At 43.0% G+C, this 71,786-nt stretch overlaps 1 protein-coding gene across 6 annotated transcripts; it reads left to right on the forward strand.

Annotated features, from left to right (window-relative positions):
• Positions 1–391: 391 nt before the first annotated feature.
• On the forward strand, positions 392–45,089 carry VAPA (VAMP associated protein A). Of its 6 annotated transcripts, none has more exons than XM_002713573.6 (7): positions 392–697; positions 22,189–22,341; positions 27,779–27,882; positions 28,322–28,402; positions 36,569–36,700; positions 41,416–41,589; positions 44,322–45,089. In XM_002713573.6, the coding sequence occupies exons 1-7, from the start codon at positions 619–621 to the stop codon at positions 44,478–44,480; spliced, it is 882 nt and encodes a 293-aa protein (XP_002713619.1). In that variant the 5' UTR covers positions 392–618; the 3' UTR covers positions 44,481–45,089. The 6 variants fall into 6 exon arrangements, with proteins under 6 accessions (XP_002713619.1, XP_002713620.1, XP_089162030.1 ...); XM_089305905.1 differs by lacking the exon at positions 392–697 and adding an exon at positions 1,713–2,865; XM_002713574.6 differs by lacking the exon at positions 36,569–36,700.
• The last annotated feature ends 26,697 nt before the right edge of the window (positions 45,090–71,786 follow it).

Raw genomic sequence — 71,786 nt, forward strand, 5'->3', positions numbered from 1 at the left:
AGGAGCATGCTGGGAGTTGTAGTGAATCGGCGCTTCCCGGCTACTTCCTTCCATTAGGCATTTCCTTTTGAAAAATGGTGATGCATTGCCGTGGCAGGTTCCCTAGTTTCGCACTTTGCGCTCAGCGAGACGGAGGGCTGCGCCTCTTGCCCAGCGCTGCGAAGGGCGCCAGTCCCTTGCGGGCTTTACTCCGCCCTCTGTTCACGCCCGTTCCCTTGACAGCTGGACTGTGCTCGCGGCCGCGAGGCCGGGGACGCGCAGGCGCACCAGCCCAGTGCCGCGCTAGGCAGGCCTCGAGGGCGGGACGGACGCCAGAGCCTCTCTCGGCCGCCGGGGCGCGCACGTAGGCACGCAGAAGCTGTCACGTGGGGCGCCGAGGATCGCAGTGCGCGTGGCCGCGGCGGCTGGTGTGGGGTTGAGTCAGTTGTGAGACCCGGCGCTGCTGACCCAGCGGGCGACCCACCAGACCGGCGACAGAGCGGCAGGCGTCGGGGCTCGGGATCCGTGAGCCTGGCCCCCTCGTAGAGATCCGCCGAGCCGGCGCCGCCGTCGTCCCCCGCCCCCAGCCAGCAAACCGCCGCCGCCGCGGGCGCGCCCCCGCTCTGCGCTGTCTCTCCGATGGCGTCCGCCTCCGGGACCATGGCGAAGCACGAGCAGATCCTGGTCCTCGACCCGCCCACAGACCTCAAATTCAAAGGTTAGGCAGGAGGAGGACACCTCCGGGCAGGGAGGGGGCGAGCAGAGGGCTCGAGGGCAGGTTGGGGCCGCGGCCCCAGGGAGCGCCCCCTCCCCCACGCCCGGGCGCTTTCCATTTTCCGGCGGCTCCCTCGCCGCCTTCCCGCGGCCGGCCAGCCCCTGCCCGCTCCCTCCGTCGCCCGCGCCTCGCTGCGCGCGCCGGCCGGGGCGAGGAGGCGGGCGGGGTGGTGGTGGTGGGGGTGAACCGGCCCGGGCGCCGCCGCCGCCATCTTGCGGTCCCGCGGGGGCGCCTCCCGGGTGCAGTCGGCCGCGGGCTCGCGTCCTTGGCCCCCGAGGCCCGGGGCGGGCGTGGGTGAGGGGCGGCCCGCGAGCGTGCGCCCGGGTGTGCAGCGGCGCGGGGCGTGTGGAGGTGGCGCAGGCCGGCGTCTGGCTGTCAGCGGCGAGGGCGGGCGCGGCGGCCCTCGGACCCGCGGGAGGAGTGAGGGCCGCAGCTCGGGCCCGGGCGAGCTGGGTGGGGCCGGCCCCTGGGTCCTGGCGGAGGGCGTCGCTGCCCGCCTTTTTGTCCCGTGGGTAACTCAGCTGTCAGGGAACCGGAGCGCCGGGGGAGGCGGAGAAGCGCTCATGAGTGCGCTCCGGACTGGTCCGGAGGTGTTGGCAGAGCCCCAGGCGCGTGCGGGCCGGGAAGGCCTGCGTCAGCCCCGAGTGGATCGCCGTGGGCTGCTCGGAGTGGGTCTGCCTGCCCCTCGGCCGTGACGTCTCCGCGCGCGGCAGACCCGTGGCGGCGCCTTCGTAGCCCTCCACTCGAGTTCTGCTGACTTTGGCCTTTGCGTTTGCGGCCCCCCCTCCCCCCCAAACCCTGAGAAGGGTGATAAGGTGACACCCAGCTCTGGAACTCTGCTGATTTCAGGGCTCTGCCTGTGATGGAGTGAGTGATCGGTGTGTCTTGGTGACCCCGTTTGGTCCATTGGCTTTCCCGTATGCAGGGTACTTTAGGGAAACGAGTTAAACAGGTTACACTTTTTTTTTTTTTTTTTTTTTTTTAAAGGAATCCTCATCGTGCGAAGATCTAAATAGAAAGCAGGTTCTGTCTTTTCTTTGGTTGACTGCAAAGTGAATCCCCGATTTGGAAGGCAGGGTCTTGTGTTTCAGTTGCAGTAGCTTGGATGAGACCGATTTTGGTGCGGTGTATGGCAACTCCAGTGCTAAAAGAGACAACTGAAATCCTTTATTGTTGTGTAGAGTTGAGTCCAAAAGAAAAGTCCGCGAGGAAATTTTAAAATAGTTTTAGGAAATGGAAAAATAATATCTTCTGGCATTGTGAGAGTAACAGTTGTATGATGACTTTGCAAACTGAGTGAATTTGCAAATCTAAATGGAAACCTAAGTGAGCTGTTAGGTAAGGATTTTGTTCGAAAGGCAACTCTTAGGGCATATTTTGAGGTGTAGCCAGCACATTCTATTGTAGCAAGTGTACCTGTTCCATGATAGTACATAGTTTTAGCGGGAGGGGGACCTTTGAGGAATATGGTGTAATTATACCCTACTCAAGTAGCCGTTGTCTTAAGTTGAAGGAATTTAATGTGATGTATATTTTTTCAAGAGCATTTTGATTTTACGTTTTGACTGGCTGACAATAGGCAGCTTCTGCATAAGCATAGATGGATTGTCATTAGGACTTAGAAGCCTTTAAAACAAATTTTAGGTCAGGATGTCTGCAGTTGACAGGTTTCTCCCTAGAGAGGTTATGATGTCGCTTTGGTAATATTCATAGTGGAGAAGCAAGTTCAGAAAACAACCAAAGACACGACGACACACACAGTAACTTAGGAAGCAGGTTCCACAACAGAAACTTAGAAACTGTCTTATTCATGCATTTCACGTGTTGTGAGTACCTGGTAATACACAGCTGTGATGTTAGAACGGGTTGTTCTCGCCTTGTGGAAGAAGTCGTCCAGAAAAGGCCAGTGAGTGCAGACCACGTTACCGAGGCGCAAACACCTCTGAGGAGCAAGGCCCCCCTCCTCCACCTTTCGGAAGCCGCCCGGGAAGAGGCTGCTTTCCAGTTGTCTGGAGGGCTGAGCTAAGGGAGTGGCTGAGTAAACACTGCAGTGGAGAATGCCAGGCGCAGAGCGGACCGAAGTTTCTCAGGGAGTGTGTGCTGCTTTAGAGGTGGGTTCACGGGGAGCACGAGGATTGGGGGAGAGGAGCAGTGCAGTAAACTAGTGGCTGACAGTTTTGGTGCTTGGTTTTTTGCCTCCTCAGTGTTTTTCAAAGGTTGCCTTTCGTTGTGGTGGAAACTTGTCTACATTTAAGTGGACGGCACAACACCAGCTGAAGAGACTTATTTAGAATCAGCCGTCTATTTGTTGTGCCTGGTTTGATGATGACACTAAGACTTCGTTTGTCCTAAATCACCCTTAACTTTTTGTTTAAAGGAATGCCTGTTAAAAGTGCATTTTGCAAAATTCTTTTTGAATACTTAATTTAAATGTTGATTTTTATCTACTTGAGAGAGAGAGAGAGAAAATCTTCCATTGGTTGGTTCACTTCCAAATGCTGCAACAACCAGGGCTGGACCAGGCAAAAGCCAGGAGTCTGGAACTTCATCCTGTTTTCCCACATGGGTGACAGGGTCCCAAGCACTTGCGCTGTCATCCATTGTCTCCCAGGATGCATTAGAGAGTTGGATAGGAGGGTTGCGGGTATCCCAAGAAGTGGCTTAACCTGCTGGCCACAATGCTTGGCCCTTGCAAAATTCATTTTCATTTTATTTTTGTCTCAAAATAAGATGATCTCTTCGGGAGTGTCTCGTTTAATTTTTCTGAGCTGGGATCCCTTTGTTTCTGGAACTCATTTATCTCAAGATGAATTGTCAGCACTTTGCATAATTCTGGAGGAGATACCAGCTTAGTTTTTTTCTACAAATCTCAGTATTTAAGAAGGCACTGTTTTGTGCAATTGTTAATATATGAAAGTGCATTTATAAGGATGTAATTTTTAAGGATTTATTTATGTATTTGAAAGGGAGAGAAAGAGATCTTCCATCCCCCAGTGAAGCATAAATCTCATTACTCTGTTCCTTAAAAGTTTTCTAGTAGTTCTCAGTTGCCTATAGGAACAAGTCTATTTTATGAGGATGGCATACAAGCCCTTCTGTGATGTGATGCCTCCTCTGTAACACCTGCACATCTGTACACATCTGTGCTTTTTTCCTGAGAAGGAAAAACTCTTCCATAGCTGAGGTTCTTTGTTCCTGTTTTTGCTGGGGAAGGTCATGGTTCATACTTACACCATGTACTATCCTTTCTCATGTTTTCAGTGACTAGCTTTTTTTTTTTTTTTAAACATACAAATACACTGTCTTTTCATTTTGAAAACAAATAGCAAACAAAATGCCTCCTTGGCCCCAACTCCTAGTACCTGTCCTTCCCAGTCTTTGATTTCCATTGCATTCACACTTGGAAAAGTAGTCCAGGGTCACTGGTTCCTCACCTCCTGTTCAGTCCTCCTTCATCTGCTGTCCTCCTCTGCTCCATTACTTTCTGATTGCCAACTGCATTATTGGTTTGCACTTTTCATTTCACTTGATCTCTTTTGCACTTGACTTTACTGATAGTTCCTTTGTTAAAAAGCGGGGTTCTGGAGTGGCTGTTTAGCATAGTGGTTAAGGTGTGGTTAAGGGACTCCATTGGAGTGCCTGGATTTGGCTCCAGCTTTGTGCTAGTGCAGGCCCTGGGAAGCAGTGAGGATGGCTCAAGTGATTGGGATTCTGCTGCCCACATGGGAGACCTAAATTACATTCCCAGTCCCTATCTGGTCCCACCCATTTGTGAGCATTTGGGGAGTGAACCAGCAGATGAAAACTCTCTCTGCCTCTGAAATAAAAATTCTGCCCCCCAAAAGCATACCTGGTTCTTTTGATTTCTATGACATTGTCTTCTAATTTCTTTGCGCCTTTATTGTCTCATTTATGGCTGTCTTTTTCTTAAATGCGAATATTTTCAGAGATTCTGATTTGGTTTCATTATTCTCTCATTTTGGGAACTTCCTTGTTCAGACTCCTTGTTTTGAGGTTTTCTCTTGCTCCCTTTTGATCTTTTCTCTGCACATATTCGTATACATCCAGATCTGTATGTTAATTGAAGCTTTATGGTCAGTCCAGAACACATACTATAACAAGTTAACTATTTGGATTTGAATATTCCTTACACATTGCTAACTCAGCATATCTCCAATGACTTTTTTTTTTGTAATTCTGTATGTCTAGTCTTCTTTCCATATTTTATTTTTTTAAAGATTTATTATTTATTTGAAAGGCAGAGTTACAGAGAAGCAGAGGAAGAGAGAGAGAGTCTCCATCCACTGGTTCATTCCCCAAATGGCCACAATAATCAACTGGGCTGATCCAGAGCCAGGAGGCAGGAGCTTCTTCCAGGTCTCCCACTCCGGTGCGGGGGCCCAAGGACTTGGGCCATCTTCCACTGCCTTCCCAGGCCACAGCAGAGAGCTAGATTGGAAGTGGAGCAGCTGGAACTTGAACCGGCGCCCATATGGGATGTCGGCACTGCAGGCGGCGGCTTTACCTGCTGTGTCACAGCGCCAGCCCCTCCGTGTTTTAAATTTTAATATTTTTGGTAGCTTGATGATTACTTAGAAAAACCATACCTCTAATAATTAAAATCTGTTTCTATCTATGAGATAATCTCTTAATAGTATAAGATATATTCAGAGATTTATATATAAGATATATAATAAGATAATGTCCCCTGTAATGCATTTCTAAGTTCACTATTTTTAAAATTCATTCAGTTGTGAATCAAATATAATTACATTGGATGTGTTTGCTGTATGTCTGGTATGATGAATAAGTAATGGAATTAAGATTGTGAGTAAAACACAATCCTTATTTTTATGAGGCAATTCTAATGGACGCGATAGGCACTAATCAAATAATTGAATTAAATGTAGATATGAAAAGATGAGGATATAAAATAAGGGACTTTGGTCAAGGATGGCTCTCACAGTTGAACTAAGTTTCCAAGAATGAGTGGAAGTTTCCTAGAAGAAAAAGGAAAAAAATGCATGTACAAAGGTCCTGTGGCAGGGAGAATGTCAAACATTCACAAGGCTGTTAGAGATTAGAGTACTAGTAGTGAAAGTGAGTGTAGAGCTGGTTTAATTCATCGAGTTAAGAGTTCTGTTTTTATCCTAAGCCACTGAGGAATTTTCAGAGTGGGAGGGTGAGTAGTAAAGATAGAATGGATAACTTCACATTTTCATTAACAACAGTAATTCTGGTACCAGAGTACAATAAGATTATGGAGAGAAGAAACAGATTACTAAAGTAGTGTAGCAGACATCTGGTAAGAGGCGAGCTCTTGAACTGAGTTGTGATTACAGAAGATCAAATCAGGGAGACTTGGTAGTCAGGTACAGGCCCCAAGAGAGAAGGGGATAGTGCCATGGGTGTGTGAGATTTCTGCTTACAAAGCTGGAGGAGTGGTACTGTTCATTGAACTAAGAAACACTGAGTCTCTGGATAGGAACTGAATGTTTTTTGTCTGGGTTATGCAGCAGAGGAGCAGGAGGGAGATCATAATCTCAGTAGGTATGGTATATATCTTTAGGTCCTTCCAGTGTATCAGTGAGGAGGTGCCAAAGTGGACGTTCGCTTATATATGGCTGTGGCGTTCACAGAGAAGCCCTACTTTTGGATAGTTTCCTTACTCGACGTGGTTATCTTTTCTCTTTATTAGTCAGCAGAAAGTCTCCTCTTCCCAGTATCAGCTTTCTAGAGTTTGTCTTCCACACTGTTGCTGGGACTACCCTTTGAAAAACACAAACCTGATATTCTTGCTCACTTGTTTAAAGAACTCAAATATTTTCATGTTATATAATTGAAAAAGTCTAAAATCCACTGCCTACCTCAGTTTAGGGCCTACTGTTTGTCTTTTAACCATACCTTTGGCCACAGACATTCTGCTGAGCTGTTGGAAGACTGTCCTCTCTCACATCTGTCAGGCAGTCTCTAGTTTATGAATCACTTTTTGTGAAGTCTTGATTTTTTTCCAGTCTGAGTTGGTCATTGCCTTTTTCATGCCACTGTTGAAGCTTATGCTTATTTGTAATAACAGTACTTGTCACACTGTGTAGTGTTCATTCAGACATATTTTTCTCTCTGGAATTGTACTGGAGACCATTTGAGGATGTATCTCTTACCCAAAGTAACAAGATCAGACATCATGGAATGGTTGTCCAATATTAATTGAATGAATGACTGATTTCTCCTGTAATTCAGATTTTTTAGTTTTGGATCTCTTCTCAGGTTTTTCATTTGCCTTTTGCAGGTAGTTACGTTTTCAAAATTTTGTAGTTCCAGAAAAGCAGTTTAGAGTTGAGTAATGACCCTTTAAGGAAATTGTTTCATCTTTGTACTTCACCTTTTTAATTTGGAAAGTGTTATGGCTTTAGTTGTTCTTGATGTATTGCAATTCAGTGCAAAAGCAAAATGCCATTTTTCTATGAAGTGGACAAATCGCAGTAGTCTCCTCTTAATCTTTCCGTGAGAGATGCATTCCAAGATCACATTTGGATGCCTGAAACCAAATATATAGTACTGAACCCCACATAATGTAGGACCCCACTTAGCTGAGGTTTCTGTGGTTTCAGTTAGCCATTCATGGACCACAAATATTAAATGGAAAAATTCCAGAAATAATTCATACGTTTTAAGTTGTATGTTGTTCCTAGTAGTGTGATATCTTGAATTGTCTTGCTGTGTCTGGCCCCATTCCCTCTGGTCAGCATATACACACTATATACTATCTGCCTGTTAGTCCTTTAGTAACCTTCTAGTTATATTTACAGCCTCTGTGTCACAGTACTTGTATTCAGATAACCTTCATGTACTTAATAATTACTCCAAAGGGTTAAGAGTAGTAGTGATGGGCTTTTGAACATTTAGTGAAAAGGTGAAAGTTCTTGACTTGAAAGATGAAAAAAAAAATTGTATGCCAAGGATGCTAAAATCTAATATAAGAACAAATTTGTGAAATTGAAAGGATGGAAAGAGAAATTCTTGCTAGTTTTGCTGTCATAACTCAAATGACAAAGTTATGACCATTCTTTATGATAAGGGCTTAGTTAAGATGGAAAAGACATTACATTACAGGGTTTGGTATTGTCCAAGATTTCAGGCATCCCATGGGGGTGTTGGAATGTATCCCTTGCAGATGAGAGTGTTAAGAATTGGAAACCTTGATTGATTTAAGTCGTTGAGTGTTTGGTATGTTTTGATTATTAGTGTTGGTTGTGTTTTTGGTTTACTGTACTGGTTTTAAAATTTTAAATTGTACCTTGTTTATGGTATACCATGTGATGTTATAGGGTACATATTAATGGTGAAATAGCAGCAAAGCAAATTCACATACCTATCCCTTTTCATGTGTCTGGCAAGAGCTGCTAAAATCTGCTCTTTTAGGACTACCTTATCAAACACAATTTTATTACCAAAAATAGTCCTTATGTTATATATCAGATCTCCAGACTTCCTGTTTGTCTCCTACTTTGTATCCTCTGATCTGTATCTGCCACCTACCTGCCTCCCCCTTACCTTTTAAATTTCCTTTAAGACTTTTCTTAACCTTGCAAGATGGTCTGTGAAGAGAGCCTGTTAGCAGTCACTTTAGGTACTTCTGACCTCTCTTTTTCTGGTTGCCTTGTGTGTTACCTTGAACTTGCATTTTGAAAATAGAAATTAATATTGGCTAGATCTTTCTATCATAGTTGTTTTGGAAGAAAATTAAATATAAGGACTAATATTGACAAATGCCTGTTTACTGGTTTTATAATAACTGAAAATTGACTCAAATCACTCTAAAAAGATTTGAACTTATGAAAACTTAGAAATATTCGCAAAATAGTTATTAACTACCATATGCCTTAATTTAATAATTTACATTTAGAGGAATAATATTTTGCCATACTTGCTTATATATTTTTGCTTGCCTGAGTATTTTAACAAATCCTGATGAGAGTAACATTTCATCCCTAGATACTTGAATTTACATTTCTATTAAAAAAGGGACATTTTCTTGGCATAATTCTGATACTGTTATCTCTTAACAAAACCAACAGTAATTCTTTAATATCATTTTATCTGCTGAAGTTTTCCCAGTTATATACTCCTGTTTTTAGTTGATTTGTTGACTCTGCATTGCGTTTGGTTGTCATGTATCTGAGTCTTAAATAGTACCTCTTCTCATCTATTTTTCTTTTTGTCAAGCCATTGATTTGTTGAAAAGACCATATCAGTTGTCTAGTAGGGTGCTTCATATTCTAGGTGTGTCTAATACATGTTACGCATTGGTTGGATTTAAAGGGCTTGATTAGATTTAGGTTTCAGTATTTTATGGTGGAGCTACTTGATGGATGGTATTGTGTCACATCAAGTATAGATAATGTCTCTTGTTCCACTTTAGTGATTGGTGGTGACACCCTTATCTATCAAAGTTGCATAAATAGGAGCCCATTATGGTAATATATGGAGAAAAAGTTGGAAAGAAAATAATGTTGGCAGAATTTAGTTCTACTTTAGGATTAGAGGTGTCTGTTTTTGTATTTTTTAGTCTTCTGTGTTTCTCAAGATTCTACTATGACTATGTAATGCCTTTTATAATAAAAGAAAATCTCAGTTATCAAATAATCCTTTGGGAGATTAGATTAAAGACTTTTATTCATCCCTCTTGTGTGTTTATTTTTTGCTATTAATAACACCTTTCTGCACATTCCAAGTCTTTTTTGTGATAAAGATATACTTGTATAAAGATAAATAGAAAACAAGTCTAATGTTTATACCCATTTGTGAAAGTTGTCAGAATCAAAATGGACTTAATTTGTCAAACCCCTAAACACCCCCCCACCTCCACCTCCCCAAAAAGCTGTAAAATTATGGTGGAGGGAATCTCATGTTTATGATGATCATAACTGTCTCAGGAGACTGTGTCAGACCACAGCCTTGCACAGAGGCCACCACATCCTTACACAGAAGGTACTTCTGCAAGGACATCTGTCCAGCCTTGGACCGACATCACCCTTGTTATTGATTCTTATAGCCTAAGATTATTGTTTCGAAATAATTTATGTAATCCTCATACTGCTTTCAAAACTTTCTATTGCTTCAATCAGCCTCCTTGAGTAATACCCACATAGTTGACTCTGGCAGGTGGGTTCCCATTACAAAGCTACTTCTGAATAAATGAATAAACATACGAATCTTTGAAGACTCTTCTGTTATTCCGGTTGATAAACTTGGTGACAGTTCCTGTATCATGGTTTAGCAGTAAATAATTTATAATTACTTTGTAACAAATCATAAGTAGACAAATGTGTTCTCATTGGGCTCTTATTGTTGGTATCAGTTGATGTCCCTTTTGAGAGGTGTGATAGATTTGTATGGTAGTATTTATTTCTCTGAGAATTATATTAAAGACACAAGTAGGTCGTTAAGCACCAGATAATGCTGATTTGTTCAGTGGCCCCTGGCCTAGATTATTTTTATAAAGTGAAATGTGTGTCACAGAATGATAAAACTGATCATGTTTTTAGTAATTATGAAGTCCAGTCTTGCTTAAGTAAATATATATATGTATATTTAATTATGAATAATAAAATCACTGAAGAGTTTACTACAGAGATGCACTAGATGCTCTGTGTCTGTGAATTTTCCACCCATGGATTCAGCAAAAAAGAAATGTGTGTCTATACAGAACAGGTACAAACTTTTCTCACTGTTCTTCTGTAAACAATACAGCATACATACTGTGTGTGTGCTGTCTATTCTGTTAGGTAATGTTAGTCACTTGGAAATGATTTAAAGTATACAGGAGAATGTGAATAGGCCGTATGCAAATACTGCCACACTTCATATAAAGGACTTGAACATCCATGGATTTGGTATCTCTGGGTGTCCTGGAACCAATCCTCCCCAGATACTGAAGGACACTTGTACTGGTATGTGTGGATTTCACATTCTTGAACTAAAATAAACTTATCATTTAATGCATGTTCCAGGAACTTTTGAAGTATGATTCTATAAGCAGTGTCAGTGGCACAACAGATGAAGAATAGCTGGGCTCACAAGAAGAATCTGTATACTGTAGACCCAAGGGCGGGCAGGATATTTGCTGGTGACTGAACAGTCAAACTTTTGATGCCTTGCCTTTAAATAGGTGATAGATGTTAGTCCATTAAAATTATACAGACTTGGAAACAACCAGTGGTTAATTTAAGCCGAAGCAACCAGTTGAGAGAGGAAAGGCCAAGGGAAAGAAAGTGTAGGCACAGGAATCTTCTGGTCTCAGGGAATTAAACTTTCTCTTGAATGCAGCTTCTTGTGAGGCCACTTGCACTTAATTTCTTCTGCCACAAAAATTGCTTTTATTTTTATAATGGAATCTTAAATAAGGTCTTGATAATGAAAAAAAATTCCTTGCTTAAAAAGGATTTGACTTCATAATTTTTGAAAATACGTTTAACTATATGGATTTGTAGCACAAATTTTCACTTTATAAAAATGTATATCAGTTTCTTAAATTTTTATAAAAGAAACATCCATAGAGATGTTATTTTTTCATGACATAGGCCTCATTAGTGTAGCTTGCTTCACCTTTTTTGATTGGCATTTGTGATGTTTTAAATAGCTAGGGTTATCATGAATATTTGATACTGCTTTCAAAATTCAGGTTTAAAGGAATGAAAAGTTTAGTTACATGTATTTCAGTCTTTTAAGGCTGTTAGTGGAATGACCATAAAAATAGAGATATTAATTAAAAATGAGTTGTTAATCTGAGAGGGCCTTAATAGTATCAGTTTGTAAAATAACTTGCCAGATTTCTTTTTATTTTTTATTACTTTTTAAAGATTTATTTATTTATCTGAAAGTCAAAATTAGAGATCTTCCATCATTGATTCACTCCCCAAATGGCTGCAACTGCCTGGGCTGGGCCAGGCTGACGCCAGGATCTTCTTTCTGGTCTCCCACGTGGGTGTAGGGGCCCAGGTACTTGAGCCGTCTTCCACTGCTTTTCTAGGCGCGTTAGCAGGGAGCTGAGACTCGAACCTGTGCCCACATGGGATGCCAGCACCACAGACACTTAACCTTCTATTCCACAGTGCCGGCCCTATGACTTTAGATTTTTAGTCACTAATGCAGCAACTACATTATGCTTTGTCAAAAAAGTCATAGTCAACATTAGTAACAGAAACTTGCCCTTCTCTGCCTCTAAAAGGTGTCAAAGGAATGAAGAGAATAACTGTCTTGACTTTTAACTTAGTTTCTTACAAAATTTTGTTTGCGAGGCAGAGAGCAAGCTAGGTTGCCCCCATTTGCCGGATTTGCCCATTCATTCCTCAGATACCAACAATGGCCAGGGCTGAAGCTGGAGCCAAGGATGCAGTACAGATGGCAAACGTGAGTGGCAGGAACCCAGTTACCAGGACGTCACTGTTCCCTCCTAGGAAGTTGGAGTTAGGAATGAAGGCCAGGAATTGAATCCAGGCACTACAGTGTATGATGCACATATCGTAAGCCTGCTCCTGAAAGAAGTGCTTTTTTGTGTAAAGGTGACAGATGAGGATGGAACTACACTGTGCTATGTGAAGGTGCTACTACACAAAGACATGGTCCCTTCCCATTGGTAATTTATTCTAGCTATCATTTTAGGACTAGTGTGGGAAAACTAATTTTAAAAAAATAACAATATACTGCTGTACTAAGTGGATTGGGGAGATGTTTCATGATATTTGTACGGTTTTATACAGTAATATTTATCTAGTACCTACTGTGCCAACCATTGTTCTAGCTTCTGGGGGTTATAGCAGCAAACCAAAGACCCAGTCTTTGTGTAACTTAAATATTAAGTCTGATGTTTCAGTGTGTTTGAAAAAAATATATATATATGAAGTAAATAAGGAATCTTCTTTTTAAAAATTAGTAAAACAATAAAAAGTAGGGCTTTCTTGGTTATAAAATACTTAAAATATTTTTCCAGTATTTGGTACCTGTTTCAGGAAATACTGTTAACCTGTGGTGCTAAGGGAAATTGAATACCCATTAAAAAAAACTTTTTCATGTATTACTAATTTGCACTTTCATGCTTTAATGCTACGGAAATCTACTTGGAATTAAATGTGAGTATAGCTATGTAAAACGTGTAGAGGACTTCATGAGAGTTCAGACCCTGAAGTCAGACCTGGCTTGATTTCCCACTTCTATTACTTTGTCATTGTATGACCTGGGGCAAGTGTTCAGTGTCTCTGAACCTTAGATGAATAACCTTTAAAATGGGGGTAATTTTTTTGTACTTGTTGTGAGAGTTAAGTGCCATACTTTCTACAGTTATTTTTTTTTTTTTTAAAGATTTATTTATCCAAAAGTCAGAGTTACACAGAGAGAGGAGAAGCAGAGAGAGAGAGAGAGAGAGAGAGAGAGAGAGAGATAGATAGATGTCTTCCAGCCGATGGTTCACTCCCCAATTGGTTGCAACGGCCTGAGCTGCGTTGATCCGAAGCTAGGAGCCAGGAGCTTCCTCTGGGTCTCCCACATGGGTGCAGGGGCCCAAGGACTTGGGCCATCCTCCACTGCCTTCCCAGGCCACGGCAGGAGCTGGATCAGAAATGGAGCAGCTGGGTCTCCCAACAGGCGCCCATATGGGATGCTGACGCTTCAGGCCAGGGATTTAACCTGCTGTGCCACAGCGCTGGCTCCTGATAAGTGATTGCCCAGTAAACACTAGGTGTTGTAAGATCATTTGTCTGTTACTGCTATTGCCATTGCTACTATTAATGCAGAGATTCTTAGTAGATATTCCATATACTCTACAGGATATGTTTATTTTTTAAAATTTCTTTTAAAGATTTATTTTATTTATTTGAAAGAGTTACAGAGAGAGGTAGAGACAGAGAGGTCTTCCATCCGCTGGTTCACTCCCCAGGTGGCTGCAATGGCCAGAGCTTCTTCTGGGTCTCCCACGTGGGTGCAGGGGCCCAAGGACTTGGGCCATCTTCTACTGCTTTCCCAAGCCATAGCAGAGAGGTTCGGAAGAGGAGCAGTCGGGACTAGAACCAGCACCCATATGGGATGCCAGCGCTTGAGGCCAGGGCTTTAAGCCCATGGCACCACAGCGCCGGCCCCAGGATATGTTTAATATACATGATTATTTAAAGTTGACTGTACTCATTTAGCAGCATAATCCTTATGTAACTGGGAGACTTTAAGTGGTGCTACGGCTTAATTCTCCAAAACATGTGGACACGCTGAAGGAGCTGCTACAGTATTTACATATTTGAGTGGCATACCCAGTCTTCCTCTTTAGTATTTTTACCTTTTCAGTAGGTAGAAGGAAGGTTAAAGAAATGTAATGGTTTGAACAAATGATTTTTGAAGACTTAAGAGTCACAGAATTTCAAAGAAAACATGCATGCTTCTAATACTTCTGTTGTTCATTGATCGAAAAAAATTCAGGGGACCCTTCAGCCATACTTACATTCACTTAACAAAAGTGTATTTTGATCAGCTGCTTTGACTTGTTTATTACTCCAGTTTATTCAGGGGTGCATTGAGTATTTCTTTACAGGAACTTATAGTTTAGTAGGTTGAGATTAGACATATACATAAATGTAATAAAATGAGAAGTGCTGTGAGATTAGTATAAATTGTGTTCCAAGTGAATTGTATGGTCAGCTTTGTTTCTCCTCAAAGATTCATCCAGGAGTCAGTAACATAGTCTCCACCTATTTCATAGCCAAGGACTTTGTTGTAAATGATTTATTTATTTGAGAGGCAGTGTTAACACTGGCATGAAGAGGAAGAGAGGTCTTCCATCTGCTGGTTCACTCCCCAAACGACGGCTGCTGCCGGAGCTGGGCCGATCCAAAGTCAGGAGCCAGGAACCAGGAGCTTTTTCTAGGTCTCCACTGTGGGTGCAGGGGCTCAAGTAGTTGTTATCTTCTGCTTTCCCAGGCCATAAGCAGAGAACTGGATTGGAAGAGGAACAGCTGGGACATCAACCAGTGCCCATATGGTGGGTGGAGGCGAAGTCTACTATGGCACAGCCTTGGCCCCATCCAAGAACTTTTAAAGACCTTGTCAAAAACTGTGAAGGGATTAAAAATTCAGCCTGCTGCAGTTTTATAGATGTTGGTTGAAGACCCAGGATGCTTGAATTAGAGGCTGAAGGGACTTCATTATTCATGAGACTTGCAGAGCATCATGAGCTTTATCCTTGTGTAGGTTTTACTCATTCTCTTCGAATTCCATGATGGTAATATGGGTTCAGGTGGATGCTACTACCCACATTAGTGGGTTTATGTCATAGTTGAGAGAGCCTGCTATTAGAGAACTTGAATCTTTCATAGTTTAATTTACCTGACCTTTGTTCCGGAAGAAGAATTTTATCTTTTTGTTTGTTTGTTTGTTTAAGATTTATTTATTTGAAAGGCAGATTTACAGAAGGCAGAGGCAGAGGCTCACTCCTTAAATGGCCGTAACAGCCAGAAGCCAGGAGCCAGTCGGAAGCCAGGAGCCTCCTCTGGGTCTCCCATGTGGGTGCAGGGGCCCAAGGACTTGGGCCATCTTCTACTGCTTTCCCAGGCCATAGCAGAGAGCTGGATCTGAAGTGGAGCAGCTGGGACTAGAATCAGTGCCCATATGGCATGCAGCACTGCAGGTGGTGGCTTTGCCCGCTATGCCACAGTGCCAGCCTCGAATTTATCTTTATTATACTGGACACTAAACACACCTGCCCTCAGGAGGGAGGCATTTTTTAAAATGTGTTCATAACCTACCAGATTTTTAATTTTTTTTTTTTAAGATTGATTTATCCAAAAGAATCAGAGACAGAGATAGAAAGGTCTTCACCCCCCAGATGGCTGCATTGGCTGGAGCTGAGCCAATCCAGAGACAGGAGGAGCCACATGGGTGTAGGGGCTCAAAGATCTGGGCCATATTCCGCTGCCTTGCCAGGCACACTAGCAGGGAACTGGATTGGAAGTGGAGCAGCTGTGACTTGAACTTGTGCCTGTATGAGATTCTGGTGCTGCAGACTGTGGCTTAAAGCCGCTGCACCACAGCGCTAGCCCTGGGAGATAGTATCTTTTAAGACTGTTCATTGTTTAACACATCCTAAGTCTCTATAAAAGATCGCAGTGCCTCTGCTTGAAAGATACGCAGGAATGCTAGAGATCCATGAATCGTTGCTTCCAAACAGGTTTCTGAGTGGCTAGCCTGCGTGGGTTTCAGAGAGTTGATGAATGAATGTAGTTCTAAAGTGTATCTGAGGGGCCATTACTATTTCTGAAGTCCTCCATACTATATATTACTGCTAAAATATGACTCAGTAAACACTTCAAGCTAATAATAAGCACCCTGGGATGGTTAGAAGTGAGGGTACAGATACCTTCAACTTTGAAAAACAGATAGATGTGTGTCAAACACAACAAAATGTTGATTGTAGAATCTGGGTGAAGAAGTGCATTAGCACTCAGCGACTACTTCAATTTTGTGAAATTCTTCATAATAAAATGGGAACAAGCCAGTAGTACTGTCCCTCACAACCCTCAGTTGATTCTCTTTTCAGTTGAACTCTTGCATTTCAGGAAAATGTTTATCAATAATTCACAGCAAAATATGAGTAATGATAAGTTTTTAAAAAAACTTAGAGTGGTTCCTTTTTTAGCTCTTTTAGCTTAATAGGTTTTCCTTTAGCATTGTGCAATTTGTAGACTGTAAAAGCTCTACTATTTAAAGTACAGCACTGTTCTGAATGCATAGAATTTTAGGTAGACAAACTGAATATAACGGCAATTTCATGTTGCAGAAATATTTTGAAGCTAAGAGGCTGGTCCCAGTTGGGCCACCTGGGTGAACTGCCCTAATACACATTTTTTGAAATCTCAAGTTCTACGTTTTTCAAACTAAATGTCCTAACTTTTTACTAAGAGGCCACATTTGTATATGTTGCACTTCTGTTTGGTTTTAAGAATTTGAGGTTGGGAGTAGGCTATTGGTTTAATTACAGTGATGGTTGTAGACAAATTAGGTTAGGATAGTTAGTGGCAGGTAGTATTGTCACTACTAAAGCGTTTTTGTAATTGGAAATTTTTTTCAGTTAAAGTGCAAGTCAGTGTTACCTATATTGTGGTGATTATTGTGTTTTATATGGAATATTATAAACAGTGATACTTATGTGGGAAGTGTATGTTAAACAGATTAGTTAAGTATATGTTAACACATTGTGATTAGTAACTAGCATAGTTTCCCAGGTGATCTTAACATGGACTATTTCAATAATTGTTTCCTAAGTGTTAAACAACAGTGTGTTTACATTGGGCAAATGACAAGATTTTCTTCATTTTGTAGGGATTAAGTTTTAGAAATTCTCCAAACATAAGTAGTGGTTTCTTGGACAAACTGCTTCAGTTGCTCACTTTCTTACCAAAATTGCTTTTCACTCTTTTCAGTCTTTTTAAGTTATATCCAGGATCATCTTTTTTCTAAAACATATTTGTTGTTTTGTATAAAGGAAAAATATGAGCAGTTCAAAGAATCAAAAAAGTAAATACTGATGTAATGACCATTCAGGGTGAGAAATAGAACCTAGCCATTCTGGAAAGGTCTCTTAGAACCCTGTGCCAGTTACTGTTTCCTTCTGCTAGAATTAACTATTACCTTTTATAATAATGACTTACTTGTTAATGTTTTAAACACCTAAGCATTGCAAAAATATTAATTTTTTACATTAAAACCACAATGTATTGATGAGATAATTGAAAGCCATAATAAATGGGATGATGTACCATGTTTGTGGACTCAAAGAATGAATATAGTTTTTATTTATTTATTTATTTTTTGACAGGCAGAGTGGACAGTGAGAGAGAGAGACAGAGAGAAAAGCCTTCCTTTGCCGTTGGTTCACCCTCCAATGGCTGCCACGGCTGGCGCGCTGTGGCCGGCACACCGCGCTGATCCGATGGCAGGAGCCAGGTACTTCTCCTGGTCTCCCATGGGGTGCAGGGCCCAAGCACTTGGGCCATCCTCCACTGCACTCCCGGGCCACAGCAGAGAGCTGGCCTGGAAGAGGGGCAACCGGGACAGAATCTGGCACCCCGACCGGGACTAGAACCCGGTGTGCTGGCGCCGCAAGGTGGAGGATTAGCCTAGTGAGTCGCGGCGCCGGCCTGAATATAGTTTCAAGATGACATTTCTCTCTCAGCTGAAATACACATACAGTGCGGTTCCAAACAGGATGCTCATGGCAGTTGAGGAGGCTAGGAGTCCAGTACCATGGTGCTGGCATCTGGTGAGGGCCTTCTTGAGGTGAATGCACTGTGGAGGGCTCCAGCCTTCCTGGAGGGCCTACTGGCAAAGAGCAATCTGCTCTAGGAATTCTTCCCAGGAAATACTGGGAGCATTCAAGAGACATCTCCTCAAAGATGTTCATTACAGCTCTGCTTCAAAAACTGGTGAGGACAGGCCCCTGCTCCAGGTACGGGGGCCAGAGTCTGGGGTGGGTTTACCCACCTTACCTCCCTGGACCTGGGGCAGCTGGTGGTGAGGTGAAAAGAGCTAACTTTTAAATGATTAAACAAACAGATTATTGATTTAGTGAAGTAGTTTTTAATTGCATCGTACCACTTACCTTGTTATTCTGTATTTTGTAGTGCCCCCTTTACTATTTTCAAAATGAAATTCAAATATACAATTACAACCAACACACATACAAATTTTTCACCCTAGCTATTACATAAAGAAGTAGTTGTATAATGAAATTCATTTCAATATGTAAATATTTGGACAAGACAAGTGGAAGATGTGAAGTAGTTGGATGCTTGTACCTGTTTATAATGAATAAATTTGGATTTAAGATAAATAAGACAAGAATTATCTGAATAATACATTTCCATAAAAGGGCAAAGTGAGAATATTTATGCATATAGGTAGAATCAAGTCATTGTGTCATCTGCAAAGGTCCATATAAATGCTGACTAATAGATGATGTATTGGTAATTTAAGTATTGTGAGTGATGTTGCTGTTGGTAGAATAATTTTCAGTATTCATGAACTTAGTTTTGTGAAAGAAAGAAAATTTTCCTGTTTTACAAAATAGATGCGTTCCTGGGAAAGAGATAAGAATTTCCAGAGGTGTATTTGAAAATTGGGTGGGATAGGGACATAATATTGTGTGAATCTGAAGCATGTCTACATACTGCAAATTGCCACCCCATCCCCAGTACCAAACAGTCATGTGGCAAACAAAAATACCTTGGAAGGGAATGTTGTCACCTCAGTGGCTGGTACTTTTGGTTAAGTTACGTAACTTCTCTTTTCCCAGGATTTGTAAAAGTAAATTTTATTAGGTCTTCCGCCACCAGCTTCCAGAGGGTGGTAGATGACTATGATATAACCTCTCCTTCCAGTCCAGTTTCCACATATCACCATTTCCTCCCACAAAATTGACTTTAAAATTTCGAGAGTATTTTTTTTGGTGTTTTTTTTTGGGGGGGGGGGGAGGTAGACTTAAAGCTTTCATCAGATTCTCAAAAAAAATTGATGTGACAAATAGAAGTGGACCAGATGTTTTCTCCCAAGGCCTTTCTTATCAAATCTGCTTATTATTAATGCTAGTAGTCATTAGTACTTGCTGATTTCCCATTATTAACAAGGAAAGTGAGCTCAGATTCTGAACTGTCAGCTGGGAGTAGTCCTTATTGAGAGGCTTCGTTAGAGGGACATAACAGGAGAACATGTCAAGTTAGATTTGTTAGGTGGGTTTATCATAGATAATCTTGAATTTTACTTACACAATTAACATGTTCAATTAAGAAATTTGAATTGGTGAAGTTTTTTTTCCCCCCTTTGGGCATAATTGCCGTCATCTTCAGGTAGTTTTTTGTTTTTTTATTTGAAGGGCAGTAACAGAAAGAGGAAGGGTGAGAGAAGGGGGTGGGAGAGGGAGAGATATCGATCTTCCATCTACTGGTTCACTCCCCAAGTGGCTGCAATGACTGGGGCTGGGCCAGGCCTGAGCCAGGAGCTTCTTCCAGGAAGACATGTGAGTAGCAAGGATCCAAGCACTTGGGCTATTTTCTGCTGTTTTCCCAGGTACATTATCAGGGAGCTGGATTGTTAAGTGGGACAGCCAGGACCAGTACTGGCATTTATATGGGATGCTGGTTTTGCAGGTGGCTTAACCTGCTGCGCCACAAACGCTGGCCCCAGTAGTTGACATTTTTATATGTAAAGATGGACCATAGGCCGGCGCCACGGCTCACTAGGCTAATCCTCCGCCTGTGGTGCCGGCACCACGGGTTCTAGTCCCGGTCGGAGTGCCAGTTCTGTCCCAGTTGCTCCTCTTTCAGTCCAGCCCTCTGCTGTGGCCCGCGAAGGCAATGGAGGATGGCCCAAGTGCTTGGGCCCTGCACCCGCATGGGAGACCAGGAGGAAGCACCTCGCTCCTGGCTCTGGATCAGCGCAGCGTGCCTGCTGTAGCAGCCATTTTGGGGGGTGAGCCAACGGAAGGAAGACCTTTCTCTCTGTCTCTCTCTCTCTAACTCTGCCTGTCCAAAAAAAAAAAAGGAGTATAGACTATTTCTGATCCTCATTGGGCATAAGCAGTGTTTCAGATTGCATACAGTTTTTGAGTTTGCAATGAAAGCTGACACATGGTCATTTTGGGAAGTGTTATTTTCCTTTAAAAATGGGAAGAATTAAAATTAAGCTAATAATTAAAATTAACAAAGCTTACAGTTATAAAATACAGAACTATTCAAAAATTATACTGTTGTAATATTTTATCATGTTATTAAAATTTGGATTTTACTTTTTAAAAATTAATTTATTTGAAAGGCAGCGAGAGGGAGATATGTTCCATCTGCTGGTTCACTCTCCAAATGGCTACACAGCAGGGCCCAAGTACTTGGGCTATCTTCTCTGCTGCTTTCCCAGGCACATTAGCAGGGAGCTAGATCTGAAGTGGAACAGTGCCCTTTAACCTGCTAGCCACAATGCCAGCACAGATTTTAGTTTGAATCTGTGCTGACTGCTAGGGTGAAGGTCCTAGTTGAAATATTCCGATAAAAATCTTCATTCTCAATTACGTATAGTAATTTATGGACTGGAAGAATTTAAAAAAATCAGTTTTGTCTTTAAGACTCCTGTTAAAAATGCATTTCCAGGCAGCCATTGTATGGATTCATGTGGTAAAATGGACAGATGGAGGTTTTATCCTTTACTCTCATGTCAGTTTGTTGTTAATTATCTAGAGTTGAAGCAGCCACAAAGGATATTAAAATATTCTACCAGCTGGATAATTAACTTGACCATATAATTAGGCAGTTATATACTTTTTGGAAAAGCATGCCTGTTGATTTCAGCGGTCATTTAAATTATTTGAGAGAGAGAAATCTCCCATCCTTTTTTTCACTCCCCAAATACCAGCAATGAATGGGACTGGGCCAGGTCAAAGCCAGAAGCTGGGATCTGAGTCCAGGCTGCCTCCCAGGGTATACATTAACAGGAAGCTGTAATGGAAGCAGAGCTGAGATGAAAATACAAGCTCTCTAATCTGGGATACTGTGCTAGGCTAGATGCCTGCCCCTAGAAGGTTATTTTATAATTAACTACCTGTTTTTTTTCTAAACTGGCTCTCTGCCTTTTATATGTTTTCTTCTAATTTTCTCTCATTTCGATCTATTTCATTCCCCTCATACCAATTCCAGATCTTCATCTTGTATTCATTTTTGTTGTCCTAGTTAATCTGCATAATTTTTCTGTAGGTTTTTCTTCAGCCAAGAGCAAAATTGCTGTAATCCTTTTTTTTTAATCTTCCTTGCCCACTGAAAAATGAAAATGTATTGGTTTAATTCAGACAAGATTGGATCAGCCTTTTGGGCTCATTGTTTTGTAATTTTATATTTGACTACAGAACCAAAGCTTACAGACTATATCTAGAGCATATAGCACAGTATATGTAATAAACAACTTGGCCAATACTGTATGTGAATGAGTGAATCAGTCAAACCTAACTGAGGTGAAGGATGGGCACTGTTGTCTTCGGGTTTAGATTTCTGCAGTTTGCCTAGTGAAATGAACTTGAAGATTGGGGTGGTTTGCAGATTACTGGAAAATCATTATTTTCAATACTGTAAGAATATAATTGTAGGCTTATGTAATAAATTTTACGGATTGTCATTTTCAGAAACCCTTTTTAAAATAGAAATGTTTGTTGTAGACTTTCTTTGTGAGGCATGAAGGAGTAAATACAATGTGTTTATAAGCCACCTGGAGAAAGGCACTGTTGGCCATTTGATACACTTATGCATACAGATGTTAATACATAAATAAAATAGAAGTCACGTACATTTTAATTATGAATTCTCTTTTTTGGTTGCTGTGAATCCAGTAAAGTTTTTTTCTCTAATTTTTAAACGTTACAGGCCCCTTCACAGATGTAGTCACTACAAATCTTAAATTGCGAAATCCATCGGATAGAAAAGTATGTTTCAAGGTGAAGACTACAGCACCTCGCCGGTACTGTGTGAGGCCCAACAGTGGAATTATTGACCCAGGGTCGACTGTGACTGTTTCAGGTAATAAATCATGTCCTGAATCTTTGAAGTTATGATTTTTGACATTTTATATAATTGTGTTTAATTTGGTTTTTAATTAATAGGGTTTTGTCTGAAGGGAAGCATTGTTTATGTTATTCTGGTTTGCCTTTAATGATGTTTTATTATTATTATTATTAGATGTTCTTTGATGATGATGATGATGCTGGTGATGATGTAAGCTATTGTGAACAACCTCTCCCTGTCATTGTTTAGTGGGGAGGCATGTGTGGCCGCTTTGTAATTATTGATTGAAAACTCCATCTATTTCTAATTCTCATTGCCACGTTCTGTGCCCTTATTTTTAGTCTTTGAAAAATACCACTTTTTGTGACTTGTTCTTATTCAGAACTCCAGAGTATTATATATATCTATTATAGTTTTGTAATTGTTTTTGTTTAAACAGTTAGTGCTTTTTTTTTTTTTGCCAGTGTATGAAATTACGCCAGGAGCGTTTTGTACTTGACAACTTTATTACTACCTTATATGTTTTCTGCTAGTCAGAGAAATATGCTTGGTTCCTGCCATCTGTGAATTCCTTACTCATGTTTGGAGTCTGTGCTGGTGTCACAGTTCATGTCCTCCATAAACTGCTCCTTTTTTCCCTCAGTCTTGAATCAGTTGACAGAGTCGAGAAGTAGGAAACAAGTGAGGGAATATGTGTGGCTCCATGTATCTTACCTGGAGAGCATCTCAGGCCTCACGTGGAGACTGTTAGCTCTTTATTGCAGTCGTTCTGTGTCTTTCCCTGTGTGTTGTAATAACGTGGAATGTAGACACACACATAAATTCATCTCTTCCAGATCACAGTCTTTAGGTCATGGTCTAGAAATGTGTACATTAAAAAAACAAAAGTGCCTAGATGGTCCTAATAAGTATTCACAAGCTATTATAACAATTATGTGTCAGTTTTCTGATTTTTAAGCCCATAGCAAGTTCTTTGAGTATATCGATATGGAACCTGACTGCAAAGGCAGTAAAGGATAGAACATAGAGTTCTTTTTTGTCATTAATTAATTTTTTAAAGCTTGCTTTATTTATTTATTTGACAGGTAGAGTTATAGACAGAGAGAGAGAGACAGAGAGAAAGGTCCTCCTTCTGTTGGTTCACTCCCCAAATGGCCGCCGCGGCTGGCGCTGCTCCGATCTGAGGCCAGGAGCCAGGTGCTTCTCCTGGTCTCCCATGCTGGGTGCAGGGGCCCAAGTACCTGGGTCATCCTCCACTGCCCTCCCGGGCAAAGCAGAGAGCTGGACTGGAAGAGGAGCAGCCGGGACTAGAACCTGGCGCCCATATGGCAGAGGATTAACCAAGGGAGCCACGGTGCCAGCCTGTTAATTAATTTTTTTAAGGAATACAGATTTCATAAGTAGAACTTTAGGAATATAATTATGAACATAGAGTTCTTGAAGAGGCTAAATCCCCCCTCAATAGGTACAGTCCAAAACTCAAGAGGCAGGAAGTTCTACGTAAGACATTTTCAGTGAGTCTTGTGCTACAGTGGTCTGGGAGGAATGTTTCCATGTTAGTTGCTTCATGATCAGTTTCTTTTTTTTTTTTTTTTTAATTTTTGACAGGCAGAGTGGACAGTGAGAGAGACAGAGAGAAAGGTCTTCCCTTGCCGTTGGTTCATCCTCCAATGGCCGCTGCCGGCGTGTTGGGTCCGGCGCACCGCGCTGATCCGATGGCAGGAGCCAGGTGCTTCTCCTGGTCTCCCATGGGGTGCAGGGCCCAAGCACTTGGGCCATCCTCCACTGCACTCCCGGGTCACAGCAGAGAGCTGGCCTGGAAGAGGGGCAACCGGGACAGAATGCGGCACCCCGACCGGGACTAGAACCTGGTGTGCCGGCGCCACAAGGCGGAGGAATAGCCTAGTGAGCCACGGCGCTGGCCCATGATCAGTTTCTAAGAAAGATGGATAGCAAATAAGATAAAGGAAGGTTCTGTGCATTCTGGATGTTGCTTTCGACATCATTAAGCCTTGAGTTAAATTGAAAGAAAATGGGATTATTTCAGTTCATGAGGTTAAAAATAGTTTTGGGATGCAAAGTTATATCCTTAATCCATTGAACTATTCAGAATGGTTGTTTTCTTTGAGGGCTCCAGATTGCCGGAATTTCACTCTTTTAAATGTGTCTTAAGAAAATTTAGACTTTACTAAGCATTTTGTCCCACATACACAAACTTGTATTGAGTGTCCAACTTGTTAAAAACACTATTACTGATTGCATAGCAGCATGTTCCCACTGTCCTTTTGTCCTATCGGAATTTAGCTTTTCTATTTTATTTTTAAATGTTACTTTCTGTTCAGGTAGTCATTTAAATTTTTTCTTTGCCCAGCAGCTTTCCATGATTAACTTACAGCGCAAGAGCATTTTGCAGTTCATGTATAGTGTCTTCAAAAGGTTCATAGGAAGTGTGTATTATGAAAAAACTATGTGAAGATTTCAGAAGATTTTTATACCCACATTACCTTATTCCATTTTCTATGAACATTTTTGGATACTCTTATGTACTTTTTTCTTATATCTTTTTAGCACTTAGTTTTGTAGATTTACTCTTTTAATTTGTATATGCTCAGAAATATTTTAAGATTGTTTTATGGTCTGCAACGTTAGAGTAAAATCATCATGAAGATAAACTTGTTTTTAACTTTTAATTTTGAGTTCACAGTGATTGCTCATTCAAGAATGTTAATGGAATTCTATTTTATTATTTTTATAAAGACTTATTTATTTATTTGAAAGGCAAAATTAGAGGCAGAGACAGAGAAGACAGTTTCATCCACTGATTCTTTCCCCAAATGGCTGCTATGGCCAGAGCTGGGCCAATCCAGAGCCAGGAGCCAGGAGCTACTTTCGGGTCTCTTTTAATTTTATCTAGATTGTATGACATTTATTCTTTCTGTTATTTAGTCTTTTGAAAATTTTTTAAAAATATTTATTTATTTATTTGAAAGTCAAGAGTTACAGAGAGAGGAGACATCTTCCTTCAGCTGGTTCACTCCTCAGATGTCCACAGCAGCTAGTGAAAGGTTGGGCTGAAGCCAGGAGCTAGGAGCTTCATCTGGGTCTCCCATGTGGTTGCATGGGTTCAAAGACTTGGGCTATCCTCCACTGCTTTCCCAGGTGCATTAGTAGAGAGCTGGATTGGAAGTGGAGTGGCCAGGACATGAACTGGTGCTCATGGTATGCTAGCATTCCAAGTGGTGGCTTGACCTGCTGTGCCACAATGCCCACCCCAAGATTTTCTTAAATGTTTGATATGTCTTGCATTTATAAAATTGCTGACATAGATTTTAGAAATAATGGTAACTATTACATCGGAAGTAATTTTTGCAATACCATAAGTATATTTTGTGTAATTGTTGATTCATTGTTTATAGTGTCTTAAATGGGATTTATATTACTTAAATTTACATGACTTATACCACATGGGGCCTTACACAAACTCTTAGTCTACTGAAAATCAAATACTTTAGAAAAAATTTGCCGGCGCCGCAGCTCACTAGGCTAATCCTCCGCCTTGCGGCGCCGGCACACCGGGTTCTAGTCCCGGTCAGGGCGCCGCATTCTGTCCCGGTTGCCCCTCTTCCAGGACAGCTCTCTGCTGTGGCCTGGGAAGGCAGTGGAGGATGGCCCAAGTGCTTGGGCCCTGCACCCCATGGGAGACCAGGAGAAGCACCTGGCTCCTGCCATCGGATCAGCGTGGTGCACCGGCCGCAGCGCGCCAGCCCTGCTGGCCATTGGAGGGTGAACCAACGGCAAAGGAAGACCTTTCTCTCTGTCTCTCTGACTGTCCACTCTGCCTGTTTTAAAAAAAAAAATTGATGTATTGGGCTTTTCAGAATACATTCTAGGTATCAAGAGGCTACTTGATTTCTTTGTATATTAGAATCATATTTAAACTCTTTTTTGGTAGGTGTTTGTTTAAAGTCTATTTTAGGGGGCCTGTGCTGTAGTGTAGAAGGCTAAACCTCTATATGCGGTGCTGGCATCTCATATGGGTGCCAGTTTGTATCCTGGCTGTTCCTCTTCCCATCCAGCTCTCTGTTGTGGCCTGGGAAAGCAGTGGAAGATGGCCCAATTGCTTGGACTCCTGCACCTGCGTGAGAGACCCAAAAGAAGCTCTTGGCTTTGGATTAGCTCAGCTCTGGCCCTTGCAACCATCTGGGGAGTGAACCAGCAGATGGAAGACCTTTCTCTTTGTCTGTTCCTCTGTCTGTAACTTTACCTCAAATAAATACAGTCTTTTAAAAAAAGGAGTCTATTTTAGAAAAATTACTTAATAATTAATATACAGTAGTAGGTTAAAGTTAATGAGTTCTCTTAAAATTTACCACCAAATACTAAAATGAAGCCAAAGTTTATATTATGACTATTTTAATAAAATTAACAGTTTTTTTTAATAAATAATAAGTTTATAGGGTTTTTAAAAAATATTTTCCTTCCTTCGTTTCTTTAGGCAGAATGACAGAGAGAAGGGGAGACAGAGAAAGGAAGGATATCCTGACAGTTCACTTTCCAAAAATGGCTAACACAGCTAGGGCTAGGCCTTGCTGGAGCCAGGCGCTCCATCCAGGTCTCTAATGTAGAAGGCAGGGGCCTGGAACTTGCATTGTCAGCTGTTGCTTCTCAGGCACACTAGTAGGAATCCTGCTGGACTTGAAGCAGAATAGATAGGACTCAAACTCAGGCACCTGTCAGATGCAGGTGTTCCTAAACCACATCCTACCTTGCTGCATCACAAGACTGCTCCCAATGTTCTATACTAAAAATTTTTTTTAAGATTTAATTATTTATTTGAAAAGCAGAGAGAGAGAGAGGTCTTCCATCCACTGGTTCACTCCCCAGATGGCTACAGTGGCTGGAGCTGTGCTGATCTGAAGCCAGGAGCCAGGAGTTTCTTCCAGTTCTCCCACAAGGGTGCAGAGGCAGCACTTGGGCCATTTTCTGCTACTTTCCATAGCAGAGAGTTGGCTTGGAAGTGGAGTAGTTGGGACTCGAACAGGCACCCATATGAGATACTGGCACTGCAGGTGGTAGCTTTACCAGCTATATACCACAGCACTGGCCCCTATACTAAATTTTAATGTGAGCTTACAGACATTATAATAATTAATGCTGGCAAAACTTTGAAAATTTTTACAAATTAATTTTAGTAGTCATAGATCCATATATTTTTAATAACCATTTGTTAGTTTGTGGGTTGTTAAAGACTTAATAGCAAATCAGAAAGGTAGACAGTTGTAAAATAATTGGAAGCCATAGAGTTGATTCTGGATCCTCAGTGTAAGTATCCTAATTTTTGATTTCTTGAACACTTCCTATTTTGCTCTTAAGCTTGTGTGTTAATTAATGAGGTAATAGAAATGGTAAACTAACATGTAGAAGACAATGTAATGTGTCCTTTCTTTTTTAGTAATGCTACAGCCCTTTGACTATGATCCAAATGAAAAGAGTAAACACAAGTTTATGGTACAGACCATTTTTGCTCCACCAAACACTTCAGATATGGAAGCTGTGGTAAGTATGTAGGAAGTTGAGCAGAATTTATTTTGGGGAATGTTGTTTAAACGTTTTGTTTAGTTCGCAATGGAGAAAGCTAATTCTAAAAATTTAAACATTGTTAGTCTGTTCATTACAGATGATCCTGAATTTCAGGAATGATTTTTGAAGTAGTATTTTGTGGAAATAATTAGCCGTGCTATTGTTAAAGAAGAAAGTGATGTAACCGCCAGTGATATCAGTGTGATTTCACTGGGTGGTGGTAGTAGATCTTGGGTTCTGTACAGGTTCTGTGACCTTAGCGAATGTCAGTGCCAAGGTGATAACTACAGAGGATAGCAGTGCAGTCCCCCGGAGCTGCAGGCTCTCACAGGTGCTTTCGAGCAGCTCTGCTCATCCTTTAGTTGTCCCTTGAGGTGAAACTTACCTCTGTGTTTAATGTTTGCTTTTATTTTAGTGGAAAGAGGCAAAACCTGATGAATTAATGGATTCTAAATTGAGATGTGTATTTGAAATGCCCAATGAAAATGATAAATTGGTAAGTAGAAAAATGTAAGGAAATTGACAGTTGTTGAGCTGTCAGTTACTTTGATTGAATTTGCTTCTATTTTTGGCCTTTCAGGTACTTAATGAGACTCAGTGCTCACTTGAGTTTTTAAAAACTTTTTTTTTTCTTTGCATTGTGTTTGTCCAAGAAGAAAAATGTCACTTTTAGGTACAAGCTGTATGATGGGGAAGAAACATTTATTTCTACCAGATTTATGCCACTAAATCACTTCAAATTCTTTTTTAGAATGAAACTGACGCTTGGATACATAAATATATTTAAAAAACAGTTATAAACTGCTTCTTGGCAGCTATGTACCAGCAGCAGTTTGGGGGATAAAAGATTAAATGGACAAGCAGTTTATTTTCCATGTTAAGATATTCCAAGGTATTTTGCTTACTTTATTGTTTTAGGTAAAAATGTACCTTATTTTATGCTTTAATGAATAGTTTTTGTTTCTTGTTGGTTAGTGTGAATGAATGTGAGTGAGTACCATTTGGGGAACTGAGGGATATAGGTGTATAGATAAAAAAAAAAAAAAAAGTTAGCCAGTAGGCTATGAACATATGGAGTTGGTTGTGGTTACTTTTCCTGTTCCTCTCTGCATTGTAAATTTGTTTTTATAAATCATGTCTGTGGTTTGTGGGAGGGACTTAGAAAGGTAGGATTATTTTTTTTGAGGGGAGGGGGTGATGCCTTAATATACACTATAATGTGGACAAGTAGAATTACTAGACACAGTTTGGTTATAATCTGACATGACTCTTGCCTTGACCTGGCAGTCATTTGAGCTATTGAAAAGAAAATGTACAGGTAAATATACAGGCCCAGTTATTATATTGTGTACACTGAATTGAAAAAGTCCCTGATAGTATTGGGTGTTAGTTGTTGGTCAAATTGTTTATTGAATTTTTAAGATGCCCTTTAAAATACATTTTGAGGCACTTGCCAAAAACAGAAAATGTGGCATGCTTAATACTTCACATTTGGAATTTTCTTTTTCCTAGATTGCAAGGAAACCAGTATCTTGTATAATTCTTCTTACTGGAACCAGGGAAACTTAAGACATTGTCTGGCTGTTTTCTTCCTTAGAATTGCTTATCTTTTTTTTTCTTTTAACCGTAATTTGATAAACGTAGTTAGATCTTTTATAAGGTTTTTTATAATGTTCTAAATAGCAGACAACTTGAGATTTTAGTCTGAAAGGGCTGGAACCCAGGTATTTGATACTGCTAATTAAGGGTAACTTTCATTGCTTTCGAAACCAGAAGTTGTTGATGAAATTGATAGGTCTGTGAAGTGGACACCAGCCATTTACTGCCTCATGGAGGAAAGTATATGCATCTACATACAGGTGTAATCCATAGTTAACCAAGAAAGCGGTTTGGGATCTGCATTAGTGCTTGAAAAATTACTGAATGGAGTTCCAGAGTGTCCCACTGTGGTGTATGACCAGTAGTGGTTTGGGGCCTGGAACCTTTTCAGAGCAAATATTATTAGTAACTCAAAGACTGTTCAGTAGCTTAGAAGTTCTCAAGAGAATATCTTACTCTGAGCTTTAATGAGCAGTATGTATTGTCACTGATCAAACCACTTGAATATGAGGCATATAAAATTGTAGAGAATATCTTCTGAAGATCATTTTAATTTTAAAAAGTAGATAGTTGGAAACATTTAGAAAAAAGTAAGCAAGAGTAGTGTGAACCTGTGACCAACTTTAATGATCACCAGCTTGTGGTTAATCTGAACTTCATTAGGTCCCACTACTTCCCATCTCACTTACTGTTTTAAGACAAACCCCAGAAATTACGTAATTTCATCAGTAATTATGAGAGCATTTCAAAAATTGATGGAAAAAGAATATTATGGAGAGGAGAAACTATGCCTGGATTTCAAAAATTTGCACATTAGAATAACCTTATCTTTTAATTCCATTTCCCACTAATTTTGAAACACTCTCATATTTTAGTTTATATCTTCCAACTTTTAAATTCATTTGAGAGACAGCAACCAAGAGAGTACTCCCATCTCCTGGCTCACTCCCTAAATCCCTGAAATGAATAGGGCTGGGTCAGGAGCCAGGAACTTTGCAGTGTAGATCTCCCCTTGGGTGGCAGGAGTCATCAGTGCTGCCTCCAGGGTCTGCATTGGCGGGAGGGAAGTTGGAATCAGGAGCTGAGAATTGAACCCAGGCACTCGAGTGTGGGATGCAGGCATGTTGGCATCTTAACTTCCAGGCTAAACACTTAGCCTTCTCAAAGGACTTTTAAAAGAGGGGATAAAGGAGTTTTTAATGATAGTACCATTAATACACCATTAAAAATCTGACATATCATTAGTATCAGGCAGCATTCAAACTTGCCTGGCAAATGTCATCAAAAAAGATTTATTTATTTATTTATTTATTTATTTATTTTGACAGGCAGAGTGGAGCAGAGTAGACAGAGAGAGAGAGAGAGACAGAGAGAAAGGTCTTCCTTTTTGCCGTTGGTTCACCCTCCAATGGCCGCCGCGGCCAGCGCACCACACTGATCCGAAGCCAGGAGCCAGGTGCTTTTCCTGGTCTCCCATGCGGTTGCAGGGCCCAAAGGCTTGGGTCATCCTCCACTGCACTCCCGGGCCATAGCAGAAAGCTGGCCTGGAAGAGGGGCAACCGGGACAGAATCCGGCGCCCTGACTGGGACTAGAACCCGTTGTGCCGGCGCCGCAAGGCGGAGGATTAGCCTATTGAGCCATGGTGCCGGCCCAAAGTTTTATTTTATTTTATTTTATTTTTTGTAGTTTGTTTGAATTGAGATGAAAATAAAATCTAAATATGGCTATGGGTGATAGGTTTCTTAAATCTCTTGAATTTATAGGTTCGAAATAACTTGATTCACTTATAGGCTTTCCCACAGACTTTTACTTGTTGTATCAGCATGATTTCACTTCTTTTCTGTCCTTGGTATTTGCCATAATTGGAAGTAGGATATAGAAGCTCGATTACATTTAGATTGGTTTTTCCTGGAAGTGGAGATGGGCAGGCTAAGACTGTTTTGTAGGTGGTATCCTCCCAAGGAAGCATGTGATGTCTGTTTTCTTCTGAAGTGAGCAGCCAGTTCACTGTGTAGATGAGTGGTTTTTGTCCAGGAGCAAAATCTTTGCCTCCCAAGGGCAATGTTGGAGACATTTTTGGTTGTCAGAACTTTCTAGTGTATATCTGGTGGGTGGAGGCCACAGATGCCACTCAGCTTCTTCCAAAGCATAGGATAGCAGCCTTCCCGACAAAGAAGCCAGCCTAAAATACCAGTAAAGTTGAGATTAAGAAAATATGACCTAGGTCTATTACATTACATAATGGTGATACTCTGTCACTCCTAGTTTATTATCATTGGTGCTCAGATTGGCTGGTCTTTAAATTGGTTCTTGAGTCCTTTTGAACCGGTAGCCTTTGGGAACTTTTTTGATGTCAAAACCTGGACATGGAGTCACAGCCATTTCTTGGAGAAGCTCTGGGCTTTCCCTCAGGAAGATGATATCTCAAGGCCACAATCTGGGCACTATGGTGAGGTTGATTTTTTAATGTTGTCAGAATTGTTACCAAACCATTCTTTTGGCCAAGATTCGAAAGGGGGACCCATTTGTCATTTGAAAGCACTTTAAATGTGAAATTTTAATGGTAGGATCATGTGAGCAGCACATAGAATGATGTGGATCATTTTATGGCTTGTGGTAATGAATACATTTTATGGCTGGGTACATTGTTGAACATCTTGGATAATTTGGAATGGTCAAAAGCCAATAATGATCTTCAAGAGAATGGGAGGTGTTTCAGTGAACCAGCTGAAGTACCATAAATATGAGTTATGATCTCATAGTTCACTTGCTTTGCATTAGCATTTTTGATAGATATTAAGTGTTTGGAACATACATTTCATGTTTTATATATAAAAAAGACTTAAGATTTCAACTTGTCATGTTTCATATTTACAAAAATTATATGCTATAAACATAGTAGAGGTGACTTCACATGATTAATATGTATGTTTTTTAGGAAAAAAGGGGCAAAACACAGCTGTATTTTTATAAGGTGTTTTCAGAAGTGAACTAGGTTGGGAGAGTTTTATGGTCAAATGAATTTGGAAAAAATCCTGCAAATTCTGTTCTCCCCAAAAGGATCATGCTATGTATTTCTGTATTAAAGGCTCTGAGAAGACCTATAGTAAAGAAATATGAGGCCGGCGCCGTGGCTCACTAGGCTAATCCTCTGCCTTGCGGCGCCGACACACCGGGTTCTAGTCCCGGTCGGGGCGCTGGATTCTGTCCCGGTTGCCCCTCTTCCAAGCCAGCTCTCTGCTGTGGCCAGGGAGTGCAGTGGAGTATGGTCCAAGTGCTTGGGCCCTGCACCCCATGGGAGACCAGGAGAAGCACCTGGCTCCTGCCTTCGGATCAGCGCGGTGCGCCGGCCGCAGCAGCCGTTGAAGGGTGAACCAACGGCAAAAGAAGACCTTTCTCTCTCTCTCTCTCTCACTGTCCACTCTGCCTGTCAAAAAAAAAAAAATATATATATATGTTTAACCCAGCATCTCTTTTTTATTTAATATAACATAATTAACTCATGGAATATTTAGACCCCTGAAAAATATTTTGAAAATAATACTCTGCTTAAACTCCTTCTTGTGGTGCTTATGAACCTGTGGATTCTGTAAGAAATGTTCATTTCTGAGAAATGTCTTTGAATTTGGTATAACCTGGCACTGATTCAGTTCCATCTGGGTTGTTAGTGATTATGTGACCAACTTTGAAGTCTTCTGTTTTATGTTGCATATCATCATTTATGGAAAATAGGAAACCTTAAAACACCAAATACGAAGTTTGCATGATAGTACAGAACTTACAAGAAAGTGTTTATATAAAAACACATACAAGAAATCTAGTTTATTATATATATATCAATATATCTGTTGATATAACTATATCTTTGGCCATTTCCATTACACTTTTGTCTATGGGTAAAGTAGTTAAATTGCCAAAATATCATACTGTCTTTGACATAGTGTTTGCTTTCTAGCATCCATTGGTAGTGACTTGACATCCTCATTCTCTATGTGTATCTTAGCTTTGGTTTAAAATTTGTCTGTTTGGAAATTAGGGCATCATTGGGTAGTGTGATACTAGATGTAGTCAGTCTACTTTAGATAAGTTGATAAAATGCTATATGAAGCTAAATCCTGACTTAAACAGTTTGATTGAAGATGACACTCTAAAAAATTTCCAAATGTGCCAGAGTAATGGCAATATGAAAACTATTGGTAATGTTATTTTTAAAAGTAGAATACAAAATAGATTTTCTAGTTATAGCTCGATTTTTATATAATAAACTCTTTGAAGTTTTCTGATACTATATTCCTTTTTAGTATACTAATTACATGTTACAGAAAAGTATGTTAGCTTAAGAAAAATTTAGTTTTTAAGTTGCTGGTGACATCTTACAGTTTAATTCTGGATGGAGTATGTATTTGTATTCAGCCTTCTTTAAGTGTTTAGAGCAATGGAGATGTCTGTATTCTGTTCCTAGTGTCTTAAATATTTACCTTACTGTATATTTGTTTCCATATATGTATATATTGTGAGATGGTTACCATAGTCAAGCTAATTAACATACCATGTCTCATAATCAGCATTTTTGGGTTACATTTACTTTAAAGAATCAGTCATCAGAATGTATGGTCAATGTAGAAAAATTTGGTATTTATAGTAGATACCTTGTGGAGGTATACCCTACTTCCTTGATTATTATCTCATTAGGTATGCTTAGGCCGGCACCGCGGCTCACTAGGCTAATCCTCCGCCTTTCGGCGCCAGCACACTGGGTTCTAGTCCTGGTCGGGGCGCCGGATTCTGTCCCGGTTGCCCCTCTTCCAGGCCAGCTCTCTGCTGTGGCCCGGGAGTGCAGTGGAGGATGGCCCAAGTGCTTGGGCCCTGCACCCCATGGGAGACCAGGAGAAGCACCTGGCTCCTGGCTTCGGATCAGCGTGATATGCCAGCCATTGGAGGGTGAACCAAAGGCAAAAAGGAAGACCTTTCTCTCTGTCTGTCTCTATCACTATCCACCCTGCCTGTCAAAAAAAAAAAAAAAGGCCGGCGCTGCGGCTCACTAGGCTAATCCTCCGCCCTGCAGCGCCGGCACACCAGGTTCTAGCCCCGGTTGGGGCGCCGGATTCTGTCCCGGTTGCCCCTCTTCCAGGCCAGCTCTCTGCTGTGGCCAGGGAGTGCAGTGGAGGATGGCCCAGGTGCTTGGGCCCTGCACCCCATGGGAGACCAGGAAAAGCACCTGGCTCCTGGCTCCTGCCATCGGATCAGCGTGGTGCGCCGGCCGCGGCGGCCATTGGAGGGTGAACTAACGGCAAAAGAAGACCTTTCTCTCTCTCTCTCACTGTCCACTCTGCCTGTCAAAAAAAAAAATAAATAAATTAGGTATGCTTTTAGTTCTAGGATATTGGCACATTCCAAAACAGTAGAAAACGAATATGTGTATGTTTTTATTTTTAGTTTACAGGCAAAACAGTTCTAATTTATTTGAATCACCATTAGAGTATGTTCTTTTTGGAACTTGCCCTCGGGTTTGGATCATACATAGGGTGACCAAGGAAGCTCAGAGAATTAAAGAAGTACCATTAATAATTTTTCCTAGGTAATAGGAATACACCAGTATTATCCTTAGATACACTAAGCTGTATGGCCATGTTAGTTCTAAGGAACAACATGTGTGTGACTGGATGTAGTCCAGTGACTTAACTGAGGTTTGGCTTATGCTGAGAGCCTGTCAGTGGGTTCCCCGGATTGTTGAGATGGAGGCAGATGATGCTGAAGTGTTGATTGTTTATCAAAATGAGGTTCTCTGAATTACTAGCTCTCTCTACTAGTTATTAGCTCTGTATTACGAAACATTTAATGAATGTCCAACTAGTGACGCTAGTTTTATTAGGGTTGAATGTAGCTGTTTTAAATGAAGTTTTAAAATCTATTCAGTTCTTTGTGTTCAGTTTAAAAGCATTTTTGAGGGCTTAACTCAGATTTTTCAAATTTCTTAAATGTGTTACATTTCCTCTATATAATATCTGATGATTATATATATACATATATTTTTTATATATTTGAGGTAGAGTTATAGACAGTGAGAGAGAGAGAGAGAAAGGTCTTCCTTCTGTTGGTTCACTCCCCAAATGGCCGTGGTGGCCGGCGCTGCGCCAATCTGAAGCCAGGAGCCAGGTGCTTCTTCCTGGTCTCCCACGCGGGTGCAGGGGCCCAAGCACTTGGGCCATCCTCCACTGCAGTGAGCTGGACTGGAAGAGGAGCAACCGGGACTAGAACCCGGCACCCATATGGGATGCCGGCGCTGCAGGCAGAGGATTAATCAAGTGAGCCACGGCCCGGCACCCTGATGATTATATATTTTATAAAAAAAGTGCTATGTGTTTCATTGAATTTCAGATCTTGTGTAAAAAGACATTTTATGGTTAAACATAGTTTTTTCCTGTTGAGACAAAGAACATATTGAATAGCAGTGAGTATTCACAGTCTCTTCCAGCGCTTTTGTATGAAGGCATTCAAGAGTTAGGAAGACAACTGTGGAGTTCGTAATGTTCACAGTTCATTGACCCTAGGATGTGTGTGTGCACGTGTGGTGGGGGAGTTTCTGAATACCAAAGAAATTTATGATAAATCGTTATGCATTTGAGTGTCAGAGGAAAAAATATTTAGGTTGAATGTTACCAAAGTTAAGAAAGCATGAGAGTGCTTGTTTTTCAAGTATTAATTAGTAAAAAAACAGGTATTAGGAAAAGAAAGTCATAAAGTTAGATTTAGAATGTATTCATTTGAGGATATTGTGAAGCTAGCATAAATTTAATAAAGTTTGTACACTAATTGAATGTAATGCAAGTAGGTCAAAGCTAATTTTATTTTGGGAAATAATATAAAAAGCGAGTTCAGAGTTTTTTACTTTTTGCTTTAACATAGCTATTAATACTGTTTTCTGTGCATAATACATTTTCATAGAGTACATTTTGAATGTTTTAGAGGCTAATGCTTTCTGTGTCAAGTCAATTCCAGTATCGTGCAGGAGAAATCAGAGTTTGGTGCGAATCTGAGAATATGTTTCCCATGGCCTCTCAGGGTATAACTCCACCAGGGATTGCTCCGACTGTCACTTCAATGAGCAGCATCAACAACACAGTTGCAACAGCTGCCAGTTATCACACGAAGAATGACCCCAGGGGACATGTGTTCAAACAAGAGAAGCAGAAGGTTTGTTTTAGGGAGTTAACAGACTTGGGAGTCTGCTAGTGTTACTGGTTAAGTTAATGTAGATAACTAGCAGATGATGGTATTATGAGTATGTTATATGAAGTAGGTGGAATTGAAGTTTTTAACTATGTTTAAAATTACAGCAGCATCACAAACGTTAAATAATGCACACAAGCGATTTTATTCTTAAAAAAAAAAGCACTTAATAAAGTCACAGTAATGAGCACGACAAATGTTATTGTGAACATTATGCAGTTGGTATAGTTTTTCCTGTGATTGAGATGTGGAGAGAATATTCAAAAAAGTGAGTTTATAGCTTGTGAATAAGATAGCACGGATATAGCAGTAAAAGGTAGGAGTTGGAAAGTAATGAAATTACTCCTTGTATTTTGTTACCAAATACAAATACAGTAACCTCCCCAAAACTGTCATTGTTGGTTATTTACTGTGCCCAGGGTTGGGGAGTTTATAGTTGAAACCCTAAAGACCTTACTTAGGACATACTTTAATTTATTTATATGTGTGTGTGTGTGTGTGTGTGTGTGTTGCTTACGACTTAAGTAAAGTGACAGCACATTAGTAGATAACAGTGACTTCTTGGTGGTGTGATGGGTATAGTATATGATTCTCTCTACCATTTCTTTCTTACTGGGAACTTCAGGAAACTCAGTTTTAACAGATTGCTTGTAATTTGCCATTTGGTTTACTCCCCCAAATGGCCACAATGATGAGGACTGGACCAGAGTTGGAGCCAGAAGCCAGGATCTCAGTCTAGAATTCTTATGTGGGGGCTAGGAACCCAGTTATTTGAGCCATCTCCTCTCTTAGTGTATGCATTGTCTGGAAGCTGGAGTCAGGAGCTGGGGCCAGAAATTTTAACCCAGGCATTCAGTGTGACACTGGGGCCTCTTAACTGCAAGATTACTTACTCCATAATGTGTAATACTTTTCTTTGTAAATTCATTTGATGGGCAGAGAGAGAAAGAGAGCAAGTGAGCAGTTTCAGGCTCCCAACCTCTGGTTCATTCCCCAGGTGACAGTAGTGGTTGCTGCTGGGCCTGGGCCAGGTTGCAGCCAGGCACTGGGAGCTCAACCCAGGAATCCAACGTGAGTAGAAAAAGGCATCCACTCCTTGAAGCATCACCTGCTGCCTCTCAGAATGCGCATTAGCAGAAAATTGGAAGTGGAAGCAAATCAGGCCTTGAACCCAGGCACTCCACTGATAGGGAAAATCTCCAATTTTTAAAATTTTGCCATTACTTCCTTTTAGGAATCATGGTCCCAGAGAAACAGTAAATTTGTTTATAGTAGAGAAAAAGGTTTCAGCTTATCCTGTTATTCATATATTAATTCACAGGTTGAGACCTTAATTCTGGCTCTGACAATTCATGCCGTCATGTGTTGGCTTTAGCCTTTGTGTACCCCCTTTATGGATGTTGTCACCACTTACTTGTAGTAGTCATAAGACTGTATTCCCATGTTTATGTCCTTTAGCTGCCCTGTTCTCCCCAAGCCTTCACTGCAAAATAGCTTGTCTGCCTTCTACCTTTCCCCTTTTATTTCCAATTGTAGTATTAGAATTGAAGTTACGATGGTTGTTGAAAAGGAATGCAGAAGTACAGCTCATAGATATAGAGGGCTACTGCAGTAGGCTAAATAATATAAAATAGTGGAAAATGTGTAACAGATTGATAAGTTGTCTTCATTGATGCACAACTTTGACCTTTGAGCTTATTCTAAGTTGTATTAAATATAATGTTAATGCAATGTTACTATGCATCACTTTTTACTAAGAGTCACAACATGCTCAATTCCTTTAGTTTGCTTATTTCATGGTTCTCAGAACAACCAGTCTCCTCTTTCTGGACCAGTCTGAAGCAACTCAAGGAACAAGCTGTTTTCCTGGAGCCAAACCTCATTAATGGAGCTCCTGAATGGAAGCATATACTTAAAGTCACACCTGCCTAGTGTTTCTCCTCAGGGTCATCAGATTGTCACTACATGAATGTCTAAGCTCGTCCTTCCCCCCTTTAACCTCCAACTCAGTTAGATTATATATGCTTATATTTTAAATATGCATAAATAAATTAGATTTATTTGCATCTGCTATGTATGTTGACTGTTTTGTAGGGGGACTAAGTAGTATTATGATACAACTATTCTGTATAACTTGTTCCATAACTCAGTTTTGAGGTATGTTTACATTTCCCTATATCCTTTGCATTCCAGTCTTGTGTTTATACTCTACAAATTGGTTATGACATTTTTTTATAATTATAAATTAAGTACAACATCATTAAGAAAGGTTTCAGTAAACAAAGAAAAATTTAATTCTACCATCATAAGAAGATACTCAATGTTGTATTGTTTAAAACTCCAAAGAATGAGAAGCAACTATTTTAACAAACAACTTAAAAAATATTTATTTGAAACACACAGAGAGAGAGAGAGGGAGATCTTTTATCTGCTGATTTACTTCCCAAATGGTTGCAATGGCTGTGTCTAGGCCAGACCAACGCCAGGACCCCCAGGAGCTTCATCTTGGTCTCCTGTGTGGGCCCAAGAACTTCTGCTACTTTCCCAGGCACGTTAGCAGGTAGCTGGATTGGAAGTGAAGCAGCGAGGGCTTGAGATGACTTTCATATGCTGGTGTTGCAGGCAGTGGCTTAGCCCACTGTGCTACACCACTGACTCCTCTAATACACTAAACCAAAATGAAAGGTATTAATTATTTTGGTAAGCCACAGAATGTGTAATGACCTACTGCGTTATTTAAGATGATAATTATGTGTGTATAAATGAAACGCAAGGTAAAAAGTGTTGATTTTTATAAAAATGCATATGAAAAATATTGGAATGTGAATAATATGCTGCACTGTTGAAATGATGGGGGATGATTTCCTTGCCTTCCCTCATAATTTAAAATTTTCTTGAATTTCAAGAGTTTATTTAATAAGGATCCACTTAGGAAGCCCTTGATGATTCTTAGTTAATTTTTTTCTCTTCACTGTTGACTTCATGTATATACTTTGAGTTTCTTAGCTTTTTGGTGAGAGAATATTTTTTCTCAATTCTTAGCAAAAGCCTGAAGGCTCAATGTTCTTCACTTGCCATGTTGTTGACTATTATTGCTGCTTTTACAGAGGAAGACAGCGTGCTGCCTTCGTTGTGATAAGTTGGGCTGGTACTAGGATGGAATATGAGCACATGAGAAAATGATTTTAAAGTGAATTTTAGTCACTTTAAAAAGAATAGGAAAGAGTATTGGCAGAGAAGAAAATGTATCTGAACCAGAGTTTTGATAGTGAAGTTGGATTAGATGGGTATGGTGAAGATTAGAGTGAAGAACAAGAACACTAGCAAGAGAAAAGTGTGGGGACAAACTGAAATATAGGCTTCAGTAAAAAAATCTTACCTGAGAAACCTGAAAGGGGAGAATCCACTGACAGGTCAGACATACACAGTGTTGTGTGTTAGAACCTCGTTATGACATGAATCATTTTTACACTGACTTAGGCATGCTGATTAAGTCACGTCTTCATAAGAAATACTAGTTTGCCTCTTGAACAAACCATTTCTTTATACGTATTATAAATTTTGCTGCTGAGATGTGCAGCCTGTAATAAATCTTGCAAATGAGTGCTGTGGGACACCGTAAAAGTTAATTTTGTAAATGTCTTTGTTTATATGTGACTAAAACAGGTTTATGTCTATCTAAGAAACGTTTAACAAGTAAAAATGTAAATGAAAAAGGCTTGTTAGTACTGTTAGAGAGTGCATTTGTAAGTGATGCTAGCGTGACAGATATTGGGGCACTTTAGACCCTGGGCTTCGGGACCATTTAGCAACTGCCCTTGGTACTCGTCACCAGGCCCTTACCTCTAGTTTGAAGTGCTTAAGAGTTGGTAAGAATTAAGGTTTGGGCGCTCATAGTTTTAAAAATACATTAACTACTACTGAGGTGTAGTATTCCATATTTAAGCACATGCATTAAAGCAAATTATTACTAATAATTTGAAGGAATCATTTATGTTCAAGTTTTAGATCATAGATTCTTTACACCCTTCCCTCCCCCCTTTTTTGCCATATATTTGTGTTTATTCAGTATTTATACCATCCAGTTATTTTTTCCCACTAATAGCAGTTAGTTTTCTTTGAAATGTTTTTTCTTAGCTAGTTCCTAATGTCACTGGAATGATTACGATATACTCCCCTACCCCTAGAACCTTATTTGAATTGCAGAATCAGAGCACTGAAAATGACCTTCATTATTTGGATTTTGATTGGCATCAGTCATTCAGCATGCTTTCATTGAATAACTACCATTGGCCAAAGTGCTGGGTTTATAGGGGTAAATACAAAGAGAAATGGCTCTTACCCTCCCAGCCTTTGAAGTATTGTAGGAAGCAACTTCAAAAATATATAATTATGATATAAGTGCTATGGTGGAGGTAAGTGCCAAGAGTTATGGGAGTAGAGGAGGGAGTGGGCTGCTTGTTTTGACTATCCAAATGCTGACATCTAATGATTTAGTCCTTTTTAAAATTATTCACAGATGACCATACATGTGGTACTTAAAGTTATTATTAATGAAATTAAAAATTGTCAAAACTTTTAAGGAATTTTTGGAAAAGAAGGATGTGAAATGTATATTTTTATTTACTTAAAATCTATATTTGGTTAGTTTAAAAATTCCCGATATCTTTGTAATACAGAATGACATGGAACCTAGCAAAGCTGCTCCACTGAATGCATCGAAGCAAGATGGACCCATGCCAAAACCGCACAGTGTTTCCCTCAATGATACCGAAACAAGGAAGCTCATGGAAGAGTGTAAAAGACTTCAGGGAGAAATGATGAAGCTTTCAGAAGAAAATCGACACCTGAGAGTAAGTCCTGTGGATTGAAAATAAGTTGTAAATAAGTTGATAGAAATGAAAGTGAAGGAAATGGGAATAGCTAGGCCATTTTGCTCTGGTCTTTTTATCGCTAACCCTACCCCTTTTAACAGTCTGACCATGGCTTCTCAAGACCCACCGTCCTTTTCCTCAGCTGTCACCCTGGAAGCTGTGGCTGGCCTCAGCATTGTTTTGGCCCCTTTTGCTTCTTCCCTTCTTGACATTCTGTGCCCCAGCTGTGCAGAACTGTCTAGGACTTCCCTGTCCTCCACTGTAGCCACCCTCACGTGGGAATGTCAGCCAGAGATGTACTGTGAATGTAAAATACACCCTGATGTTGAAAACTTAGAACCAGGAAGAGAAACGCTTTTTAAAAATATAGTTACATATTTAAAAATTTTGAAAGTATTGATAAAATATTTTTTACTTTTTTTAAAATTTGAGGGTAGAGGTATTATTTGAGAGACAGAGAAAAGGGTCTTTATCTGCCAGTGCACTCCACAAATGGCCACAGTGGCTGGAGCTGAGACGATCCAAAGCCAGGAGCTCACTCTGATTTGGTCTCCCATGTAGGCACAGGAGCCCAAGCACTTGGGGCATCCTCCACTGTCTTCCCAGGGCATGGCAGAGACCTGGATTGGAAGAGGAGCAGCTGGGACACAAACCAGCGCCATATGGAATGCTGGCGCCAAGTCAGAGGCTCAGCCTACTACGCCACAGCGCTGGTCTCCTAATTTTTTATTTTTTACAATATGCAGTTAAAACATGTAAAATGATGTATGCAACTCATACTTGAGGCTTATATTTGTGTTGGGCAGTGTTGGGCTGAATTACTTGACAGAGCCTGTCTTCTCACTCTCACATTAGCAGGAGCTCCTCCTTCTGACTGTACGGCCCTGAAATCTTGTTCCTAACCACAGAACACATACACGTGCATTCACAAAGGCACTCCGTTTTCACCCTTTCAGTCTAGTTTTCTCCCTCCACAACAAGTAAGATGGCATTGTATTTGTCCTACACAGCTTACTACATTTCTGCTCTTATTTGTTGGAGATCTTTCTCCCTTTATTGGACAATGATTTCCTTGGGGACAGACTGTTTTATTGTCTGCGTTCACAGCTCGTGCATGTAGTAGTCATTTCATGTATTTGAGTGAATAAGGGAATGGGCTGGTGAAGGAGGACTGATGTGAATGGGGTCTGTGAATCATTTGTCTCTAACAAGTGATTACTTGGTTCAAGATCTGAAGACCTTTACATTGCTTTTTAGGCCTTGAAAGTTTTCATATCAAAGTAGATGATACAAAGGTTATTTAAGCTAAGTTCTGGGAGTTCATCTACATTTGATGATTCCTTCTGTTAAATGTGTATAGGAACTGTACTCAAAGGCGCTGTATCTAGAGTTGATGTGTGAACTCTAAAGGATTTGTGATTCGAGTTTCTGTGACTCTTCATACTCCATAGTACCTCCTTGAGGGCTGTCAAGCCTTAGCACTTGTATGGATAGTGGGAGCACTCTGTTTCCCACTCACACTCCTTGGACTTTAAGGATGCTATTCTTTGTTTTTTGCCTATAATGACTTCCACATTTTGTTCTTCTATGAAATATGTGTTCCTTAGGGTGCTCAGTAGGTTTATATAAAAAGCTGCCGATTGTCTCTTGGCTTGGAGGGGAGAAGTGGAGACTAGGGTGGCACAGGACTGGAACTAGGAAGACAGAATGGGGAGGTAGAGGACTGAGACTTTATTCCTGGTCTCTGCTCTATATTAGGGGTGGGGAGCATCCAACCCGTAAAATCTTGTGCTGTGGCCTTGCCAAGGCAACTGCAGGTGGGACTTGAAATTCAGTAAATCTATAGCAAAGTTGATAATTTTGTATGGTCTTCAAATGATGGTAGAAATATCCAAATGATCCGTGGTAGAGAAAAGATTCTGCATCCCTGCTTTCCATGGTGCTACTCTACATGAGATTTTATTTGAAAGAAAATCCTGCTATTTAAAAACCAAAAGAACATTGAAGACCACTGGCTTATAGAATTGGGTTCAGGCCCTTTTGATATTTCATTCACAGATACATCTCAGTACTACTACTTTTTTTTTTTTTTTAAGATTTATTTATCTGGGCCGGTGCCGCGGCTCACTAGGCTAATCCTCCGCCTAGCGGCGCCGGCTCACCGGGTTCTAGTCCCGGTCGGGGCGCCGGATTCTGTCCCGGTTGCCCCTCTTCCAGGCCAGCTCTCTGCTGTGGCCAGGGAGTGCAGTGGAGGATGGCCCAGGTGCTTGGGCCCTGCACCCCATGGGAGACCAGGAAAAGCACCTGGCTCCTGGCTCCTGCCATCGGATCAGCGCGGTGCGCCGGCTGCAGCGCGCCGGCCGCGGCGGCCATTGGAGGGTGAACCAACGGCAAAGGAAGACCTTTCTCTCTGTCTCTCTCTCTCACTGTCCACTCTGCCTGTCAAAAAAAAAAAAAAAAAAAAAAAAAAAAAAAAAAGATTTATTTATTTATTTATCTGAAAGAACTACAGAGAGGGAGAGACAGATCTTCCATCTGCCCGTTCACTTCCCAGATGGCTGCAGTGGCCAGGGTAGGGCTAGGCTGAAGCCAGGAGCTTCCTTCGACTCAGATCCGTGTTCCATCCCCAAAGCCATAGGTCTTTGAAAAGATTTTTAGCTCTCATTTCTGTGCATATTTGCTTTTAAAATCTGTGTTTTCTTTTTTCCTAGGATGAAGGATTAAGGCTCAGAAAGGTAGCACATTCGGATAAACCTGGCTCCACCTCAACTGCATCCTTCAGAGATAACGTCACCAGTCCTCTCCCTTCACTTCTTGTTGTAATTGCAGCCATTTTCATTGGATTCTTTCTAGGGAAATTCATCTTGTAGAGTGAAGCATGCCGAGTGCTATTTCTTTTTTTTCTCTTGACCAGAAAAGATTTGTTTACCTACCATTTCATTGGTAGTATGGCCCGCGGTGACCATTTTTTTGTGTGTACAGCGTCATAATAGGCTTTGCCTTTAATGATCTCTTACGGTTAGAAAACACAATAAAAACAAACTGTTCGGCTACTGGACAAATTGTATATTATCAGATCATCACTAGCAGATGTCAGTTGCACATTCAGTCCTTTATGAAATTCATAAATAAAGAATTGTTCTTTCTTTGTGGTTTTAATAAGAGTTCAAGAATTGTTCAGAGTCTTGTAAATGTTATTTTAATAATCCCTTTAAATTTTATCTGTTGCTGTTACCTCTTGAAATATGATTTATTTAGATTGCTAATCCCACTCATTCAGGAAATGCCAAGAGGTGTTCTGTGGGGAAATGGTGCCTCTTACAGTGTAAATTTTCTCCTTTACCTTTGCTAATATCATGGCAGAATTTTTCTTATCCCTTGTGAGGCAGTTGTTGACTGAGTTTTTTCATCCTTACAATCCTGTCCCATGGTATTTAACATAAAAAAAAATAAAACTGTTAACAGATTCTTGCTCGATAGCCTGTTTGTGTCTGTCGTGTCATTGAGGGGGAGGGTGTCAGGGTGTCCACTGTGTAGGGTAATTTGAAATTTATAATGCTAATTTTGCTCTTGCATTGAAAGTTTTTTGGTTGTTACAGTATTTGTAATTAAAAGTTCTCATTCTCTTAAGGAAAGCAGTTGATGATGTTTCAAGCTATGTTTGATATTTTGGGAGATCATAATCATTAGTTTGTAAAAAAATGAGATAAGCAATGCCAGGAGAATAAAAGTGCTGTACTTGTAGTGAGGTTCTCGTATGCCATGGACTGCCTTACCTTTACTCCATCCTTATCATGTTCTTCTCAAGGAAGACTTATTCTCCTCGTCTAGTAATTCTTTATAATATCTCACAATTATAGTGAAAACTAGGTGTTTTTTCTGCCGCCCAATTTGACATGTCATTTTGGCAATTACTGAGCAAGCCTTGGGAATTTCCTTTGTGACAAATGGCTTTATCCTTGACAAATCTTAACCGTGTGAAACATACTTTCAGTATAAATACACATTAGAGGGTCTGATACTTTCCTGCACTTAGTCTGATGTCATTTATTTTGTCCTAGGATAGGAAATTTTGGAGCCAGAGAAAATAACATTAACTTATCATTTGTGTACAGTCTAATTCAAGTGAATTTTGATGATTGAAAACATGTGTTGGTTCTGTAAAAGGGCACACGACCTGAAAGGGAATTTGGATTTTGAGACTTGATGTGGTGCAGTGAAGTATGTTAGGCCCAGGTGTATACACATTTTATAAAAGTGTGAAGTGTTTGAAAGAGTTTTTGGTTGCCTTTTCCTTTCAAATGTGTTTTGAATTTGTCAGATCACATGTATTGTATTATTGTTCTATGGTATGGTATCTTATAAAAATCTCTTGCTTATGTGTAAAAGTTACTGAAAACATAAGCCATGCCAAGCTGTCACTAGCATGCTACTGCGAGTAGTGTTTCCATTGTGGTGTGCTCAGCTGTCACTCTAAACCCTCCCCTCTTAAAACTGGAAAAGCATGCCGGAAAAAAACCTCTTTCTGTTTCACCCCATAAATGCAGAATCAGTAATTCTTCAGCTTAAAGCTTTCTATATAATCAACTTTCTTGGTGTTAAGTATCAAGCTTGTTAGCTATCTAACAAATTCAGCGAAATCTCATTTTATGGGAATGCTCCTTAGAGTTCATTCTGTCCGGCCCCTTTGTTCTGTAATTGAGGAATCCGAGGCCTTACCTTACGAGAGCATCACAAGAACTTCCCCTGTTTTCTCACAAATAGGCAGCAGCAGAACTGGAACTAGAAATCTGGTCTTTCAACTCTGGCTCAGTGTCTTCTCTGGTAATTTTATAGAAAAACAAATTTGTCTTAATTTGACACGACTGAAATAATGAACATAAGATGCTATTTAATGAGTATATGTGAAAATCCCTGTCACTAGATTGTATCGCAGGCTCCTGTTAAATAGTGTCATGTATGTTTGGTTTTAGTGTTTAGGCTAGCAATGCTTCCCATATTGATAATAAATAAACCTTACAAAATACGATGTATTTTTAGGTAGGCATTTTATAAAATGCATTATACAATGGTTGGTTTTGAAGTAGGTTGTAGTCTGGGTGGTATCTTGAAAATAAAGTATATGTGGGCTTCTGCATAGCCTGAGATGCTCTGATTGTATAAGAGACTTCAATTGTATGAAATGTGATCAGATTATTTTACTACCAATAGTTAGTTTCAGAGAGTCTAGCTGTAGTAGTTGATTATATATAGATTAAATTGTTTGTCTTCATTCCTTCCATGCATAGAACTTGTTGCTTTGTCCACCTGCTTACAGGCATATGTAAGCAGGAGGAAATACACTGTTACTAATACTGAAATTCCCTTCCAGTGACCATGGCCTTACGTTCACATGGGATGCTAAATGCACTGTGTTCTTTCAGTCTTTCTGTAACTGATTTAACTTTGCCTGTTCTTGTATTTATAAGAAACACGTTTAAAAATGTGTTCTGAGTGTGTGGTATGTTAACATTAAAAAAAAATTGGAAAACTTGTATCACTTCAGAGATTCTGGTCAAAGAAATATCTCAATTCCTCCTTCATGTATCTTACTTAGCTCAGGAGTTCTTTTCAAATTGGTATTATCTGGTATGGGAATACTTTGGGATTACAGTGCTTTGAAAAGGCACCACTTTTGAAAACAAGTTTTAGCAGGTTAAAAAACCAGTTCTTACAGGGTATGTGTCCCTAAATGTAGTCTTGCCACTTCAGAATATATCCAAGGAATTATTTCCCTGGAGCTTTTGTGTGTTCCTGTTCAGTGATTTTGGTGTATGCACAGATTGAAGACATCAACCTTTAGGAGAGTAAGGGAAAGATCAATGCCTAGTGTATGGGAAAACAAAAGCAGCAGGTAAATAAGTGATCTTTATTTCCTAGCTTTTAAGGGAAATTATGTGAATAAATAAACTGTTTCAAAACGTGGTTAAGTGTCATTTTCCTTTCAACAGTTAAACAACATTTGTTTCCACGGCAATAAAACAGTCTCGTCTGGTAGGCACTGATAGCCGGGTTTTGGGATTGGGACCAGTGGTTTTTTTTTTTTTTTTTTTTTTTTAAGATTTATTTATTTGAAAGTCAGTTAGAGGAGAGAGAGAGAGAGGTCGGTCTTCCATCCATGGTTCACTCCCCAGTGGGCTGCAATGGCCAGAGCTGAGCTGTTCTGAAGCCAGGAACCAGAAGCTTCTGAGTCTCCCCTAAGGGTGCAGGGGCCCGGAAGTGCAGTGGCCGGGACTCGAACCGGTGTCCATATGGTACGTTGGCATTGCAGGCGGCGGCCCTGGGGACCTGAGTTCTGACAGCACAGATTTGCTGGTATAGAGGAAATGGGGGCAGCTGCCCTTTGAGGGTGTGTTTGGTGGTCCACTCTTGGCAGCAGCCCTGCTTTCTGGAAGTCCTGTGCAGGGAAAGGGGTACCTGGAGACCGGCCAGCCAGCTTGAATGCATCCTCAGCCTGTTCATTCCCACCATCCCGTGTGCAGAACACTTGAACTTCAGTTGAGCAATAAATATGCCATTTACATTAACTTTGAAATATTCATTGAAATATTTGCAGAATTGAAAACTTGGGACTAAAGAAAAGTTTTGTCTTCCTCTGTCACTTCGATTGCAGCTTATTAAATCAGTTTTGTGCAGTGTCAACCACTATACCCACTTGGTTTATTTCCCTATAATGTTTAAACAATTCTAATAGTGTTTTATTTTTTTCTTAATTGTTTATTGAAAACCAAGTGTTTAAGTGCAAAAGTGCTTCATTTTTACGATCACTTTCTTAAGGCTGTGGGCATTTAATATATCACGCATAGCCTTATGAGCACGTGTCTTTAGAAAGGTTCTTGTTTTTCAGCTATTCCTGTATATAACATTCAGCTTGAAAAAAGGGTGCAAACGGCCCGGCGCCGTGGCTCACTAGGCTAATCCAGCACACCAGGTTCTAGTCCCGGTCGGGGTGCTGGATTCTGTCCCAGTTGCCCCTCTTCCAGGCCAGCTCTCTGCTGTGGCCAGGGAGTGCAATGGAGGATGGCCCAAGTCCTTGGGCCCTGCACCCCAAGGGAGACCAGGAGAGGCTCCTGGCTCCTGCCTTCGGATCAGCGCGGTGCGCCGGCCATTGGAGGGTGAACCAACGGCAAAAGGAAGACCTTTCTCTTCTCTCTGTCCATTCTGCCTATCCAAAAAAAAAAAAAAAAAAAAAGGCAAGGAACTGAATAGTTGTGTTTTTAGCAATGGGAATCAGCTACGGCAGTACATTAATGCAGAATGACCTTAAAATAACTGATCCTTGAGCAGCACCCCGAGAAGTAACCTAGTTGTTCTGGGGGGAGCAGTTGAGTAGCCTTTTTAAAACGAGTCATTTTCATTTGCAGTCAGACTGCTTGTTAGCCCTTTAAATGCCAAAGACAGATAAGAAGTAGACTTCAACTTTGTCCTGCGGTACAGGGAAACTTCACAATTTTTTGTTTACTTTTCTTGTAAAATAAATTGGAGGAGTCACCTTTAGGTATTGCTTAATGCAGAAGCTGCCTTTGTAAAGTTAATAGTGCCAGGACAACCAGTGAAGGTTTTTCACTTGTAAATATATAGGAGCTGTAAGTGCAACAGTAATAAAAAGTTGAGAAATTGTATGGACTTCTGTTTTAATTAATGTTTGGCAGACATGCAGGGAGATCAGTCACCCCAAAAATTTGTCACGAATTTCTTAAATTATGAGTGTAGGCTGTTTCTAAGTATGGCATGATTTGCGAAGAGCTTACCTCTGTGTGCCAGGTGTTTTGTGTCAACACACTTAGTCTTCAGGGGGATCTTGTGAGATAGGTGGTTGTTTACCTGGGTGGTTGTTTACCTGGGTGTGAGGGGAGGGGGACAGGTTTAGAGGTTGAGCTTGCTCAGGTTTGCACATGCGTAGATAACACAAGGCAGTTGGCTCTAGATGGTCTGGTGCTGAGCCTGTGCTGTTGACTTTTGTCATCCATCAAGTCAAATATTACCTCTTAAATATGGTGATTTTGCGATTTCTTTGATTCTACCATATAGACTGTACTGATAATTTGAAAAGTTTTTGTGTAGGGAATTTTCATCTTAAATTTTCAAAGGCTTTTCTCCCCTTGTATCTCTCAAAGTGAGAGGAAACAAACCAACAGTCTCAGCCTCCAAATCCAACAAATAGGAACATTTCTAATTAGAGTTACTCAGGTCATAAAGGGTGGCCTGTAAGATTTATGGAAACGGCTCCTGTGGCCTTCAAGGCTGGAAATGAGAGTGTGACCTCAGTCTTTTCTGTATAGTCCTCCAAGATGGAATCATTATTTAAAGCAGGTGTTTTTCAATTGTCTTTATGGCCTGAATTCTTGATATTGTGTAGTTCTACAAAGGACAAAAGATGTTATATACTGACAAGCGATATATCTTGCGGTGGGTTGGGAGAGGGAGAAGTTACTGATATAAGTTTTAAGAAAATGTGGATTGAAATTAGAAGTAATGGCAATGTGTTGTGTATTTCCAGAGCAGTGTGTGTTGCTGATATTGGTACAGTGCTGTATTCCAGAAGTAGAGGTTAGCAGTTAATGTAAAAGGTTTCAGTATAACCTAAATACTGGGGAGGGCAGGTTTGCTTTCTTTGGTGTTGTCATGCAACTTGTATATCCTTAATGTATGTAATCTGTAAATACAGAAATGCGTATCGAGCAACTTTGAATTAAATTTAGGGCGCTGTTTCACTTGAGAGCTCACAACTTTAACATGTTTGAGAATCAAAATTATTTGCAAAGTTATTTGGATACTTCTGTGTATCTTGCCATCAAGTTTTATGAACTCATTGGAATAAAATTTAGATTTTCTTTTAAAAGATTGATGATTATGTTTAATGTATCAGATGAGTTGTCTCTTGAAGGGAAATGCCACATAGTCTTGGGACCCTATGGAGTTCTTCACCAGGGGATGGGTCCTAATACACTTTTCCAGAAATAACGGTTTCCTCTCAAGATACATTCTGCAAAGAGAAATGGCTTCGGCAGAATATTTTTAATGGGCTAACGTGCATTGGTGTAGGTGGTCAGTGAAACGAGATGTTCGGGGACTGCACTGAAGGTTCTCAATGTGAACTTTGAGATGCTAGGAACTTGTTAATTAACAGTGTTTGCATTGCAGAGTGATAAGAGGGGGCAGTTTTCCTTCAGTGTTTAACAAGCCTTGTAATCTATGCACATGGTTGAGGAAATGAATCCACAGATAATTTTAAAGTAAATTATTTCCACCTGATACATTTTCTTTTTGTATTGAGAGAATGAGGTGGACTTTCCATCTGCTAACTTATCCCCCCACCCCGCCCCGCCTCCCCAGATACTTCCAGTGGCTCCCGGGATGGCGAGTGGGGAAGCGGGATATGAGCCCAGGAGTTCAGTCCGGGTCTCCCATGTGGGTGATCATAGAAAACTAACCACTTGAACCATCCCCACTGCCTTCCCAGGTCTGCATTAGCAGGAATCAAGAGCTAGAGCAGACCATTGAACCCAGGCGCCATGATAAAGAATGCGGGTGTCCTAACCAGTATCTTAACCACTGGACCAAACACCCACCCCCTACTTTGGTTTCTAGTTCCAAAAAGTACATTGCAGATGCTTGTAGATGAGCTGTGGCCTTCGGCTAGTGTTTTCCAACCCCACAGGAGTGCGGAGCTAAGCTAGGTGACAGTGCCCACAGAGCAGTTTACCCCAACTTGGCCACATTGTATTTTTCCATATTTACTTTAGATCTTTTCTTTAAGGAACAAATCATCAAATAAAAACAGCTTTTTAGCCCTTCTCTGGCCACTTTTCTGTCAAACGTGACTGAAATGGATGTTAGCTATTCTTGTTCATGTTTCTGTTGTGTCACTACACGTGTGTGTATTCAGTCTGTGTGCAGTGTATGTCTAAAATGCTAACTCAATATTGCCCTGCTATAACCTTAATTGCCTTGTGTCTTGTGTTACACACCACTTTCTCCTATGCTGTATCGGCTTTGGACCCCTTGTAGCAGTGTTTCCTGTTGCTGCCAATGCTGGAATTGAGATTTTGACACCAGCCCCTACCAAAGGCCCTGCCATTGCTGCCAAAGCCTATTGGTGACCCAACCAGTGCTGCCAACTGCATGATGTTGACAGAGGGTCTGTTGAAGACGCCATCTCCCCGTGCTTCTGGCACACTGGACATCGTAACTCTTTCCTGGATCTCATGGTGGGTCATCCTAGGATCTCTCTCTACTGGCCACAAGATCATTGGCTACAGCAATGGCATTTAGCGTATAGTTTCAAATCTTAGGCCTGGGTGGGTCCCCTGAGAAGGAAGCTTGTCAAAGTGGAGTGAGCCTGGAGCTGGGCTGCCACTCTAGTATATAATTCTGGCAATGGCACTTTGGTGGCTGCAGCCTTGGTGGCTTATTTCTCTGCAGCCCAGCTTCCTTGTCTGTAACTAGGATAAGAGCTCTACCTATTCAGCGTTGTGGGAGGGAATTATTAGGGCAGAGCTTGGCACAAAGCCGTTGCCCAACAAATGTTAGTCATGACCACGTACGTTCAAATGAGGTGGAAAACTGAGTGATTATTTGGGTTAAAAGCTATGTGATATCCAGACAATGGCTATTTGGCTTGACATTTTCTTTTTAAATCTAACCAGTTCCACAGCTAAAGTGGTTATATGGGCCAGCGCCGCGGCTCAATAGGCTAATTCTCTGCCTGTGGCGCCGGCACACCGGGTTCTAGTCCCGGTCGCCCCTCTTCCTGTCCAGCTCTCTGCTGTGGCCCGGGAGTGCAGTGGAGGATGGCCCAAGTGCTTGGGCCCTGCACCCGCATGGGAGACCAGGAGGAAGCACCTGGCTCCTGGCTTCGGATCAGCGCGGTGTGCCGGCCGCAGCGGCCATTGGAAGGTGAACCAATGGAAAAAGGAAGACCTTTCTCTCTGTCTCTCACTGTCTACTCTGCCTGTCAAAAAAAAATCTTAAAGTGGTTATATGACAGTAGGCTTGGTATTGAGCACCTGCTGAGGGAGCAGGACGAGCAGCGTGGGTTTTGGCAGGTAAACAGGTTGGATCTTAACTCTTCTCAACTATGCATGAGCCCTTGGATGAATTATGGAGTCTCTTCAAAGTACAACTTCCTTATCAGCAGTGCCTTCTGATTTTACACTTATGTAACCTTGTGAGGTTAACAAGACTGCAAGAGAGATTTTAAAAATGTTACTTTGTCCTTGAAGCATAGGGAGCAGAATATCATAAAAATTTAAGCTTTAATAGCAATTTGATGGTAATGGATGAGTTGGAGCTGGAAAATAAAAAAAATATGTCTTTGAAAGGCAGAGACTGAGAACAGAGAAATGTCCCATCTTTAATGCCTGCAAGAGCCAGGGCTGGGTCAGGCTGAATCAATCAGTCTGGGCCTTCCACATGGGTGGCAGGGACCCAAGTACTTGAGGCATCACCTGTTGCCTCTCAGGGTCTGCATTTGCAGGGAGCTGGAATTGGTTTTAAAGATTGAGACATTCTCATAGGCAAGCCACCTAGGTGTTAACAAGACGTACATTTTGGGTTTTGATTCCTTTTTTTTCTGACTATGAAGGTAACACTAGTGATTACAGGAGTCTCTCCTTATCCGTGGTTTTACTTTTTGAGGTTTCGGTTACCCATGGTTAACTCAGGTCTGAAAATATTACATGGAATGTTCCAGAAACTTTAGAGGTTTTAAATCTTGCACCGTACTGAGTAGCGGGATGAAATCTTGCACTGTGCCGTCAACACCCCACCTGGGATTTGAATCACCCTTTGTCCAGTGTAACCGTGCTGTGGACACTGCCCACCTGTGGGTCAGTGAGCTGTGTGTGTTATCAGATAGGCTGTCAAGGGATTGCAGCACTTGTGTGGAAGCGGCCGTTGCATAAAACCTGCAGGGACAGGTATCTGTGGTGCCGTGTGCTAGCAGGACAGGGCACACAGGAAGAGACAGCATGGTTGGTCTCCGATTTAGGATGGTTTGGAGTTTTCAACTTTACAGGAATGTGAAAATGTGCCCGTATAACCATGCTGGTGTTCATGTTCAGTAACAGCATTCAACCCTGCATGAGCTGTTCAACCCTGGCTTATGGAATAGGCTTTCTGTTAGATGATTCGGCCCTACTGCAGGCTGATGAATGTGTTGTGAGCACACTTAGGGTAGGCGAGGATGAGCTAAGCTGCTCGCTAGGGCAGGTGTGTTAATTTCAGCTTACAATGGGGTTCTCAGGACCTTAATGCAAGTCAAGGAGCACCTGTAAGTATGGGGTTTTGGGCACCCACTGGGAGTCTAGGAATGTATCCCCTGCAGATAAGGGAGGGCTATTTATAGATGTTTGGAAATTACCAAGAAGTACATAGTAGGAAAAATTCCAGTGTCCCACTCCCCAGAGACCATTTCTTAATAGCCTTTTTAAGATTAGGGAATATATACATATATACATATATATATATATAAAACATATTTATTGTAAATAGTAATAGTGTGAAAATCAGCATGGTGGTTTTGTAAATCAAAGACTAAAAATATATTAAAAATAATTTTTATATATTTGAAATTATAAGAAAAAGTACAAAAATACTACCCAAAACACCCAGGCTCCTTCAGACATTTCACTAGTTAACATCTGGTCTCCATGCTTTGCCATTCACGCCTTCTTTCTCCTTTTACACAAATACACACACATTTTATGTATACGTTCGTAATCACATACAGAAATGTGCATGTATTTGTAATGTATCTGTGTGCACACACTAGTACATGTATGTGCACATTCACACATTTGCCTGTCTACTTAAATGCACCCGCACTTTATTTTCTCCAAGGCATTCAAGAGTAGGTGACATACACATGCGCACATTGGCCCTAGCTACTTCCGCGTGTCTTTCCTAGGAATGAGGCTATTTCCTTACATAACTACAGTGCTCTTATCCACCTCTGTAAGCTGAACATTGATGGGATAATGCCCCCCATCTGTTGTCCATATTCAGATCAATAGATATCGGCACAGCCTTCCCGGCTTCAAGTGCAACAGCCAGTCAGGGCTTCCTGGTTGCATTTAATGGGTACCTCTCCCTTCCTCAGCCTGCCTTTGTCACTTCCTGATGTTTTTGGAGAACACACCTTTGAAAATAGAGTTTCTCATCTGAGCTGCCTTTGGTGTTTTATGATGGGACCCACCTGATCCCTCCTGGCCCGGTTACTGTGTAGGTGGTGTTGTGTCCTTCCCTGGGCATCGTGGCCACAGGCACGCAAGCTTTCTCTGCCTCCGATTTGTGAATAAAAATAACAGGGGAAGGATGGGGAGGTTAAAACGTCAACCAACAGTCTGGGTTTGTGCACTGGTTGGCTTTTTCATTACTGTAATGAAATATCTGAGAGTGAGAGTGAGAACGAGTGAGAGAGCAAGAGCAAGAGAGAGAGATCTTACTTAGCTCACGCTTTTGGAGGTTCAAAGTCGACCGGCAGGGTGCCATCTTTAGCTTTGGGGAGGGGCCAATGGTGAATGATGGAGTGTGTGGAGGAAGGGCCTCAGGTGAGCCAGGATGCGGCCTTTTTTTTTTTTTTTGACAGTCAGAGTGGACAGTGAGAGAGAGAGACAGAGAGAAAGGTCTTCCTTTGCCGTTGGTTCACCCTCCAATGGCTGCTGCGGCTGGTGCGCTGCGGCCAGCGCACCGCACTGATCCTATGGCAGGAGCCAGGTGCCTCTCCTGGTCTCCTATGGGGTGCAGGGCCCAAGCACTTGGGCCATCCTCCACTGCACTCCCTGGCCACAGCAGAGAGCTGGCCTGGAAGAGGGGCAACCGGGACAGAATCCGGCGCCCTGACTGGGACTAGAACCTGGTGTGCCAGCGCCGCAAGGCGGAGGATTAGCCTAGTGAGCCGCAGCGCCGGCCTTGGATGCGGCCTTTTATTACAACCCTCCTGTGAGAACTCCCTTCCGAGGGCCTGGCACCACTAGACCCCACTCCTGAAGCATCCACACTGCGCTGGGGACCACGCCTTTAACACAGGGGCCGCTGCGGGACAGCTGGTGGGAATGCTGGCTTTGCTGTGCAGCCTTGGGCAAACTTTTCATTATTCTTGTCTCAGCCTCCACGTCTGTGAAAAGCAGATGATCAAAGTGCCTATCTCCTGAGGTGGTTATTTGGATTAAATGATGTACATGCAGAGTGCACATCTGCAGAGTGACAGGCACAGGATTAACACCCTGTAGGTACTAGCCAACTTCATTGGCGTTGATTCTTCCACAATCTAATTATTACATTTTTTTTTTTTTAAAAAAATAGAGACAATAGAATCTCAAGTGTTGCAATGCCGAAGTGCCTTGTTTAAGGCCACACAGGGAAGAGTCAGACTTGCGCAGGCAAACACGGTGCCCTCCTTATCCAAGCTGCCTTAATTTGGCGTCCGCCTGATCCGTCCTACATTTCTTATTTCTACAGAAGAGATCCGAGAGACACCTGGAGAGTACGCTCTCGCGTTCCTCAGTGGCGAAGCTGGGAAGGTTAGGTCCAGCCTTGTTCTTGCCGTTCTCTGTCCACCTGCCCAAGTGGATGCTGTTGATGGGGCTCCGTGATGTTGAGCAGCAGGGTGGAACTTACTCCCTTGCAATCCCTGGCTCCTTGTTGAAGTGGGAAGCACGTTAACATCACTTAGATGCAGCTTCGAACATTTTGTGGAAAACATTTGGAGCTGTTGAGTGTATATGGGCTGCCAGTTGTGAGATTTGCAAGTTACTTCCCAGGCATTATAATATTGAGTTTTCTTTGTTCAAGTGTTTTTACCAGTGTGTTTGCACTGAGCCCTGACAATCAGGGACCTGCATATTCCGTTTTCCTTTGCACTCTGATCAGGTTTCCTTCTGTGCATATGAACAGATCCAGGAAGGATCACCTTAAACGTACTCTCATTCTGCTCTGCCCTTGTTTGCTCCTGGTCTGCCAATGCCAGCTGACTCAGCTCGGGAAAGGATGTGGAGCTGTGAGAGGCCCAGCAGTGTGAAATATGCGGTGGGAAGCAGCCTCCTACAGGCGTGGCGAGGAATTGTGGAGATGCCGCCTGCTCACTCCGGAGTCTTTCCCTCTGCGGCTCCCAGAGCCGCACCCACTCTCCTGCCTGGCCCATGGCTCTCCAGAGTCATGGATGATTGTTAGCTCAGTGAGGGCAGACAGAGTAAGAGGAAGAAGAGCGAGCCCAGGTGGATAAAGGACGGTTGTTTGCCAGCAGGCATGATCCCTTCTCTTCCTACCATGGCTGTGCAATACTTTGAAGAGGATTTGTTTTAAACCCCGAAGTCGTAAGTTAACGGGACACATGGTTGGAAACCGAGTCCACGTCTGGTGCTTGGGGGGTGGGCTGGTGGGAGGTCCTCAGGTGCTTGGGCTGAGCCCCTGGAAGGGGGTTCTCACAAGAGCGGGTTGGGTATAAAAGCCCCAGTTAGGCTCAGGCGTGCTCTCTGCTTCCTGGCTCACCGTGTCGTCGTCCTCCACATGTGCTCCCTGCCTGCCCCAAATCAAACCCCATCCTATTTCCTTCTCTTGCCCCCCCCCCCCTCCCAAGCCACCCTGGCCAGCTTGCAGCTCTTTGGCTGTTCATGGAACATTCTGGAACTTTCCAGGCTCCAGGCCTGGAATGCTCTAGGTCCCTGCCTGAATGCCCTTCCCTTGGTGTCTCATGGCTCACCCCTAGCCTCTCCTGGGCGTTTGCTGAAGCACCACCTCTGCAAAACCTTCCCAGGCCACTGCCCCTGCAGGCGCCACACCTGCCCCTAGCACTGTGGTGTGGAGCCCTGCCCGCCCCCCACCGAATGTGCAGCAGCCTGAGCTCTCTGGTCTCCCTTGTTGTGAGCTCCTGGCCAGCATGATAGTTCCCCAGGAGCAGTAGTCTTGTTTGTTTTGGTTAATGGCTGCATCCCCAGTGCTGAGAATGGGTTGACAGGTGCTCAGTAAGTCTCTGAGAAGAGTGGAGAGAGGGAGTGAGAGGAAGCACTGGCTGTGCACATGGGGTGACAGTGCAATCATCTTCCCTGGGATTGTAGTCAAAGGGCAGAGTCTGAAGGAAGGCCTGGCCTTGACCCTTTCCTCGTGCTTGTCCCTGCTCAGAGCTTTGGAATTCCCAGCATGTGATTCACAGACATTTCCTCTTCTTGGCTGCTGCTTCTGCTCTTCTTCTTTTTAAAGATTTATTTTATTTATTTGAAAGACAGAGTTACAGAGAGATAGGTCTTCTGTCTGCTGGTTCACTTCCCAGATGGCCGCAATGGCCAGAGCTGCACAGATCCGAAGCCAGGAGCCAGGAGCTTCTTCCAGGTCTCCCACGTGGGTGCAGGGGCCCAAGGACTTGGGCCATTTTCTACTGCTTTCCCAGGCCATAGCAGAGCTGGATCAGAAGTGGAACAGCCAGTACTAGAACCGGTGCCCATTTGGGATGCTGGTGCTTCAGACCAGGGCTTTAACCCACTACGCCACAGTGCCAGCCCCTCTCCTTGGCTTCTGAGGGTGGACTTTTGCAACCCTGGATATTCCCCAGGCTGGGGTGGGGCGGGGGAGCACTGATGGAGCAGACACCTGATAGCCAGGAGGAGGGGCTGGTTTCACTCCTCACTTCATGCCTGTTCTGAATTAAAAACAAAACAAAACAAAACAAAACGAACAAGCAAAAACCAACTATATGAGAGAGAGAGAGAGAGAGAGAGAGAGAGAAAAGAAGGAAAGACATATCTTCCATCTGCTACTGAGTCACTCCACAAGTTCCCACAACTACCAGGCCTGCAGCTAGGAGCTGGGAACTCCATCTGGGCCTCCCGTATGGGTGGCAGGGACCTGAGTACTTCAGTTACCACCTCCTGCCTCCCAGGGTGTGCACTAGCAGGACGCTGGAGTCGGAAGCAGGACTTGAACCCCGGCACTCTGGTATGGGATGCAGGTGACTCCACTGCTGGGCTAACCTTCCACCCTGTCCGGAATGTTCATCTCCCCTCCATCTTGCTCCTTCCATAGTCACCCCCGCCCCCAGGCCTCCGGCCTCCCCAAGCCACCGCCCTCAGCTCCTAACCTTGCTGCTTCCGGCTTCTCCACGTATTAGGTGACCTCCCTGCGCGGGGTCTGCTTCTCCCGTCCCTGTGCAGTGCCAGTGTCTTCTGTGCAGTGCCAGTGTCTTCCACGTCCCCCTGCCTTGCGCCGTGCTGCGTGGCAGTTCTCACCACCAGGACCAGACGTCCCTGCCACCTCAGCTGCAGATGCGCCGCGTTCCACCGGGCTGGGGCACGCCAGGCCTGCGGAGTCCTCCGTGTTCTCTCCCAGAGTAGCCCTTCTTGCTCTCTGATTGACGGTGGGTTCTGCTGTGTGTGGCTGTCAGCCCAGAACTTCCCCTGGGTGCTGGCCGCCAGTGGGATGTGGCGTCCTCACAGGCATTGTGGGAGGGGTAGTGGGGAGGTGGGGATAGCCATCCTGACTTTGGCTCCTGGTGACTGCGGGGACACAGGGACAGCAGTGAGACCTCTCCAGAAAGGCACAGGGTGGACACTCCTCCCGGTGCAGTGAGGTACTCACTCAGAAACGAGGCCTCTGCTCCCCGGGCCCAGACTGGGACTCCTGGGGTCTTCCCCTAGGGGAGGTGGTGCCCTCGCGGGACTTGCCTGGGCTCTGGGCCCTCTTCACAAGCAACAAGAGCAACGGAAGGGGAGGAGGGTCCTTTCTCTCCAGGAAGGGTCCTCAGCTCAGCTGCATGGTTTGGGGCGGGTCTTGCGCGAGTGGCTGTCAGAGCAGCCAGGAAAAGCTGTAGCCTCTGGTCCTCGGGGAAACCCTCTCTTCTTTCATCCCGCGAGAAGGCACCTGGCACATCTCAGTCTCATGTAGGAAAAGCAGAGGAGCAGAGCTGGGGGCTGCCCAGTCAGCAGGGCTTGCTCTGCAGGTCTGAGCCAGAGAGAGACCCCCGTGCATGCATGTGCATGTATGTGTGTGCGTGTGCACCTGCACGTGTGTGCACCTGCATATGTGTGCGTGTGCACATGTTGTGTGTGTGTGTGTGTGTGTTCGTGCATGCATGCCCTGCTCTCCCAGGGGGTGGCAACATGTGGAAGTCCAGTGCAAATGAGTAGGGAGGGAGCCTCAGGGGAAAGCACGTGGCATTTGACTCCATCCACTCCACTCACTAGGAAGACATCAGTGGCCTTAATATGCCTAAGTGGGTCAAAAGTATACACCAGAGTGACTGCCTGTAGCTTATTCATTTAAAAATAGGCATCACTTTGTTTAGTGTTTCTAGGATGAGAAACTTCCGGTCCTCCCGAAAAAGAGCTGAGTGCCTGCAGGAATGACCTTTATGGTGGACGCTTGAGGGGAGTTAGGGACACCATCCCACGGAACGTGTGGCTCGGCATTCTTCTCTCTTTGTCCATAAAGTGTGGGGCCGCACAGTGATTGTGCTAACCCACTTTTCCCTGTGAAATTCTCCTTCATAGCAACCCCAAGTTTTTAACTGCTGCGCGTGTTTGAAATAGGAACGCAAGCATCCATTGGATTCAGGTATTACCTGTAGGGGTTTGGAGTTTTTTCTTTGGCTTTCTCAAATTAGGTAAATGCATTTGCCTTCCGACCACCAAAGCCTTGCCGATTTTAGCTGAGCGGCATTGCTGTTTTAAGGGACACAAAGGAGACTTCTTGGAGGGACCCGTGCATCTCTTCACTCCAGGAGCTCCTTTCTCGTTGGGTTCCAGGTTGTGCAGGAGAAATCGGGCCAGTGGCTTCTCTAAGAAATCATGGGAAAACCTCACACTTAACAATGTTTTGTTTTAGTTTGGCAAGCCCAGCAGCCTGTCTGCAAGATTCATTTGTTTGTCTAGAAATTGGACTGTAAACCCCTAAGACGCACATTTTTCTAGTTTTATAAATACCGGTTTGAAGGCTGGTGAACCATCGGAGTCAGTTGCTGTAAAATCTAAGCCTGCCACCAGGTGGCGATGTGGCCTTATGTCTCCGGGCTTCTCAGCATGGAAACCTAGGTGGGTGGATCTCATTTGTGCTGATCTGCGAGTTCCTTTCCAAAATCCACATCTCAAACAAAATCAGACTCCTATGCTGTTTTAATTTGGGCTGTAATAACAGACTAAAAGAAGCTTTCGTCTTGATTCTAAGAACAGATATGCCATATCTCCCTCTCTTTACTTCAAAGATATCGCATACTCGAATTGAAGCTTGTTTTTCCAAACTAAAATTGCATTAATTATAGTGATGAAGTGGGTCAACCTTTGAGATATCTTTGATGAGAGGATACAATAGAAAAACACCTTTAATTTCATCACTAACTTTCATCACTGTGATTTGGTGCAAGCGTTAATTAATTTTTTATAATACCTTATAATTACAGAAAGCATTATGTGTTTATTTTTACCTAACTCTTCCCTCCCATGTTGAACGACTTTTTGATTTGATGACTGAGATGTTAAGTTCTGGCTTCCATATATAGCATGCACACACACACACACACACACAGGTTATCGTGGGTGTGGTCTGTCTTCCTCCAGTTGTCAAGTGGGACCTCTGGCTGAGGGGAGCCAAGCCTGAGGAAAGTGTTGACAAGGATCAGGAACCTGAAACACCCAAGCTCCTGCACTGTTGGTTGTTAAAAGTGTTAATACATAATTGTTTTTGGGTTTACGGCTTTGGGACTCCAGTGATAGTAATTTCAAGAGCTTTATGGCTGTTGAGACTCGGTTGAGCTGTAAGTTTTCTCACCTTTCTCTGGTTTGTGCACACCTGTTTGGGGTGGGTCTCCCTTGATAGACACCAGGCTGTGCATTCTGCACACTGAGCACTAAGGATGCAAAGGGTGGTGAGCTGTGACAGAAACCATCATCTCTCACTTTGAAACTTATTTATTTGAAAGGCAGAGAGAGTGAGAGCGAGAGAGAGATCTTCCATCTGCTGGGTCATACTCCATAGCCAGGGCTGTGCCAAGACAAAGCCAGAAGCCCAGAGTCCATCCAGGTCTTCCACATGGGTGGCACAGACCTAACTACTTGAGCCATCCTCTGCTGCTCGCATGCACATTTGCAGGAAGCCAGATCGGAAGAGGAGCAGGGACTTGCACCCAGACACTCCAATATGGGATGCATGTGTCCCAAACAATGTCTTAGCCCGAGCCAGATATCAGCCTGGAGAATCGATTGTCATTCCTGAGTGTCTGGATTGCACTTGGTAAGACGGTCTCCTGGCCTGGGCCAGGTGGTGGCCAAGGGAGTAGAGAACGGTGACGGTCACTTCTTTATTTACATTAGGTCATGTGATCCTTCCAGTGGCCCCACAGCCTCCCCCTGCATGGAGGAGGAAGCAGGCTCAGCAGCAGGTATGGCTGGTGTCTCTCCCAGATGGCAGTGGACTAACCTCTGAGCCTGTGAACACACTGGGGTGCAGGCAGAATTCAGGGTGCCCACGGTGTTAAAGTTGTTGATCAGCTGACTGCGAGGTAGGGGACGATCCTGGGTTACCAACTGAGCCCAAGGCCATCACAAGTGTCTTTTTTTTTTTTTAAAAGATTTTATTTATTTATTTGAGAAGTAGAGTTACAGACAGTGAGAGGGAGAGACAGAGAGAAGGTCCTCTATCCACTGGTTCACTCCCCAAATTCTTGCAAGGATCAGGAATGGGCCAGGCTGAAGCCAGGAACCTGGAACTCCATCTGAGTCTCCCACATGGTGGCAGGGGCCCAACGACTTGGACCACCTTGTGCTGACTTCCCAGGCACATTCGCAGGGCGCTGGATGGGAAGTGGAGCAGATGGGGCTTGAATAGGATGCTGGTGTTGCAGGTGGTGGCTCCACCTACTAAGCCACAACACCTGCCCCTGCATTTTTATTTTTAATACTTGCTCACTGTCTCTTTTAATTTCCTCCTGAGTCTGCTCTATTCGGATGGGATGGGTCAGGTGACTCTGTGGGAGTGTGGTGAAGGGTCCCTAGCTGCTCTGAGGTCGTCACAAAGGTTCTGTGGGAGGGGCTGGGGTGTGGCGTGGTCTCTGGGGAGTGGTGGGACCACGCCTGGCAGGTGTTTCTGCCAACTGCGGGCAAGCCCCGTCTACACCAACATGGGGAAACAAACCTTCATGCCTGGGCTCTCACCAGTCTGTTGACTCACCCTCCAGGTGTGTCCAACCTCCACAGGGCCCCAGAGTCCACTGAGCCCGTGTCCCCTCCCTGCTGCAGGCTGAGGTCCGACCCTCCACCCTTTCCTCGGCTCCCCAGCCCCTGGCCCAGTCAGGATGACCTACAGGGCCCATTGAGTTGCGGTGTCCCACCCAGGCTCCTGAAGCTAAAGAAAAATCGTAATATGCATCTCCAAATCTAAGCCCATTTCTGGGGACCTCTCATCCTGGGGAGGGGCAAGTACCTCTCCTGGGTTGCCCCTGGGCCTAAGTCTGGAGCCCACAGAGGCGCATGCGCTAACGAGGGCTGGTGCAATGCCTGCTGTCCTGTCTGCTGTCCAGGCTTCAGCACTGAGCCTGGTTATCCTCAGGGCCCTCATTCCCCTCTTGGCAGAGGCGGTGGGCCCGCCACAGCTGAGCTGGGTGGAGTTTGCTGCCACAGTCAGATAACTCACGCTGGGGAGGGCGCTGCACCGTCTCCACCTCTCGCTTGGAAAGCAGCCACACTTCAGGGTGCTTTCAATGAAACAAAGCTGATTTTAGCTTTCGGGAGAAGAGTCTTCTGTTTATTCCTTTGCAAGCCATTTTCTAACGATCTTATTTGACTCCTACGAGAACATTTTTCTCATGGGCTATAAGAGTCAAGCGATCTTCGTGGGGTTCAAATCTGCTCCCCCAATTCGGCAGTTTTCATATGATAATGCTTTCTGTAATTCTGATGAGAATTTCTTGTATGTTTATTTTTTCCCTTTGAGGATTCAAAGAATTCTTCTTTGTGACTTGATATTTTTCATCAGTTTTTGAAATTTTCCCACCAATATCTCTTCAACTATAGCTTCTGCCCAAATTCTCTCTTCTTTCTGACTTAGAGTCTAATTATTTATATGTTAGATCTCACCATGTCTGTATCTTCTAATTGTTTTACCTTCTCTATTGTATTTCACTTTCTTTGTCTTTTTGGTGATTTGTTCCTGGACATTTTCTTCCCCCTGCCTTCTACTGTATATCTCTCCTTTCAGCTATGTCTGGTCTGTGGTTAAGCCTAGGTACTGAGTTCTTAATTTTGATTATTTTTCATCTTAAAATAATTTCCAGTTCTGTTTGTTCCATATATTACACAGTTATTTTATTTATTTATTTTTTTAAATTATGTTATTTACTTCAGAGGCAGAGAGAGAGAGAGAGAGAGAGAGAGAGAGAGAGAGGCGGAGGCCGCTCATGCACTGGTTCAACTGTCAAATGCCAGCAACAGTCAGGGCTGTGCCAGGCTGAAGCCAGGAGCTGAGAACTCGATGTGCGTCTCCTCAGGGGTGGCAGGGACCCAAGTACTTGAGCCGTCACTTGCTACCACCCTGGGTGCACATTAGCAGGAAGCCTGAGTCAGGAATGGAGCTGGCTAGCCAGGTACTGATACGGGATACATGCATCCTAAGCAGTGACTCAGTTATCCTACCCCACATCTGCTCCAAGACAGCTGTTTTCAATTGCACCTCAATAATCTGAAAACCGAAGTGTCAAATTCTATTTTGTTGGATTTTTTTGGTGTTTCTGATGGGCTTGGTTATTTTAATTTTATTGCTTATTTTAATTTGAGTGCAAGACATTATATAAAAAATGATCAGATAATTTGAGGCCTATAATGATTTTATCTTTTGAAAAATTATTTCAGAGTCAGGGAGGGGCAGGTATATATATGTATATACATATACACACAAATATAGGTCTAAGCAGGTACATGTGTATAGAGAGAGGGTGGGAGAGAGAGAGCACCCCATTTTCTGTTTCACTTCCCAAATGCCTGCAATGGCTGGGACTGCACCAGGGCCGAAGGTGGAGGCCAGGAACTCCATCCAGGTCTCCCACATGGTAGCAGAAACCCAATTAGTTGAATTGTTACCACTGCCCCCCAGCATTCCAAGAGCAGGAAGCTGGAGTCAGGAGCCAGAGGCAGGGGGCCAGCGCTGTGGCATAGCAGGTAAGGCCACTGCCTGAGGTGCCAGCATCCCATATGGGTGCCGGTTCGAGTCCCAGCTGCTCCACTTCCGATCCAGCTCTCTGCTATGGCCTGGGAGAGCAGTTGGGCTTCTGTACCCACTTGGGAGACCTGGAAGAAGCTCCTGGCTTCGGATCGGTGCAGCTCCGGCCATTGCAGCCATCTGGGGAGTGAACCAGCGGATGGAAGATCTCGCTCTCTGTCTACCTCACTCTGTAACTCTGTCTTTCAAATAAATAAATATAAAAAAAAAAGCCAGAGGCAAGCATTGAGCTCAGGCACTCCGATGTGAGTCATGGGCCTCTTAAGCACTAGGCTAAGTGCCTACCCTGATTTTCTTTCTTTATAAAGAGGGTTTGAGCGAATATAATCTTAGAATATCCTGCATAGTTAAATAACAAGCAAGTCTAAGAAAGCACTGAAGTTTAGGCTCTAAACCCAAAGATTCTGAGTCAGTCGGTTTGGAGTCGGTCTGGACATCGGCATTTCATGATTCTGGTCAGCACTGGGAGTGAGACCTTCCTTCATATAAAATACGATAAAGCCAGTACAAGAAGAGATAATAACAGCTCACTGACTCTCTCGCAAACGTACCAGCAGAAATAAAATACTACTATACAGAATTCACTGCTATCAAACAATAATGAACTTGGACCGAATTGACTAGTCCATAAACACATGACTGATTCTCTCAAGGAAGGTTTATGAGCATAATTTATTACATTGCATTTCCTATGGAGAAAGCCCATAGGAACATATCAATGGATGCTGAAATCTTAACAACCAAATAAAATCTTTTACTAGCAATGGGGAAAAATTACTGTGCTGTATTAAAGTCTGTTGGGTGGATGTTAGTAATGAAGACGGATACCTAGTTTCTATGCTTCCAAGCACCCAGAGAGTTCTCACTCCCTGTCTCCTTGCCGCTGCCTGTATGCAGCCATGTGAGTAGCTTTGGGTACTGAATCCAGAGTTGGAGGTGCCATGCTCTGCACACGGAGCAGGGTGTGTGACCTCCACGAGCCAATGCCTCCTTCTGTCTTGTGCTGTGATGGCAGAGCCATGGGATGGAGACAGCCTACTTAGTGTCAGTTCATGGAAATCTGTCCAGGTCCATAGCTGCCCAGTGGGAGTAGGAAAGAAACACGCTAAGCTGGTGAGATTCTGAAGTTGTTTGATACCACGGCATTAACTTCCCTGACCAGGAACTGTTGGAAAACTTTTCCTACAAAGGATCAGATAGTTCAGACTTTAAAACTCAGTGAGGGGCAGGCACTGTGGTGTGGGAGGTTGGGCTGCTCCTGGGAACACCTGTGTCCCACACTGGAGTAGTGGCTCCAGTTCCAGCTACTCTGCTTCCAATCCAGTTTCTGGCTACTGTGTCTGGAAGGCAGCAGGTGATGGCTCAAGTGCTTGGGTTTCTGACACCCAGGTGAGAAACTAGATGGAGTTCTGGGCTCCTGGCTTCAGCCGGCTCAGCCCCTTTGGGGAGTGAACTAGCAGATCTCTCTCTCTCTCTCTCTCTCTCTCTGCCTTTCAACTACATGGAAAAAAAAAAAAAACATTGAGCAATTGCTTTGTCTCTGTCACATGGTAGCAAAATGCAAACTTAGGTACTATGTAAATGAATGAGCATGACTGTGAGCCAATAAAACTTTATTAACAAAAATAATGGCAGATTTGGCCCATGTGTCATACTTTGTTGACCTCTGCTCTTTTTTAAAATTTATTTATTTATTTATTTGAAAGAGTTACACAAAGAGAGAAGGAGAGGCAGAGAGAGAGAGAGAAGTCTTTCATCTGCTGGTTCACTCCCCAATTGGCCTCAACAGCCAGAGCTGCGCTGAGTTGAAGCCAGGAGCCAGGAGCTTCCTCTGGGTCTTCTCACATGAGTACAGGGGCCCAAGTCCTTGGGCCATCTTCCACAGCTTTCCCAGGTCATAGCAGAGAGCTGGATGGGAAGTGGAGCAGCCAGGCCTCGAACTGGCGCCCATATGGAATGCCGGCACTATAAGCGGCGGCTTTACCGGCTTTGCCACTGTGCCGGACCCGATCTCTGCTCTTAATAATATTTTACCTACTCATCTTGTTATAAATATAGTTCTAAATAATGAAATACTGAAACCATTTCAATGAAAAACAGGAACAAGCAGGATTGTCTACTATTCTCACTTAACAATACATTTTGGAGGGTCTAGCTAATAGGAAGTGATAGGAAATTGAAGTAGTTGGTGCAAATATGGGTGTACTAGGCCTCGGGGCTCTGAGTCTATCCTTAGGAGCACTGCCTTGGAGGAGAAGCCGGTGTAGGCCCTAGAAGCAGGTGCAGGGCCATTTAGGTCAAGGCCTCCCAGGGCTCTGGGGGCCCCAGAGGCAGGGAGTACATGTGCAGCCTCTGGTGCTGTAACTCTTCTCCTGTGAGAAGCAGTGTGGCTAGAATGGAACCTTCTAGAACATGTAGCAGAGGCCCTCAGCCCTGAGGGCTGGACCTCAGAGCTGTAGTCCTAGGCCAGGCTTTAGAGTTTTCTCTGTTGAAGCTGTGACACAGTATCTAAAGATTTTCATTTGTACATCCTTGATTATTAGTGAGATTGAGGGTATATGCTTACAGAATGTTTTGAGTTTCTGGTATTTTCCTTGTGGATTGGATTGATGGTTTACACATTTTGATTACCTACTAATGCTTTATCTATTTAAAACTTTTATTTATTTTATTTTGGGGTTGGCATTGTGGTATAGCAGGTTAAGAACCTGCCTGCAATGCCGGCATCCCATATGAGAACTGGTTCGTGTCCTGGCTGCTCCACATCTAATCCTGCTTCCTGCTAATGTGCCTGGGAAAGCAGCAAAAAATGGCCCAAGTGCTTGGGCCCCTTTACCCATCTGGGAGACTCAGAGGAAGCTCCTGGCTTCAGCTTGGCCCAGCCCTGGCTGTTGCAGGCATTTGGGGAGTGAACTAGCAGATAAGCAAATGGAAGACCGATCTCTCTCTCTCTCTCTCTCTCTCTCTTTCTCCATAACTGTGCCTTTCAAATAAATCTTTAAAAATTTTATTTATTTTCACCTTACTTGAAAGGCAGAGAAACACACACACACACACACACGCACACACACACAGATCTTCCGTATGCTAGTTCCAAATGCCTGTAACAACCAAGGCTGGGCCAGGTTGAGGCCAGGAGCCTGGAACTCCATCTGGTCTCCCGTGTGGGTGACTGGGACCCAATTACTTGGCCATTATCTGCTGCCTCCCAGAGTTCACATTAGCAGGGAGCTGGAGCTTGAAGAAAAGTGTGACTCAAGTCAAGGCAGTCTAATATGGGATGCAGGCCGATCCAAACACTTGCTCGTGCCTTATCTCTTAGTAACTATTGCCAATTTCTTTTCTCAAACATTTAACATTTTGAGGCAGTCAAATTTATCATTTTCTTCCTTGTGAATTTTCTGCAAGAAATCCTCCTGGCATCCTGAGATTGTGAAAATATTATTTGATATTTTTCCTTAAATATTTTCTTTCCCTGACTTTAGCTCTATCTGGAAGTTATCTGAGGCCCGTATGTGGTTTTCCGCATTGCCTCCTTAGTGCAGCCCGTGAGTCAGGCACTGGTAACTCGTGGTACCCGGAGGAGGGTTTGAGGGCTCCGAGGGGCTGGACGACTTTCCCTTGGTCAGGCGGCTGGTAAGGGCAGAGCCCGATGGGGGTGCAGGTTGCAACGTGAGCGTTCACACACAGGATGCTGGGAGCAGTCGGGATTCTGGAGAGAGCAGTCAGGGAGGTGAGGACGATGGGAATTTGGATTATACATCCAGGTACAGGGACAACAAGGAACCTCAGGGGACAGCAGTGCAGCTCAGGCCCTGCAGGGTTGTGCTAGTTTATCTATCTGATAAACACCTACATAGGGCTCATTACATGCCTGTAACTGCTCTGCCCGCTAAAAAGTATTAGCTCATTTAATTTTCATAACAACCTTCTGAGCAATTACATGTCCATTTTATGGAGTGGACATACTGAGGTGAGGTTAAGTCACTTACCCAGGTTACACAGCCCATTGCACTAAGGATGTGTATCCCGGGGTAAAGCTGCTGCCCGTGGCTCTCGCATCCCATATGGGTGCGAGTTTGAGTCCCAGCTGCTCCTCTTCCAATCCAACTCCCTGCTAATGACCTGGAAAAAGCAGCAAAAGATGGTCCAAGTGCTGTTGATCCTCACTTTTATGGCTTGGAGGTTCAGCCTGGCTCCAGGAAGTGGAAATCAGCAAACGTGTAGCCAGGTCATCCAGCACCCTAGGAAGGAGAACCCTTTTCCCTAGTGTGTAATAGGGCACCTGTCCACCAGCCTGCAAGGGTGGGGGAGTATGTGCTGATGGCCAGCGAGAGTGTTAATCTATTAAAAAATCCACTGCACTTTCCAGATCGGATGTATCTGTCAGGACAGGGATCTGTGCCAGAAAGCCAAGGTGGTCGTCATGCTTGTCATGGAGTGGGTATGGAAACCCCAGGGTACAGATGCAGCGAGGCCTGGATCCTCTTGGATTTTCAGGGGTCAGGAGATAACTCATGGGAGGGCATTGTGCCAGCAGCCTGTGATTCTGCTTCCAATCTGGCTTCCTGCTAATGCACCTGGGAAAGCAGCAGAATATGGACCAAGTGCTTGGGCTCCTGCCACCCGCATGGGAGACGTGGATGGAGTTCCTGGCTCCTGGCTTCAGCCTGGCTTAGCCCCAGCTGTTGGAGCCTTTTGGGGAGTAAACCAGCAGATGGAAGATCTCTCCCCCACCCCCACTCTGTCTCTCTCTGTCTCTGACGCTCTACTTTTCAAATAAATAAATCTTTTACTTTTTAAAAAAGATTTATTTATTTATTTGAAAGTCAGAGTAACACACAGAGGGAAGGAGAGGCAGATAGAGAGAGAGAGAGAGAGAGAGAGAGAGGTCTTCCATCTGCTGGTTCACTCCCCAATTGGCTATCTTCCGTTGGGGAGTTGGATCAGAATTGAAGCAGCCAAGACTTGAACAGGTGCTCTGATATGGGATGCTGGAGTTGCAGATGGTGGCACCCCAAATGCCAGCCCCTCCTGTTATTTTTATATAACAGGAAACTCAAGGTAGGCAGCTGCTGGCATCGGTTAGTGATTCTGGGATGTCAGAGCTAATATGTACTGGGATTCTTTTAGCCTTTCCCTCAGGGTGGTTAGATGGCCCTGCTGCTCTGTCCATCAAATATGTGGTAAAGGCAGGAAAGGGGTGAAGAAGTAAGGCCAGATATGTGTCACGCGGCCACTCTGTGCTCCTGTCTTCAAAGAACGCTGGGAAACAGATATCTAGCTTTTGTAGGCAGCAAGGAAGTGTCTGTTGGAATTGGATGTGAGTCAGCCACAAGCCCATCTATAAGCACCACACAAATGTACTTCAACAATTTCATGGAAAAATGGTATTAAGAGGTATGTTTACTTTGGGGCAAAAGAATTTTGAAATCCCTGCATAATTTTTCATATACACATTTTTCCATGAACTGTTTTTATAATTTTTATTTTTAAAAGGATTTATTTTATTTATTTGAAAGGCAGAGTTGGGGGGGGGGAAGATATTCCATCGAGTCTTTGGTTCACTCCCCAAAGACTGCAACCACTGGGGCTAGGCCAATGCCAGGCCAAAGCAGGAGTCAGGAGCTTCCTTTGTGTCTCTCACATGGGTGCAGGGCCCAAGGACTAGGGCTGCTTTCCCAGGAGCATTGACAGGGAGCGAGATGGGAAGTGGAGCAGCTATGATCTGAACCAGTGCCCATATGGGATGCTGACACTGCAGGCTGCTATACCACAATGCTGGCTCCTACATGAACTTTTTAAAAAAATTTACTTATTTATTTATTTGGAAGGCAGAGAGAGAGAGAGAGAGAGAGATGGAAACTTCTCCCATCTGCTAGTTCACCCTCAAATGCCTGCAACAGCTGGGTCTGAGCTAGAAGCCAGGAGCCAGGAACTCATCTGTGTCTTCCATGTGGGTGGCAGGGACCCAAGCACTTGAGCCATCTTCTGCTGCCTTTCCAGGTGCCTTAGCAAGAAGCTGGATCTGAAGTGGAGCAGCCGGGACTGGAACTGGCACCCTGATGTGGAATTCTGGCATCTCAAGTGGCCGCTTAACCCACTGTGCCACAATGCTGGCCCCCTCGCATGAACATTTCGAAGATCCTTCATATTGGCTCATTGATTTTTGCAACAGCCCTATGAGACAGGGGTTATTATTCTAGTTTTATAGAGAAGAAAACAGAGACTTGGCAAGTTTATAGCAAGTGATTGAAAGAGCTGGGATTTCTTTCCCCCCAGGGTTGCCTATACTGTGGTGTGTCCACGATATCTTCCCCTTGAGAGTATGTGTCCATCCACTGATCTGGTTCTCTGCCTGGAGCATCCTCTTCTATGGCAACAGAGAGAGAGTTTGTCGGTGAAGAGAGGGTGGACAACAGCGATTATCCCTTGCTTCTGGTCACCAATAGAGGCAGAAAGGGTCACTTTCTTTTTTTTATTTTTAAAGATTTATTTATTTGAAAGTCAGAGTTACACAGAGAGGGGAGAAGTAGAGAAAGAGAGAGAGAGAGAGAGAGAGAGAGAGGTCTTCCATCCGCTGGTTCACTCCCTAATTGGCTGCAATGGCCAGAGCTGTGCCGATCTGAAGCCAGGAACCAGGAGCCTCCTCTGGATCTCCCACATGGGTGCAGGGGCCCAAGGACTTGGGCCATCATTCACTGCTTTCCCAGGCCATAGCAGAGAGCTGGATCGGAAGTGGAGCAGCCAGGTCTTCAACTGGCGCCCACATGGGATGCCGGCGCTTCAGGCCAGGGCATTAACCTGCTGCGCCACAGTGCTGACCCCAAGGGTCACTTTTTATTGTCATCCTGCAAACCACTCCTAGAAGCAGAGACTTTAAACATTGGGACTTTTTTATTGCTGAAGGTTTGTGGGTTGGCTGGATGGTGGTTCTGGGC

This window comes from Oryctolagus cuniculus, chromosome 10 (genome assembly GCF_051225735.1).
Source record: "Oryctolagus cuniculus isolate XC-2025 breed Fujian yellow rabbit chromosome 10, ASM5122573v1, whole genome shotgun sequence".
Taxonomy (NCBI): Eukaryota; Metazoa; Chordata; class Mammalia; order Lagomorpha; family Leporidae; genus Oryctolagus; species Oryctolagus cuniculus.

Coding starts and splice junctions, on each gene's coding strand:
- VAPA (XM_002713573.6), top strand. CDS start 619: ATGGCGTCCGCCTCCGGGACCATGGCGAAGCACGAGCAGATCCTGGTC. Junction 22,342..27,778: donor GTCGACTGTGACTGTTTCAG/GTAATAAATCAT, acceptor TTTCTTTTTTAG/TAATGCTACAGCCCTTTGAC. Junction 36,701..41,415: donor TCAAACAAGAGAAGCAGAAG/GTTTGTTTTAGG, acceptor TTTGTAATACAG/AATGACATGGAACCTAGCAA.